The sequence below is a fragment of the Vicugna pacos genome, chromosome 23 (assembly GCF_048564905.1).
Source record: "Vicugna pacos chromosome 23, VicPac4, whole genome shotgun sequence".
NCBI lineage: Eukaryota > Metazoa > Chordata > Mammalia > Artiodactyla > Camelidae > Vicugna > Vicugna pacos.
The window spans coordinates 36,206,214-36,278,302 of record NC_133009.1 but is presented as its reverse complement, the minus strand read 5'-3'; the positions used below and the strand labels follow the sequence as shown (position 1 = coordinate 36,278,302).

Below are 72,089 nucleotides of genomic sequence, written 5' to 3'. Positions count from 1 at the left end.
CGGGGGCCGCAGAGGGGTGTGGGGGGGTGACCGGTGTCTCGGCCGCCCCCCGGCTGCCTCCTGCAGCGCCGCCTCCCCTGCTGCGGTCGGCGCAGGAAGAGAGACCCCTTCCTGCCGTCCTGTCGTCTGGCTCCTGTGACGTGCCGCTTTCGTGCCCAGACGCTCTGCCCTCACAAGCGCCCCACGCGAGCGCTGTCTGTGGGAAGTCGGGGGGGAAGTGATCTCTCTTTGGGGAAGAGGGTGGACAGTTTGGCAGTTGGGGTGGCGAGAGCGACATGGGACTCTCTAGTCCCCCCTAAGCCACTCCCTATGCTGTGACCTCCGACTCAAGTGAAAGGAGAGCCCGAGCAGGAAACAGCTGAAGCAAAGCCCCTGGGGCCTCAGTCCAGTCAGATGAGCGTCAGCCCCAGCGACACAAGGCTCTGGACCTGTCCCTGGGCCCCCACGAGGCCCTCTGAGCCTTGTATGATTTCCTGCGCTAGCTCTAAACGCACTGCCACGGACTTGGCTGCTTAAAACAAATACACAGACTCCGATTCGTTCTTTTAAAATTCTGGAGGCTAGAATTTGTTCAAAATAATTTATATTAGCTAAAGCCAAGATGTTCCCCGGCCGGGCTCCCGCTGGGGGCAGAGTCCACTCCTGGGCTCTTCTGGCTTTCGTGGCTTTCCTGGTCTCGTGGCTGCCACACTCCAAGCACTGCTTCCCCCTCGTGGGGGTGAGACCCCCCCCAGCCTCCCCTCGTGAGGGTGCTCATGACTGTTCCTGTTACAGCCACGCCGTGAGGCCAAACACACTGAAACGTGAGTTTGGAGCAGAGAAAGGGTGACTGCAGGGCCGAGCAAGGAGGTCGGGTGGCTCATGCCCAAGAAAACCCCCAAACTCCCCGAAGGGTTGCAGCAAAGCATATTTAAAGGCCAGGTAAGGGAGGGGGTCACAGGTATGCTACCTGCTCGTGCACGATTCCCTGGTTGATGTGGGGGGAGCAGGAAGGTCAACACTGTCACCCCTTGGTTGCCAGAAGGTCTGGGGGCCACATGCTCTCCATCATCAAGTAGTTCCTTTCTCCCCTTCAATGGTGGTTTTTAGCATCTGCAAAACTCAAGAAATACGCATGAGATACTATTCTCTGGGTGCTTCAGAGAGAAGCTGCCACAGAGGGTCTAGGGGAGAGGCCTGACCCCCTGGAGGATCCCCCAGGGTCCTGCTCGGTCACATGACCCCATTTAGGGTCCACTCAGACTCTCCAGGATAATCTCCGTGTCTCAATATTTCTAACTTAATCATATCTGCAAAGACCCTCTTCCCATATACAGTAACATTTTCAGTTTTCAGGGATTAGGATCTGGGTGTCTTTGGGGACCAGCTTTCATCCTGCCATAACCCTCAGAGGTAAGGGGAACACGATGTGTCTCTCATTTTAATCTCCTCCCTCTGCGATGAGCGCTTCTCCCACATGTAATGTGACCTGTGCTTCAGGGTCCAAGTCGGAATCAGTTCGTTGTGAAAACACCCTTGGTTGCTCCAGTCCACGCCGATCATGCCCTTCCTGTCACTCACGCCTCAATTAAGATTCCAGCCATTTCCTATCTTTTCATATTTCGGCAACATTGATTTGCACAATAGGACAATGTCATCAACCTCAATGGATTGTTCTAAGAGTTAAAAAAAATATACGGAGCCAAGAATTCAACCTAGAACGTGATGAACAGTCAATACAATTCAGTCTTAATCCTTCTGTTATTCTGTGCCTCCCATTGCATAGTTTTGTGATAATCTTTTTCTAGAGAGAAATGATTTCGTAATGATATACTTTTTAATATGTGCTTCTTTGTTTTCCTTCCATGGTAGCACACTGCTGAGATAAAAAATATTATTGAGAACCAACTGACAGGTATCGAAGCATTACTTCCCCCCAAAAGAGTAATTCGTAGTTTGTAAATAATGGCATTTCTGGGAAAGGTCACTTCAATTACAGTATTTTCTTTCCTGCTTAGTTTTTAGTAAGGACTTATTAAGAAAAAAAAAATTCCAAGTTTTAACATTTCCAATTACATAGGATATTACGTAGTTTAAGCAAATACATCTTTGCACATCTGGATTGATTCATTGTATATTGAAATATTTCTTTAAAATCATGAGAATACAATAATAATTTTCATTCCAGTTTCTTTGACACTTTATCAAAGCTAATATCCGTCATCAGTCTGCGGCAATATTTGATTTTTTTTATCATGATTCAGTTTTTCTATTTTTAAAGACACTTTTATTCTCTCATCGTGTCACATTGTCAGAAACATCAAGAGAAACACTGTTGAGAACTGAGTGAGCGAGCGCTTCCTCCAGGGTGTTCAATTTCTCTGAAGCCGGCTCTGGGCGCTAACACGAGGCACAGCCAGTAGTGTCTTTGAGGCCGTTTTTACTGAAATAGGATGTGTGCGCACACACGTGGGTGTATCTTAGACATATTGCTCAATGAATTTTCAGAAACTGAATGTGCCTGTGTAACCACCACCTCAGCCAAGCCAGAGGGAACTGCTGGGTCTCAAGAGCCCCTCGATCACCCCGACTTTTTACTCCCCTCCCCCAAAATGATACCTCTCAACTTCTAAAACCATCGCTTGGCTTCACCTGTCTTTAAACTGTATTCAAATGAAATTACATTGTCTTTATTTTGTCTTGTGTGGCTCCCGGTTTGACATGATACTTGGGAGACTGAGGACTGGTTTCGCGTATAGTTGTGATCAGCTCCTTTTTACTGACACACAGGGGTTCCCTAGACGTGCGAGCGTTTTGGTGCAGGGAAGCCTGCGCCTGCAGTTCCGACAGGGAGAACCGTCTGTGGGATTTGCGTCGCCGTGTCACACGGTGGAGAACACCGCTCAACAGCTTTCCTGAGAGGCTGTGCACGTGTGCATCTTACGCCAGAGACGTACAGAACAGAGTTGCCACAGGTCCTCACCAATATCTGGTATCATCTGTGTGTCTTCTCACCTCATCAGTTCTGGTGAGGTAATAGAGACCGCACGCTGCGGCTTTGCTTTGCATTTATCAACAAAGGACAAGTCTGAGTGTCTTCTGTGCTTATTGGCCAGCTGGGTAGACACCTTTCTGTGAATGGCTGAAGTGTTTTTGCCCACTTTCCCGCGAAGTTTTCTGTCTTGTCTTCGTGGGTTTGTAGATGTTCCTGCATAGCCTAGACAGGATGTCTGGCAGGGCAAATGCGTGGTGGATGTCCTCTTTTTCTCTTCTATTACTTTTGTCACTTGATGAACAGACGTTGTGGGTCTGCCTCTGTTTTTCTAGTTACAGCTGTTTGTGTTTTGTTTAACAGAAGTTGTGCTACTTCAGAGTCATGAAGATGGTCGCTCACGTTTTCATCTAAAACTGGTACCGCTTTACCGTTCACGCTCAGATCACAGTTAACTTTAATTGATTTTTGTAACTTAAGTGAGAGGAGGTTAAGATACTGTTTTCTTTTCTCTAATGGATAATCAGTTGTTGCCGTACCATTTATTGACCAGACCATGCATTTCCCACTGCACTACAGTGTTATTTTTATGATGAACTGGGTTGATCTATGTGTATGGGTAAAATGCTTTCAAAACCTATTTTAGGGATTATATCAAATACATACAAGCACAGAATATAGTACAGTGAACCCATGTTACCTATCACCCAGCTCCAAAAATTATCAGCTCACCAATGATTTTTCACATGTACCAACACCTCATTCTTCCCACAAATCTCAGATAGTATGTACTTTTATCCTTTACTATTTCCATATATCTCTCTAAAAGGGAAAGTCTCTTTTTATAACTTGCTATGATATTATTATATTATTATTACACCTAAAACACCAACAACCCTTTAATATTATCAAATGTCTGCCTAGTGCTCAGTTGCTCTGGTTGTTTTATAAATTTTTAAGGAGGTTTTCATTCAAATTAGAATTTAAACAAGTTTATACATTATTTATAATTGACTGAGATGACTCTTCAGTCTCTTTTTATCAGCGGTTTCCCCACCCCCTCATGTGTGTTTTCCCCATAATGTATTTGTTGAAAGAAACGGGCTCATTCATTCTGTAGGAAACCCCACATTCTGGATTTTGTTATTTCAAGCAATGACTATTTTCTATTGAAGCATGATATTTTTGCCAAAAGAAAAATTACTGTTTTTTCTTAGGTACTGAAACAAAGCAGGTTACCTCCTGTCACCCAAGTGAAGAGCGCCATCTGAAATCTGTGCTCATAATACCGGACGTGCACGTGCCAAAGATGCCTGTTTTTATAAGCAGTTTCTCTGGATACTTACCGTTAGTGGGTTTCTGGGCACCAAGAGTTTTCGGCCCTGGCATTCCTGACGTTGAGGCCGACCGGCTCTCTGCGTGGGGGCTGCTCTGTGCTTTGCAGGTTAATTAGCTGTGTCCTTAACCTCTTTACATTGGATGCCACTGGTGGCCTCCCGCCAGCCATGAACACGTAGAAGACACTTACTGTCATCCGCTCACTGCCGTCAGTTACTGATACCTTTTTATTCCTCTTCGTTAATTTGTTACGAGTTTCTTGAGACCAGAACCAGTGTCTCCTTTTATGGACTGAGGCGAGAAGCGCTCTGCCTCCTTTACAGGTCGTCATGAGGACCAAATGGAATAATGCCCAGCGCATCCCCCTGGTGCCCGTGTGAAGCCCTGGGGGACACGTGAGCCATTTTTACATCTTTTATTGACTAGCGTCCAGCAGCATCCAGCTCACCACGCTGTGATGGACGCCTTCATTTCAAACCAGGCATTTTTTTTTGTGCAGCCTTCAAGTTTTTCCCACAAATTCTTCCTTCCCTCCTCACAAACAGTCATCAACTTTTCCCCTTGACTTGGTTCCCACAGTTTCAGGTTACAGCCGCCCCGACACTCTCGCTCAGCCTCGCGCACACGCTCCCTCTGTCTTTCCCATGTCCAGCCTCCCCATTTCCACTCCACTTACCTACATCCCGCCCCTCCCTAAACACACTCCCACTTCATCCTTCTTAATTTATATCTTCCCCTTCCTTTCTGTTCTAATAACGTTTTATCTGCTAATCTTTGAAAGTCCCTTGGTATTTTTCTGCAACTCCTAAGCGTCTACCATCATTTTTTCCCCACCGTATTACTTTTAAGAAAAGCCACTGAGCCCCTCCATGCAACAGAAAATTTTTAAAAGATAACCAAGGCAAAGGTTATGCTCCAGAGGAGCCAGAGGAGAGAGACTGAAAAAAAATAATTTCTGTGCCAAGGGGTCAGGTTATAAGGACGCCTCTGCAAAGAGCTGTGAGACTCACAGAGGCAGCGAAAGCCGTGCTGTGGGGTCAGTGTACGACAGCAACGAAACGGAGGGGACTCCTCAGCCGGGGAAGGAGGAGGGAGGAAAACTCTCGGCTCAGAAAAGGTCATAGTCCTTTCCTGGTGTGCAGAGTGGTTTCTTAAAATGGGCGCATAGAGTCTGGAGCTGCGTACCTGGAGTTTTGCTCCTCTGTGTATGCTACTTGGTGGGTGTTCGATTTTATTTTATTTTATAAACATTCTTTATTGAAGTATAGTTGATTTACAATGTTGTGTTAGTTTCAGATATACAGCATAGTGATTCAGTTACACACACACATACTCTTTTTCAGACTCTTTTTCATTATAGGTTATTACAAGATGTTGAATATGGTTCCCTGTGCTGTACAGTAGGACCTTGTTGTTTATCTGTTTTATATCTAGTAGAGTGTATATGTTAATCCTAGACTCCTAATTTATCCTTCCCCCTCTTCCCCTTTGGTAACCATAGTTTGTTTTCTATGCCTGTGAGTCTGCTTCTGTTTTGTAAGTAAGTTCATTTGCATTCTATTTTTTAGAGTCCACATATAAGTGATATCATATGGTATTTGTCTTTCTCTGTCTGACCTACTTTACTTAGTATGATGATCTCTAGGTTCTTCCATGTTGCTGCAAATGGCATTATTTCATTTTTATGGCTGAGTAATATTCCATTATATATATATATATATATATATATATATATATATATATATATATATACACACACATATATACACACACACACACACACACACACACACACCATATCTTCTTTATCCAGCCATCTGTGGATGGACATTTAGGTTGCTTCCATGACTTGGCTACTGTAAATAGTGCTGCTGTGAATATTGGGGTGTGTGTATCTTTCTGAATTAGAATTTTATCTGGATATATGCCCAGGAGTGGGATTGCTGGATCATAGGGTCTATTTTTAGTTTTTTAAGGAACCTCCATACTGTTCTCCATAGTGGCTGCACCAAATTATACTCCCACCAGCAGTACAGGAGGCTCCCTTTTCTCCGCACCCTCTCTAGCACTGATTACTTGTAGACTTTTTGATGATGTCCATCCTGAGCTGTATGAAGTGATACCTGGTGGTTCTGATTTGCATTTCTCTAAAAATTAGCAATGTTGAGTATCTTTTCATGTGCTTATTGGTGATGAGTGTTTTTAAGAAGTCATAAATCTTACAGACTCTTCCATTGGATTGAGACAGAGACGTCATGTCCCTTTTACGCAGTGTCTCCCAGTGACACCAGCTTGTCAACCAGAGGACAGGAGCACTTAGACACTGAGCCCGGGACAGCACAGACGCAGGCCCGCTGCCCCCTCCTGCACCCCAGCACCTGCTGATCTGTTCTCTCCTCCTAAAGTTGTGTCATCTCAAAAACTTATCCAAATGGAATAGCACATTATATAAGCTTTTGAGATGGAGTTTTTCACTTGGCGTAATTCAGCCGTATTCAGATTGTTGCTCCTTTTTTATTTCTGAGCAGTATGTAGTTGATACTGGGTGTACCACTATTTGTTAAATTAGCAATATCAGAAATGAGGCAGGGGATCTCATCACAGGACCTGCAAGCATCAAGAAGCTCGTAAAGAAAGGCTGTGAACAGCCCTGGAAAATAGTTTGGCAGTTTGCTTCAAAAATTAAACAGTCAGCTACCGTATGGCCCATCCTTTGCACCACTGGGCATTTAAATTAACCCAGAGGAATGAAAACTTATATTCACACAAAAGCCTGTATGCTAATGTTTGCAGCAGCTGCATTCATAATCGTCTGAACTGGAGACAACCCAGATGTCGCACGTGCAGTTTAAACACGGGACCACACAGTCTCCCTACCTGACCCGCTGGGAGCACATCCGAGAAGAGTCTGCGGTCACGGGGGCAGGTGGAGATGCGGCCAGGCGCGCCAGCCACCTCCCCCGCTTCCCAGCCAGACCCGAGCTTCTTGTTAAACAGCGTGTGCTCTCTTCCTGCCGGGCAGAGCCTGCGGGACAGCTGCAAATCTCCCTTCCTAGTTGTCGCAGGATCCCAGAGTGGCAAAGGAAGACTTTTCACCCTCCTGTGCGTGCAATTAGCGCCCCGCAAGAATGAAAGTTTGAAAACTTGGCAGCACCTGAAAGTGCCTTACGTTGCTTTGCAACTACACGTTTTTTTTTAATCTGAAGCAGAAGAAAAGCAGCAAGAAATAAAATGTTGCATTAATTTACAACAAAAATACTGAAGCCCTAGTAAATGAATACACTCTACTCCTATAGACATTATTTCTTTTTCAGAAAAAACTTAAAAAATTTTTTTGGGGAGGGAGGTAGTTAGGTTAATTTACTTATTTATTTAAATAACAGTGCGGAGACTGGAACCCAGGACCTCGTGCCTGCGAGGCGTGCACTCGGCCACTGCGCTGCACCCTCCCCCTTAGACTTTATTTCTTAAATGAAAAGAGTGTTAGATAAACTACGTGCTGAATAATCTTCAAAATATTTGCACTTACATTTTTCTCACATGGCTGCTAAACCATAATTGTCTAATATCTACTTACTTAGTCCAAACGAAGAGCTGATGTGTTCAGAGACAGAGCTTGAAACAAGGTCCCCGCTATAGTCCAGCCACATGGCATCCCTGACAAAACCAAAGCCAAAGTTATCTTGAAAATTACAAATCCGGCGGGTTATTTTTAGTTGCCCGCCAAGAGGAAAATCCAGGGTTTGTACCTTAACAGCAGTGCTTGGTTTTTTTTCCCTGAGTCTGGAATGTAGTCATCAACCCAGCTGGAAATAGGCAGCGACCTCAGTGTGCCCCAGAACAGAGGCGGCATTGCCGCGGGAGGGTGTGGACAAAAACCCGACCCTTGGTATTGTTGGAAGGAGTGGCTGCCCCACGACAGGCTGCTCCTGTGCAGGCGCTGCGCGCAAAGTAAGTAAGTGAAACAGCCGTCCAGCAGAGGCTCCACACAATGCCACTTCCTTCCCAACGCGTCCCATCGCTGGACCAGCATAAACAGGGTTCTGCTTTGGAAGCACCCATAGTTTTAGATTCAATCTATGAACCCAAGTATTCTTTAACTAATGGGATGAGATGGTCTCTTTAGAGAGAGAGAGAGAAACACACACACACACAGGAGCTTTTATTTTGACTCAAAAGAGAGCTTCGGGAACAGGGGTACTAAACACACGAAAACAGCACATTTGTTTGCTGCTTTCTTCTGGAGTCGAAGCCTGGGTGGCTGATGAACCCTTTGGATCTCCTACGGAATGAGGGTGTGGTCGCATTTCCCCCTCAAGCAGCTCAGGCGGGAGGAGGCGGTCTTGAGGGGACAGCTCGGCAGCGATCGGGATCCTCAGGGGCTGGGAGGCCACGCAGGGGCAGTGGGAGCCGAAAATGCCTCTGGCCACGATGCCTCATTGTCCACGGGACAGCCTCCCCCCCCCCACCGGGTCGTGGGCGTCAGAAGCAGCAGCTCCACCAAAGGCCTATTGAAACAGATGCCGCCGGGGCTGTGGCCGCCGCCCAGCTCTGAGCCCCGTCCAGCCGATTTTAAATGCACTGGTCTCCTGGAATTCCTGGCAGCTGGAGGTAAAACAAATAAGGGCACAGACATGGGAGAAATGCAAGGCAGGACCTCTGCGCGCAGCCTAGTGGACTTGATTCTCCTTGAATCAAATGCACGGACGAGAAATGGAAATGTATTATGTGTTATAAAAAGATTATCCCCATGAAGAAAAAAATAAAAGAAAGTGAGAAAAGAAGAAAACCAGAAAAATCGTGTCTGGCTTGAAAGATACCTTCTCAGTTTTCTGCTTAGCGCTTTTTCGTACCTTATCTTGTTTGACTTCTTAATTTTCGTCAGACCTTACAATTTAGATATTAGTAAGTTAATTTTTTGTCAAATGGGAAAAATGTAGAAAAGTTGAATAACTTGCCCAAAGTCACACATATATAGATGAATCTGAGAAGTATTACACTGGGAGCTTGGAGTGTAAGAGAGTGAGACGGGAAAGCTGGGTGCAGTTGGAGAAGGTTCATGTTAGAACCATCGTACAGATTGTCCAAAATGCCCCCAAACAGAGCATGAGGAAAGAGTGATGGTGAGAATTTATAGTGAGAGTTTGACTTTGAAATTAGGAGACAGTTGGCAGAAGGCTGGGGAGAAAATGCAGATTGCGGGTGTGACAGCCTAGCGCCCGTGAGCCAGGACTCCTCGGGGAGAGACCCTCCCTGAGGGACGCGGGGGGGGGGGGGGGGGGCGGTGCGCCACACGTGTCCTTCCACACGTCCCAGGAACTCTAAACGTGGTGCTTGTCTCCCCAGAAATTTCTGCGGTGCTTTCATTGGAGAATTGATCTCCAATCTTATACATTTAGCTAAAAATTGCTGTTATTATCTGTTCATACTCTTCTGTAAGTGGAAATTGGAGCATTCAGTCTTGATTTTGGTTGAGTAAAATGTGGTGAAACTAGGAGCCTAATTACTTGTAAACATTTTAAAAATAGTTTGGGAATGGATTTGAAATTGTTAGGTATGCCTGCATGGCTCCTTTCTGGTTATTCCTCCTACTAATTTGGCGCCTCTGACTGGCGTGGGTCTTTGTGATGGCCGCGTGCCCAGTGAGCAGGGTTAGGCCTCGCGTCCGCCTTCTGCCCCTGAGGCTGGAGGCGCTGTGAATCTCAGTGGATTAGAAAGGAGCAGATTCGGTCATGTGGCTGTTCCTTTGCTGTAATAAAGTCATTTCTCACGACTGGAATACAAAACATGGATAGATTTTTTTTTTCCTTCAAAGAAGAACAAGGCAAGTCCTGAGTCCATGTTACATTTTCAAGAGATTTGGTAAAGTTGCTGAAATGACAAGTGCGGTTAAAATTTTTCTGGTCCATATGCTCATTTTCCTGTTTTCAAACTTCCCCTTACTTCTCGGTTGTTTATGTTATGTGTACGTATCTTATTTTCCTGGTTACTTACTTTATTTGTATGTATCTTGCTTTCCAGCGAGTTTGGTACCAGTTACACTTCTTTGCGGATCCTGTAGTGCCTCGCACACAGGTGGCCTCCAAAACACTTACTCCAGAAGAACTGTAGACGCTAAGGATAGACTGAGAGTAATTTATTCCCTTCATCTATGTAAAAGGGAATTTTATGATCTGTTTCAGTGTGATGATGGACAAAATAATAAACTAGAATCAGAGCCTCTTTCAAAGGTCAGATTATAAAACTTGAAGACTATGAAAGGAAAGGCTAGGAACTGTGAATCTCTGCACGTCCAAAATGCTGAAAAAATAACTTCTTCAGGGAGACGTCTTACAAAAGTATCTGCTGAGAACAAGCTCGAAGTGACTCCACGAGGAAGAGAAGAAAACGCAATACGAGGTGGTAGTCGGAGGAGGGCGGCGCGCACCAGTGCCCTGGATGCCTGAGTTCCTCCCTTTCCATGTGTTTGTTTTAACAGCCACCTGCGAGCAGGAGAAGTGAGAGTGTGCGCAGAGATGGGCTTTGGCAAACAAAAGATAACTACCACTGACTTTACTTTTTTCTCTTTTTTATTGAAGTCTAGTCAGTTTACAATGTTGTGTCAATTTCTGATGTCCAACATCATGCTTCGGTCATACATGTACATACATATATTCCTTTTCATATTCTTTTTCATTATAGGTGACTACAAGATATTCAATATGGTTCCCTGTGCTGTACAGTAGGAACTTGCTATTCATCTATTTTATACATAGTAGTTAGTATCTGCAAATTCTGAACCCCCAATTTATCCCTTCCCTCCCACTTCCCCCTTGGTAACCATAAGTTTGTTTTCTATGTCTGTGAGTCTGTTTCTGTTTTGTAAGTAAGCTCATTTGTGTCTTTTTTTTCTTTTTTTAGATTCCACATATAAATGATATCATATGGTATTTTTCTTTCTCTTTCTGGCTTACTTCGTTTAGAATGACAATCTCCAGGCCCATCCATGTTGCTACAAATGGCATTATTTTACTCTTTTTTATGGCTGAATAGTGTTCCATTGTGTGTGTGTGTGTGTGTGTGTGTGTGTATACATATATATACCACAACTTTTTTATCTAGTCATTTGTCAATGAATAGTTTTGCTTTAAATGGTCAACTATTACTTAATGTTATTAAAAATAAGGAAAATAAACCTCTTTTATACTTAACCCACATTTTTATAATTTCCAGTGTTCTTCACCCCTTTGTGGAAATCCACATATCCAATTGATATCGTATTCCTTTTGCTTAAAAAATTTCTTTTAACATTTATTGTAGGCTTAGTCTGTTGGCTATGATTTCTCTGTTTTTGTATATGAAAATGTTTTTATTTGATTCTTATTTTTGAAAGAGTTTTTGAAGGATATAAAATTCCATGTTGACAGTCAACCAGAAATAACACTGTAGAGAAATAAAGAGTGAAGAAAAAGAATAAGGTTTGCCAGTTAAAATATAGCTTATGTTCCTCAGGACCCTGGCTCTGTCTTACTCAGAATTAAGGAGAAAATGTTGATAGTGGCTGTAATTTATTTTTGCAAGAAGTTTGGTAGTAAAATTAGGAGACAGAATAATAATAGACTGATAAAATAGGATGCCGAGATGATTGTACTGGTTTTGGTTTGATTTTCAATGTATCACAATGTAAACTATAGGGAAAAGGAAGAGGAAGGTCATGGAGACAGAAATAGGGTTTAAACAGGTAAACCCACAACAGAGGATGGCTGATGGAGCAAATTTCAAATAAACGGCAGAGAATATAATTTTACAGTCAGTATAAGTTTCCTGTTGCTGCATGAAAATGATCATAAGTTTAGCAGCTCAACGCCATGCCCACTGGTTGATTAGCTGTGGGTCAGAAATCCAGCATGATGGCTGACAAAGCTGAAATCCACGTTTCCATGGGCTGAGTTCTCATCTCACTTAGAAGCCCATTGATATTCTTGGCTAAATGTAGTTCCTTCCATATGCCCCGATTTCTTTGCTGGCTGTTGACAGGGGCTGCTCCAAGCAACAAGAGGCCACCTGCATTCCTGGCCCTGTGTCCTTTTCCATCTTCAGGCAACGTTGCTTCAAATCTCTGACTTCTCTTCTGCAGCCAGCTGGAGGAAACCCTGCTGTGATTAGGTCAGTCCCCCTACCCCCAGAGCCACTCTCATAATCTTTATCTTAAAATCAACTGATTAAGACCTAAGACACGTAATCACATCATCTCAATCCCTTCCCGGAAGTACCTAGGTTAGTGTCTGATTGAGTAACTGGGAGAAGGAATGTATATACCAGGGACCAGGGATCCTGGGGTTTGGTGGAGGGGTGGCATTTTAGAATTCTGCCCACCACACATATGAAAGAAACTAACCTAGTTAAAAATGGAGAAAGAGAAGTCAAGGATATTTTATTGGCCAGAAAATGATGAAAGATTAAGGATACTTTTATAGAAAAAAAGAGGGAAGTTGAAAAATTATCAACTGAAAATGAGAAGTGGAGAAACAAAAGTTATTAACTGAATATGAACAAGACAGGGGTGGAAGTGGCATTTTGAGGACCGTAGGAGAGAACTGGTAATCCACACAAGTTAGGAAAGGAGTCCACTCTTCTCTGATGATCTTTTGGATCCTGTCAAGGATGTAGCCAGGGAGCAGTCAGAGGTTTTCACTAGAGAAAATTCAAGCAGCTGAGGGACCCCTGGTTGTTACAGAGGCAAAAGTGAATGGCTAAATATGTAGCTTACAGTGACTAGGAGGTCAATAAAAAGCAGAAAATCTCTGAAGGAGAGACTAGGAACGTATTCACAATAGGAAGGGATTGTAAATGATAATGAGGGTAAGAAAACAAGTTCAGATATTTGGAGGTAACATATGAAAAAAAGCTAGAAGGTTGATCTTGGACTTAGATCTAAAATCAAAACACTCAAAATACATCTTTCCCCACCTGATGACCAAGTACAAAGTGTGATTAGATGATACGTTGCTACAGTGGAGATGAAAGACATTCAACATTTACGTGGTTGGGAAATCCACAAGCCAGGATACCAGTTTCAGTTGTTAAAGTCTGGTTTTGATTTCTGTCCAGCTTACATCTGCACACACCAAGCCAGAAACGTCAAGAAGTTCTGTCAGGCTCGTAACAAACTAGACGATAACCCTTCTGTCTCCTTTCTCCTGTTTGCCTGCCTAGGGAGGCAGCCGTTTTCAGCTCGTTTAGCTGATGGCTTGGTTTGATTTCGTATCTTAAGTGGAGAATTTTATGGCTACCTCTTAACTTTTTGCCCCATTTTAGGTTTTCGCTATTTAATCTCCACCCCAGAAAAGATGAGTTTTAGCTGTCCTTCGCTCTCATGCCCTCTGCTCTTACCGCAAGTGTATACTCACACACACACACACACATACTCTTCTCCCATCTGGTTTATGTAATTTTAGTTAGATCAGTGCTTACACAATTATGGCTAAGTAAGTGCTCTTCTGACCCATATTATACAGTAAACATATTTTTCCTTCCTTAATCAAATTTTGTATCCTCTGGAGTTAATGGTTGTCCTACTTTTGGGGGTGTGTTTTTTTCATATGTTTAACACTAACTCAAATCCAAACTCTCCGCCAATTGTCTGAATCTCCCCTTAGTGCTCATCAGTTAAGGGATAAAATTTATCTTCTGAGACGTCTGCTCTGAGGACTTCTGCCCTGCCCCATTCTGGACTGATTTTCCTTTATGCCTGATACACAACTATCTCCCTGGATTTTTCATTTTATCGTGACCCCCACATTTCCTTTTCCTTTTCCCGTGTAGCCAATGCTTCCATCTTCACTGGTTCCTACCCTTGTTTTAATGAAGCAGATCTCATCCCTAGCTTCTTGAGAAAGGGTACAAGATGGATTATCTTGGCGATATTGAGTGTCACTTCTGTCAACCTTGATTTATGGTTTGGCTGGGTATCAAGGCTTAGGTTCAAGATACTTTCCCCTGAGAACCTTGCAGACATCGCTCCATTGTCTCCTGCTTCCAAGTTGTTCTTAAGCAGCCTGAAGCCCTTCTAATTCCTGTCCCTTTCCGTGTGACCCATTTATACATTTCCCTCCCTGGGAAATCTTGTAGAATCTTACCTCCACCCCCAGTGTTCTAAAATTTCACGTTGATGTACCCTGAGAGGGGCCCATTTTTCATCTGTTTTGCCAAGCACACAGGGGCCTCTTTCGCTCTGGTGAGCCGTGTCCTTCATGTGAGAAACATGCGTGGATTATTTAATGTACGGTTTTCTCCCTTCAATTTTTATTACTCGTTCTTTCTGGTGCCTCTGCTGCTGGGATGTCTGCTCCCTCGGCCATTCCTCTCATGTCCTTCCTTTCTTCCTCTTAATTGTACATCTCTTCTTATTTTTTATTTCATATTTCTGTCCTTTGCAAGGGATTTATTTCCTCAACTTCATCTTTAAAATATCTGTAGAATTTTTGTTACTTTTCATAGCACCCTTTTTCATAAAAAAAATCCTATTTTTCTAAGGATATAAATAAAAGATACTGATCTTTGTCCATGCAAAGTCTCTGTTTCCAAAATTTTCTGTCTTGTCTTTATTTTGTTCTCTATCTTTAAAGTTGGAGGCTTTTTATAAATGGCTAGTCATCATTGATGTCTATGAAAATATCGAATCACTATGTTGTATACCTGAAACTAATAGTATATTGTAAGCCAGCTATATTTCAATAAATAAAAAACAAACAAACAAACAAAAATAAATAAAATTGAAATACTTAGAAAGAAAATTGGAGCATTTAAAACCTGATTGGCGCCATTGAGCTTGACAGGGCTGGTTGCTGTGGTCTCCGCTGTAGGTTGTGCCATTTCCTTGGGAGAAGAATTTAAGTGTTTTCCTGATGTTTCTCTTGGCTAAGCAGGTTCCCCACAGATGGAGCTTCCAGAGCTTGCCTAGAGGATGTAGTCCTGGCCGCTGCCACTCTGGGAGCTAAGGTCGGGGGAAGCTAGGGGATTAGTTCTCAGTATTGTGATTGTTTGCTTCATCCTCCCTTGTTCAAAAGGCTGTGTGAGGAACCTCCAGACTGTTCTCCACAGTGGCTTCACCAAACTGCATTCCCACCAGCAATGCAGGAGGGCTCCCTTTTCTCCACAGCCTCTCCAGCATTTGTCGTTTGTGGACTTTTCAATGATGGCCATTCTGCCTGGTGTGAGGGGATACCTTACAGCAGTTTTCATTTGCATATGATCCAGCAGTCCCTCTCCTGGACATGTATCTGGAGAGAACTTTAATTTGAAAAGATTCATGCACCCCAGTGTTCCTAGCAGCACTATTTACAATAGCCAAGACATGGAAACAACCTAAATGTCCATCAACAGATGGCTGGATAAAGTTGTGGTATATTTATGCAATAGCATACTACTCGGCCATAAAAAATAATAAAATAATGCCATTCGCAGCAACATGGATGGACCTGGAGATTGTCATACCAAGTGAAGTAAGCCAGACAGAGAAAGACAAATACCACATGACTTCACTTATACGTGGAATCTAAAAAAAAAAAAAAGACAAATGAACTCATTTACAAAACAGAGACAGACTCAGAGACATAGAAAACAAACTTATGGTTACCACAGAGGGAAGAGGGTGGGAAAGGATAAACTGGGAGTTCAAGATTTTTAGATACACCTTACTATGTATAAAATAGAGAAACAACAGAAGGATGTGTGCCTGGAACCCCCAGCCAGAGACCTTCTCTCTTACTTACCTCCAGTCTTTTGCTGACACAAAAGCAAAGAAGTCCTTTGGCAGCGTGCAGTCATTGAGAAGGTTGGAGGTTCTGATTGTTTCTTTGTTCTTTTTAAAGTTACTTTTCTACTCACCACGTTTGTTACAGAAAAACAGACATCCGGGTCAACCCCATCTATTTAAACTAAGCCAATGAGTCTGACAGTTGTACTCTCCCATGATCACACGACACAGTTAAGAGACATGACATAGCCCTCATCCACAAGAGATTCCTCCTGGCACTTGGCAGTCAACCCCTTTTCCTGTACTTACCGCGGGCAAGTGCATAGATGATCCTGCAGTTTACATGCATGACCTCTGCTTTGTGGTCTGTTGTCTCCTGCTCCCTCCTTCAGCCTAATGATGCTGAGCTTCATCCTGTCCTCACGTTTACAGTCGTTTGTTCTGTTTGTTGCTGAGCAGTCTTCCGCTGCATAAATCTGCCTCCTTTTGTTGATCCGTCTTCCTGCTGATGGTCACTTGGGGTATTTCTGGGGTCTGGCCATTGTGAACAAAGCTGCTGTGAGTAATCACGCATGTGTCTTTAGATGCACATTCACTTTCATTTCTTTTGTGTAAGTATCTAGGTGTGCTTCTGTTTCTAAGAAACTGTCAGTTTTCCAAATTGGTGGTACCAGTATGCATTCCACGTCCTTGTCAGCATTTGGTGCTATCTATGGTTATAATTTTAGCCATGCTAATGGCTGTGTAGTTTTAAATTGTAGTTTTCAACTAATCATCCTCTTCTTAGTTCACTTTACCCTTACTTCTAACAGAAAACTCATACTACAAATTCATAATTTTGAGGGCTGTCCTATAGCATAAATCAGATTTTTCTTGGCAGAAATATTAAAGATATGTTTCAGTTTTGCTATAGTTAATATTGCTAATTATAAATGTTTAACCCCCTACATATTTTGACATATCTAAGATTAGAAATTCCACTGCACAGCTTAAATTATTCATTACATTTTACACTTTGCATTACATTTTCATGGTATGTGAGAAAACCTAGCAAAATTTTAAATCAGTTTTACATAGACAGTGTTAAAATTTTAAGCTTGTTACATACAAAGTCAATTCTCACCAGGTACTAACTGATGTAAAGATAGGATAATAGAATGACTTAATCTGACATTCAGTTACACCATATCACAAACTAGAAAGCTCAGAGTGTTTGGGGTAACCACTTCTGGTGATGGTCCTGAGGAAGTTCACCAGATAAACCGAACCAAGATCAGAAACGTGCAGATTTGATAAACAGCCCGGCATTCACTCTTATCTGCTTTTTCAAAGTTTCTGTTTAAAATTTTTAAAAAAAGATTGGTTTCTGCTTTTAATAAATGTCTAAATGCAATTTTTAAAATGTCAGGGACGTTTTAAAATTTATTTTTTTAGCCTTTTACAGAAAAATGAAGCTGATACGATGTAGCCTATTTATTATTTTCCAACATCTAAGCAGTAAACCCGTAATTAAAATGATGATATGTATGTTCAAGATCTAGATAACAAAAATAATCGAGTTGTGGAAACTCAATCACTCGAGCCGTCAAAGTGATACAGTGTCTAACGTGGAAGAACTGAGTGGGACAAAGCTGTGTCTTCTGAGTCACGCTGGGCGTGAGGCAGTTAAGAGGCGTGGCCTCGCGTAGAAGACGGGTCACACACACCGGCTATAACCCTTCCTGTTTGTAAAAAACATCGGTGCGCGTCAGCAGGAGACCAGTGTTAGCGCTTCCTGTTTTTCCTTCAAACTGTTGATTGTTCAAAACACATCTGCAGCACAGCTTGCGGTCACTTCATTCACACTGTGTCCACTGAACTTCATACACTAAAATTTTCCGCTCCTGAATGAAACTGAAACAAACTCTCATATTTTATTTCTAAACGTGATTCCAGGGTTGGGACATGTGTTTCATTGCTGATTCTGCCCTCAGTCCATGTAGCGATCGGATTTATGTCGCTTCCGTAATGGACACCACTCTGCATCCTGGAGATCATTTGCTTAATAACATTCACGTAGCTACTCCCTGAATACTGAAACGACATAAGCGTGTGCAGAGCCACCGACAACCAGATGAATCCAGTTTATTTATGCATCATTATTAAAGATTAAATCACAGCTTCATTAGTGGTCTATGAATTCTGCATCTACAAGCATTTCTGAAATATTCTAGCTAGAGGTGAAATATTTATACACTAACGCATCTACTTCAGTCATAAGACAAAATGATTTACATGCTCCATGGGAGTAAAGAGGTACCAATGAGAATTTATAATACAGACAGTGCCCAGAAATTTATTCTTTTTTAGACTAAATTAAACTGTGAGTGCCTACAGGAGACTTTACTTCTCGATTCACAGTGAGACCAAGAATGTGTCTGGTCCAGTTTAAGGCTGCTTCTTCACTGGCAGCAACGTCACTGAGGTGCTGGCCTGAGCCTCATCGAGAGCCTGCGGTCATCGCTGTCCTACCGGGCAGCCTTGCCAGCCTCACCCACCTGCTCCCAGCTGGAGAAGGGATGGTTCTGTAATGATGCTGCTGCAGAAACAGCCAAAGGCGCCTTTAGGAGCACAGCCAGGCCGCTGCTCCTGTACGTTTACAAGGAGGAGGATGTTGAAATGTTTAATTGAAATGAGAATTTCAAGCTTATATATATATGTGTGTGTGTGTGTGTGTGTGTGTGTGTGTGTTTGAAATAGTAAGAATTTTATGTTCTAAATCGTTTATTTATCTACAATGAAGTGACTTTCACTTTGCTTTAAGTGTTTTTGTTCCATTAACGACATTTTCAGGGATTTTTTTCCCCGGGTGATGAAACATGTGTTTTTGAAGTTAATGTAGAGACACTTTATTTCTATTAACCAGTTTGATGCTCTTGAAGAAGTCATTTTACCTGTCATTTAACTTAGTTTTCTCATCTGCAAAATGAGGAGACGGAGCAGGTGATTTATAAGATTTTCCAAGTACCCGAGAAACCTAGACGCACAAAGCACTTGCTACCTTTTATGAAAACAGTAGAAGTTGCAAACGGAAGGATGATGAAATTTCATTTTTAGTTATAGAAAAAAACAAATCACCACTTTTTCAAACGTGGGAAACCAAATAGTAACCCCTGAGAACTGAACTTGAAAATCTAAACATAACCAGTGTGCGGAAGGGAGGGTAACGTGCTTCTGTTCCCAGAACAACTGGTTATTTACGGAAGAAAAGACCACTAACAGAGCTGAGATTTAAGCCTTAATAATGGCATAACACGAACGGGATTCAGCTGGCTGTCGGTGCGTTGTCCACAACACACTGATAAATGATTCAGCATTCCACACAGAATTGATTATATTCTCTAGAGTGTCCATAAATACGGCTATTACTCGTTATCAACAAACTTAAACTGCAAAAAAAATTGAAGTTTAAAAATTGCTAAAGATGCGAACTAACTCATTTTCAATTTTGTGAGATCTTGAAATTAAGAACTGTTAAAATGTGGTGGCACATTACGTGCCAGAGTGTACACTGCTCCCTGAGGGAGGAGAGCGCGGGTGGGGGAGGCGGAGGGAGGGAGGGAGCTTCGAAGGTCAGGGAATGTCTAGTGAGGGATGGTGCATCTGTGGTCCCGGGGGTGGGAAACGGGACATGGGGATGCCAGTGTTAGAAGGGACACTGCATGTTTCAGGGGAGGCCTTTCAGAATGGCAAATTTAGCAGGGAATACAATTGAATTACTGCAGGATCTGCACAGAATAGGGCAAGAATTACTCTCATTACATCATAAAAATTGAACTATTTTCATCAGTTTTTCAAATTAGCTGTTGGGGAAACATTTTCTCCCCTGTGTTTGAGTTTACAGTCTTCTCCATAAACATAGTTATACCCTTAACAAGTTCACTGGACTAACACAAAAGCGGTCTGAGTCAAATTTCTATTCAAAATAAATCGGTCAGTTCGTGTAGAGAACGCTTGGGAGCGTGTGGGGACAGTGAACGGAGTCCATGATTTTGACGGAGAGGCCTTTTAGGGCAATGCATGTTAAAGAGCTCATGAGAATGTGATGTTGACGGTTTCATCGGAACCACAAACCCAGTTCAGCTTCTAGCACCACCGCCATCCTTGCTGACCCTTGGCCGGCAGTAAACATTACGATAAAGCCAAGATGTGTGGCACAAGCAATTTGAAGTCAGGCACCGTGTTTCAGCGCGACGTAGCCAAAGACTTGAGGTCGATAAACCACTTTGTATGAGGGTGAGTGACTAGTGGAATACATGTTCCAGTAACTGCTGTGTAGGGAAGCACCTGTTCACACAGATTTACTTACTCAACTACTTCACTAGCTCCGTACTAAGTCAGCTTTTGAATTATTGTCTCCAAAACACCACAGAAGCATCTGGGAAAAGCTCCCACCTCCAACTGGTTTTCAGCTTAGCCTCCACTCTCCAAGTGGACCTGGCTTTACATCTTAAAATAACTCCACGTGCATAGGTTTCTAAAAAAGCCGGTCTCCCTAAGGCTGCTCCAGGATGATCAACAGAAACTGCTCTGCCAGGAAAGAGTTTTTGTTACTGTATTTTGAGGGTTTTTTTGCTGCCTGAAGAGAAGAATCACACTGGGCCAAAATTTTACTGGAATTCTAGAATTTTTACATTGTGTGTTATATAGAGAATATAGAGGGTTCTACATTTCTGTTCTATATTTTATATGGAATTTGAATATTACATATTATATATATAAATTAACTATTTGATATTGTCATGACAAGAACTTAACACACTTGGCACAAAATACTAGTGACGTGCTTCAAAGCAAAAGAAATGTTATCGGATGTTTTTCCCACTTCCAGTTTTTAGGGAGACATGATTTTCTGTGTGATGTTTTAATATTTAAGCTATAATGTTTAATTAGATGGCTAATCAAATATTCACCCAGTACCTGCTTGTTCTCAGAAGGAAAAAGACGGGAGACTGTTCTTCCTTTTAGTAACAAAATTAAATTCCGTCCCAACGGGAGGTCTGAGGCCATCTACAGTGGACTTGGGGTTTATGTCCTTTCCAAAGAACAGCAACACACCATCATTTACGGAAAATCTATTCGTTCGTTTGCAAACACACTGAGTGTCTTCTATGTGCTGGGGGCTTTTTTTCTTATTTCAGTTCCAAGCTTTCCGTTTTAATATTTATGCCAATTTTACTGGAATTCAAAATTATATCATCTTAACAATTGTAGTTAACGCATATAATAAACACATTCTCCTTTATAAGCTATGTGTGTAATAAAAAAATCAGATTAAGCTGCTAAAAATTAATCACTTTTTGCTTTTTGTCATGTTTTAATATCTCTTACCTTAGAAGATTCTTCTCCTGTTCTGAAATCCTCCGTAGATATAATTTGTATTTTCGTTGTAAGATTTTGTTTTTCTACTTCAACCTCCAATGAACCGTCCAAACGACTCTAATCCCACATTTTCATGGAAACTGCCCTCAAGGTCACCATGGCCGCCATCTTACCAGATCCTGAGGATACTTCTCTCTTCACCTTTGACCTCACAGAAGCCTTTAACAAAGCGAACTCAGCCTCCTTTCTGAGACACTCCTTTCCCTTGGCTCTCGTGACGTGGACATCTCCTGTTTTCACTTATCTAACTGGCTACGTCTCCCCATCATTTTGCTAGTCGTCTCCTCTTCCCCAAAATCTGTGTGTCAGGGTGTCTTAGAGCAGGGCCATGGCCTGGCTGTGACAGTTCCTGGGTGACCTCATTGAGTGACACAGCGAAATGACACTTGTCGGCAGATCTCATTCCTGTTGGACTGAACGCTTTCTATTAGATGAGATGTTTTGTTAACACTGCTTTCTCTACCACCCCTGCATAAAATTTATAGATAATACAAATTACCCACAGACACAATTAGGAAAAAATTCAGTAGGATGACTTACTGAAGGATAAAGAAAAAATAAAAGGAAATTAATTTAAAATAAACGAACTCATTTCACATGGACGTGTTTAAGCATATCCTCGTTAGAAGACACGGCGTAGGGAATGCCTGTGCCTGTTTATGATGAGTGTGTTTGGATGCAGGAGAAGTGATCAAATCAGAAGCCTTTCCAGATAGGAGGTAAAGGAAAGTGAGAGTACCAAGAGGTAGAAATGGGCATGAAATTAAAAACTGGTTTTGGATAAGTTATAATAAATATGGCTCATTTTGTATGATAAGAAGAAAATCACCCCATTGCAGACAAGCACACTGGCCAGGACAGATTTCAGACCGTTGTGCTGAGAGCAGTCAGTTGATGTGCTATAAAGGAGCTGTGCGCTTTTTTCTTAGTATCAAAATTATTTCTAAGGTTTTGCATGGTAGGAGGTAGCAAAAAAGTATCTCAAAATCTCAAATATATTTCCTATCCTCAAATTCCACCACAAATAGAGGCACACAGTTAGTCGCTAGTTCTCTGAAGGACCCAGGACTCCACTCTCAACAGGCAACAGGGACTTGGATTTGAAAAGCAGCAGAAACGCAAGAGGCAATGTTAGCTGTCTTGACTGTGCTGGTGGTTCCATGGGTGTGTACGTCTATCAAAACTCATCTAATTGTACATCTGAAATACGTGTAGTTTACTGTACAGGAATCATCCCACAATAAGGGTGTTTAAAAACAAAAAGAGGCAATAGAGAAGTTATGCACGACACCTCTGGGGACAGCTTCTCAGCAAAGCTAGAAACACTGAGCAACTAGGAGCAAACACCGCATTTCCACGTGGAATGTTCACTATAGGAGACGCCTTATCTTGCCAGTGATCTGAAAAATCTAAAACATTTATGAACAAAATCCCTTAAAAAACTGCACTCTTCAATAATACTCCATTCTGAGTCCATTGCAAGGAGTGCATCTGTCACGTACTTGCATTTGGTCTCATTGATTTTATTTTATTTTGTTTATTTTTACTTTGGGGGGAGATCAGACCATCTCCTGGGTTGACTATTATTTTCTTACTGAAGTGCAGTCAGTTTACAATCCTGTGTCAGTTTCAGGTACGCAGCATAGTGACTCAGTTGTACGTGTACACTCCTTTTCATATTCCTTTTCATTCTAGGTGACTAGAAGGTATTGAATAGAGTTCCCTGTGCTCTGCAGTAGGACCTTGTTGTTTATCTATTTTATAGATAGTAGTGTGTTGCAATCTTGAACTCCCAATTTATCCCTCCCCACCCCCTTTCCCCAGTGGTAACCGTAAGTTTGTTATCGATGTCCGTGAGTCTGTCTCTTGTTTTGTAAATAAGTTCCTTTGTGTCCTTTTTTTTTTTAAGATTCCACATATAAATGATATCATATGACATTTTTCTTCCTCTTTCTGGCTTCCTTCACTTAGTATGAGAGTCTCCATTTGCAGCAATGCAAACGGTCTCATTGTTTTTAAATAACTGCATTTCAGCGTTGAAAGCCATGACCCCCTGACTCTATGGCTGGAAATAAAATAGCACATGGAGGAGACAGATGAACAGAGAGAGCAAACTTCATTTCATGATTTTCAGACACTATATTTAGTTAGGTTTTCCCTCTCCCTAATGGCCTTTTCATAAATTATTGGTTTTTTTATGTAACTTCTTGTAAAAAATTTCGGGATTATCATGTACTTAATTATGGCCAATTTATCTTTATAAGATATTTAGTTGAGGGGAACACTGAAAGGTTACAAGACACGGGAAAATAATTTGTTTGGCGAAACTGTCACCCACACTTCAGGTCGTCTAGGAGTCCCAGCCACTGCCAACCAAATCAGTAGCCCCTTCCCATCCCTGTGACATCCAAGAAGTGACCCCATAAGCTTTCCAGACTCTAGGACGGCAAAACGGTGCGTGCGGTGAGCCACGGGCTGTGTGTTGACAGCCTTGTGTCTGAGCAGACTGGTCTCCAGCTGCCTACTGAGCAAGTTTCCAGGCATCGCCCTTGAGCTGTCCTGTCCCGCACCCTTGACACGTGATCTGCAGAACGTTGTCTTCACTCTGCTTCCAACAGCTATTTTCAATATGTTCAATTCTGTTTCTTTCCACTGTCACTGCTCTAGCTCAAGCCTTGGCTGTTTCTCCTTTTGACCCATGCAGTTGTTTTCTTATTGTTTCCTAGGATCCTTTTCTCTTCATTCGAACACAGCAGCCAGGATGGACTTCACAAAAATAAAAATAAAAGACCTTTTAGAACAGTTTTAGGTTCACAGGGAAATGGACAGGAAGATACAGAGGTTTTCCGTAGGCCCGCTGTCCCTACATGGGCATAACCTCCCCTGTTTTCAACATCCCTGGCCAGAGTGGTACTTTTGTTACCACTGACGGACCTGCGCAGACGTCTTATAACCCCCCAAAGCCCGTATTTTACACTAGGGTTCACTTTTGGTGTGGTGCGTTCTGTGGACTTGGACAAATGTATAATGACACGTACTCATCATTACAGTGTCATACAGAGTGTGTTCACTGCCCTAAAAATCCTCTGTGCACAACTTACTTATTCCTCCCACACCAACTCCTTAACTCGTAGTAGCAACTAATCTTTTTATTGGCTCCATTGTTTTGCCTTTTCCAGAAAGTCATACAGTCGGAAACATACAGTGTGTAGTCTTTTCACGTTGCCTTCTTTTATTTAGTAATATGCACTTAGGATTTCCTCCATGTCTTGTCATGGTGTGAGAGCTCATTGCTCGTCTGCCCTGAACAATATTCCATTGTCTGGAAGGACCACAGTTGATTGATCCATTCACCTACTGAAGGACATCTCGGTCGCTTCCAAGTTTTGGCAATGATGAATAAAGCTTCCACAAATATCCACGTGCAGGCTGTTTGTGTGGGCGTAAGTTTCCACTTCTTTGTGCAAACGTCAAGGAGTGCCATGGCTGGATCACACGGTCGAAGTGTGTTTGGTTCTGTAAGCAACTACTGTCTTGCAAAGTGGCTGGACCGTTTTCGCATTCCCACAGGCAGTGGATGAGGATGCCCATGGCTTCAGGTCCTCACCAGCGTTTGGCGCTGTGGGTGTTCTGGATTCTGGTCATTCTAACGGGTGCGGTGCGGAGTAGCGTCTGGTTGTTGTTTGAACCCGCAGCCCGTCAATGACAGGATGCCGAGCCTCTTTTCACACGCTCATTTACCATCTGAATGTAACTTCTTTCATGCGGCATCTGCTCGGGTCCTTTGCCCGTTTTTTAATTGGGTTGTTTGTTTTCTTGTTGAGTTTTAAGTATTGTTTGTATATTTTGGAAAACAGTGCTGCAACGGGGAGGGGAAAGTCCACACTTCTTTTGGGTATGTCTTTTGCAAACATTTTCTCACTCTCTGTGGCTTGACTTCCCATTCTCTTGACACTGTCTTTTGCAGAGTGGAAGTTTTTTTTCAGTTTTAATAAAGTCCAGCTCATCGGTTATTTCCTTCACAGTTCGTGCCTTTGGTGTTGTATCTGAAAAGGCATCACCGTACCCACAGTCTTCTAGATTTTTTCGTTATCCTTTAGGAGTTTTATAGTTTTGCATTTTACACTTAGATCTACAACTCTTTTTGAGTTAACTTTTGTGAAGGGTCTGTATTTAGATTCTTTTTTTTTTTTGGCACGTGGATGTCCAGTTGGTCCAGCATCATTTGCTTAAAGGACTATCTTCACTCCATTGGGCTGCTTTGCTGAGAGCCAGCTGAGCGTATTTGTGTGGATCTACGTCTGGGCTCTGTTCCATCGATTACTTGTCTCGTCTTTCACCGTGACCTCCCTGTTTTGATAACTCTGACTTTGAGCCTTTTAGCTGGGTGGTGTTAGTCCTCCAGGCTTGTGGCCCTTCTTCAGTGTTGTGTTGGATATGCTGGATCTTTTTACTTTTCTATGTAAACTTTAGAAACCAGTGTTTTTAAACGACACTTTCAGCTAGGGTGACAGTGGATCTATGGACGTTGATGCATGTGATAGATGTACTCACAAAATCACTGTGGAATAAGTTTGATTAAGTGGGATATATTTTCAACATCAAGGTGAAGGATTTCAGAGATGAAACTCTCAGTAATTATTAGCCTGTCATCATTACCATCAGTATTACCATTATCAACAGAAACAACCTTTTTCACAGAGGTGGAAACTGGTTAAGCAGCTTGACGATACCACGCTGTTCAGCGTGAGGACTCCCATGCAGGCCCCTGAGTGCAGGCCGGTGTTCCTCCCACTGCTGCGTGCTGTGGACATCGCAGCAGGAAGGGGACTCCAAAGCTGCTTTTCCCTGCTGTTTCATACCTGACGAGACTTTCACGATCCCATGTGGAACACGGCAGAAGATGGACTTTGCCTTTAACTTAAATCCAGCTCCTGGGGCGATATTATTTATCCCTATCCTTTCTCAAATCTACAAAACGTCTTACTGTCTAGACAAATGAAAGAAGAAAGATGGACTAAATAACATAGTCTAGCTAGAAGATTACTTACATAAACTATTCTAGACACTTGGGGGTTTTCAGTGGAGTCGGCCTGATGTACTAGAGGAAAGAATCATCAATTTTGGTCCTAGAATTTTTTTAAAGAAATTCACTTGATTGCTCTGAGACTCAAAAAAATAATACTGTATGTGAAAATTCTCCAAACACTGCAAAAAAAACTATGCTACATTATAATTATTAATATGTCTTTAATAAATCATAACTTGTAACATTTGGGCAGAATAGTCTATGAATAAATATTTGATGAATAAATAAACATAAGTTCCACATTTAATAGCTACTCTAATTGTTCTATATTAAATAAATTAAGTTTATTTTTATTAATGTAATAGGAAGCTGTTTTCATTTCACTGACTATATTTTATATATGTTGTTTTAAGCATTTGTAATATGCTCAGAGTCTATATATTGCATTATATTTTATAGTAAGTTAATTTCATATCAACAGTATAAGGACAAGGCAGTAGTTTTGATCTAAACATCTTTGGGTTTTTACTAGAGTATCTAGTGTTAATAGGCTTTCTTCAGCTATATGAAAACACCCACAAATAATTATACATTTCTAGTATGGTCTCTTTATTCCCCACTGAATTTTTTGTTAGAATTAAACCTTGAAATCTAGTATAACTGAAAGAAGAAAAGGAAAGCAAATACATTCCAAACCAGCTAAAAAGTTTATTTGAATCATTTGGGGTATTCAATAGCTCACTATTTTTATAGGTTAAATCATAATAAATATAAGATCCGAAAATCCACAGGGGAAAGAATAAAAGTTAACAATACATTATGAAGTGAAATCTCTGCAAACGAATGCTACGGTTTCAGCATGAAACCACGCAGCGTGCGAGGCAGCCTTTATAAAGAGAGCCATCGCGGCGCAGGCGGAAGTTGAGCCTTTGTTTGCGGAGGCCACCCGGCCGCCAGGCGCCCGGACGCTTTCAGCGCCCCCTGCCCGCCGGGGCCGCGGGGTCCCCGGGGCGCGAGCCGCGAGGCCGCGGTGTGGACGTCGCGTGCCTCTGCGCGTCCCGGGGCCTCCGGAAGGCAAGGGAGAGAGATTTCAGCGGTTCCTCCAACCCTGCGAGAATGCCTCCAGGGGACACGTGTTTCCTTCCACAGAGACAAGGAGAAAGAATTCAAAGAGAACTGGCTCTGGGGGAGCGCGCGCCGGGGCGGGAGGGGCGCGGCGCCTGTTCTGCGTGGCGGTTCCAGCGCTCACTCCGCGGCTTGTTCCTCGCCTGGAAAACACCCGTTGCACCTTCATTTTTTCGTGAAGGCAAGACGTACGCAACTCCGGAGAGGGGGCGTGTGAGTGTGTGTGAGAGGTAGGTAGGTAGGTGGAGAAATACGTATACTCACACACATACATATATGATTAGTTATGAACACTTGCATGTTATACATCACTTTAAGTCGTTTTCCATAGCTGTAAACCTACGGAGGACGTCCTTCCAGCAGTCTACGTACGTCTTAATTTCTCTCCTCTTCCCAAAGGCTTGGGACCAATGTTATTTCACTGGGGAGGAGAAGAGTCAGCTGTCGTCCTCCGCCAGACAGTCTGTGCGTTTCCTTCTTCTCGCCCTTTCCCCTTCTTTGCCTCTTTAAGCCTGGTCGTGACAAGCAAACCTACCCGAAACGCTCTCATGACGGTGCAGCCTGGGCAGCTATCCTGAACGTGCGACTTCACCTTGGGGTGGCGCTCACCCCTTGCAAGACTCATCTCTCAAAAGCCTTCACAGGTCGGTGCCTCCTGGCCAAGGGATGAGCGAGCCTGAGGTGCCCCACCCCAGATCTGACCTCTGAACACTCTCACGCCGCGTTCCGTGTTCCCTCTCCTCGCTCATCACCCAGCTGGGTGGAGAGGAGTCCACTGAGAGCTTCCAGGCGTCGGGGAGGAGATGGAGAGGAAGCTTGGTGCCTGGAGAGCGTGTGCAGAGGGCCTGCCACCCCAGGGCCTGCACTGGACTCCGAGAGAAGCAGGCTATTCATCTTTGTTGTCAACTTCAGATGCTTGAGTAGCACAAACATTCAGAAAGAACAAATGCTTGTCCTGGTCTCTGCCCCACCTCAGGAAAAGAAGATTCTGATAAATGAGAAGTGGAGACTTGTGTTCTGAGTGCAGCCTTCCTCCCGAGGCCATCCAGGTGTGGGCTGTGAGGGGCACCGGCAGGTGCACAGTTTCTCTTGAGGGCCAACGTCGTCTATGATCAGCAGTAGAGCAGTAATCATTTCCCAGTTCCAAAAATCAGGACTCTGATTAGAGAACTCAGAATTAGCTAGGTATGCAGAGAGCACACCTGTTCCTTCTGATTTCCTGTTTCATCACTTACTCAGTTACACTTTCTTTGGTAAGTACTTTTTTGAGTCCTGCTATGTGCTAGGTACTGTGCTTAGTACTGGGGGATGCAATGGGGTAACAAAGCCCCAGCACCGAGCGCAGTGTTGTGCACTCAACAAGTAATCTAGTGGTGAGAAACAGACATATTTACAGGAAAGGGACTGAGTGTATTCTGGGAAACAGGGTGTTGCTCCCTATTCGCCTTGACATAGGAAGGGGACCCAGACACAAGAAATGCAGAAAATGTCCTATAAATAGTGGTCTGAGCAGATGTAAATGCTCTGTCCACCACGGAGGTGCCTCCCCAGGTGAGGCATTTCCTGCGATTAAATGACACAGCAGATGAGCAGATCTAGTACATGGCTGATCTCTGGTTAGTCACTGGAGATGGACAGAGGGACGGATGATAGCTGTCTGCATCTGTCTCTGTATCTGCCTATCCCCGTGTACGTATCTCCACACACGTGCACTCACCTATCTGGTGAACGCTGCATGAATTCACCTGAACTCTGTTCGTCCTAATCTAAGCTCTTTCATCACCCTGATGTTAACAACACCCTGAACTTGTCCACCCTGCACACTCTGGCTTTGAAAGCCATATTGACAAAGGGTCCAAACATTGTGAACTTAATTCGACCCCAGTTTTTAATTTTATCGTCACAAGCTATGTTTTATTACAGATCACACGAGACTAGAATTTCCTGGCAGAGTTCCTGTTTTTAGATGATGAGACATAAACCATGTTTTGTTGTATTTAAATGACAACGAGGCAACGATGACCAACCTCTGGGCAAGGAGAGAGCGCCTCCTAGGCATCGCTCAGCAGCAAGGAAGTGCTCCTCCCCTGTTTTTAACAGGAGAATCTCGATCCCTAAATTTCAGTCTCTGAGGGAAAACAGGAAATACTTCTTTGTATAAACATTTTACATACTATAACTGCAGAATATTTATAAGGTCTTTGGAGGAGACCGTAGCTAAGAGCTGTATGTGTTTGGACGTTTTTCTTTGACATAGATGTGTATACATAGGCACGTATGTGGTTGATGTAACTATCATAGGAAAACCACAATGAGAGATTTGAATGTGGATCGATACTAAATATAGAATTTAGAATTTATTAATTTGTGTGGGTTTCTTCCGCATTCCCCGAATATTGGAAACATAAAGTACACGCCCTAAGTATAGTATGTGCTATGTAGTAACTTCGTGCGTATGGATAAAGGTAGCTGTGGCAACAGCAACTTGGGGACATGCGTGCAGAGGCCGTCCTAACTCCGTCACATGGTTTCATCCGTCCCCGAGCACGCATGCTCGGCGGAGCTGCAGCTACTGTCCCGGAGCATTTCTGTATCTCTGAGCGTGCCTTCAGGGTTTTCAGCTGCAGGAACTTTCTGATTGCCAAAGGTAGTTTCATCAGGGGTGGAAATTAAAAGTGAGCTTCAGGAACCTTTTAGACCTGAGGAGGCTTTCTGGGAGCAGCTCTGCAGGAAAATTAACTGAAACAGAAGGACTATTCACCCGACACTCCGCAGAATAATGAAAGTGTGGTGAGTTCAGTCTCCTCTTACACTTTCCTCATTGCACATTGATTACAATGCCATCAACAGTAATGAATGGCTAAACACTGAGTGTTACCCAAGTTACTTCGATCTCTATTTTCCGAAAAGATCAAATGATTGTCCCGGGCGACGCCGTCTCGGGAGCCCGGGGCCCTCACGTTGCCTGGCCTTGCTGCCCCCGCGATGGCTCAGGCGCGCGCGGCGCTGGAGCGCCGGCCGGCGGGTCGGCGGCCGGCCAGGCGGCGAGCAGGCGCCGAGCCTGGCTTTCACGTGTTTGTCCAGTGCGTCCGCTCTCACCTCAGCGACGTGCAGCCGTCTCCAGTTCACTGTCAAGTGTTGAGTTCGGGAAATGCCCCACGAGCTGTAACCTTCTGAAAAGTAGGCTCCAGTCTCTGTGTAATTCATCCTTAGGCATTTTGGCAGTGGAGAAAATAATCTTTGTCCAAATCTTGCCTCTCTCTTTTTCTCTGGACCCAGAAAACGAGTCACCACCTCATCCAAACCAGGATGGCCGGCTGTCTGCTGGGTCAGGGCTGCCCCCTCGGCCGGCGCCCTCCGGGTCTCCGCAGATGACAGGGCTCTGCGTCGCTGCGCCCGCGTGGGCCCCGCAGCCGGCCCGTCAGCTCCACTTTCTACCGCTGTGAACGCAAGGGCGCCATCCCTGCAGTGAGTGTCTCCACCGCAGACCTTCTTCTAGCTCAGGGCCTCATCCCGTGTCACCGAAAGTGTGAAGGGCTTGGAGGTGCCTTGACTGGCAAATGGGAATTGAGTCCAACACGACCATCTCTTCAAAGAAAAGTCATCATACTTTTCTGCTTGCCCCTGTCGTTTGAAAACCGGGACTATTTCAGGCAACCTGCTCATCCAAAAACGGTATCAGCAGCGTGGCCACGGTTCACACAGAGACACATAATTAGATTCAGTCGTGTTTTGTGTTGGACCTCAAGCCAGTGAGAATCTTATCTGTTCATTTCTTGATAGGGACCTACTTACAGCGTGTTCATCTGTGTATTAGCGGATATAATAGACTCAAAATCAGTTACTGTGATCTCAAACCACACGGTGCATTTCCTCTCAAAACACATTCATATTTCTTATCTCTGCCAGTAGATGAAGATTCATTCATATCTCAGTGAGAACTCAGTGATGGTTTATAGTCATTGGAAACCTTAGGAACAAACAGCAGTCCAATTTTAATCTTTTTGAAAATGGTATTTTTTATTAAAAATAGTTTTTAAAATACTACAAGTTTGTGTAATTGACATAGTAAAATCACATGCGCGCTCGGCACTATTGGAAATGTAACCCCATTCATGAAACAGAATGTAAACTCCAGCGAAACGTGAAAGGGAGCTTTCGGGCTGTAGGAACATAAAATAAAAAAAAACTCCAGTTTTTAATAAATTTTAGTAATGTCACATGAGCACAAAGAAACAAATGTATATGTTTTTAATTATAGTAGCTATTATTTATTTATCTTTTGATTTTACTAGATAACTCGCATAAGTAATCTTTTTAAACTGGCTGACATCCTTCAAAGTTGGCATTATAACTTCCCTTTCAAAACTGAAAAGACAGGCTTTAGCATAAGTCTTATGCTCATAAACTTCCTTAAATTCGGAGAAATAGTGAGTTTCTGTGACTAGGGGATGGGTTCTTTCGACTTAAGCATGCTTTACAACATAGTATGAGATCAGTTGACTCAAATAATGAGAATTTAATGGTTTTTTTTTTTGAACTCTAACTACAGAGAGAAAAAGCTCAAGTCAAGATTTCCTTTGGATGTGAGCAAGGCTTGTTGAACTGCTTGCACTTAGTGTAGTCTATCTGTAAATTAATTTTTAAAATTAGGTCACATTAAGTAAAAACTGGGAATTAAAACCCAGGCATAACAAATGCCATCATTTTATTTTATTTTGCTATTTTTACTTTTTTTTATTGAAGTCTAGTTAACACACAGTATTGTATCAGTTTCAGGTGTGCAACATAGGGATTCAACATTTATACACATTAGGAACTGACCACCACTGTGAGTCTGGAGCCCGACTGTCCCCATGCAGAGTCACGGAAGCGCTGCTGGCTGTGTTCCCTGTGCTGCGCACTTCACGCCGTGACTCACTTACGTTGTAGCTGGAGGTCTGGACCTCTTAATCCCCGCCACCTACTCCGCCCAGTCCCCCCCCCCAGCTCCCTCAGGAAGCCACCTGCTTGTTCTCTGTGTCTATGACAAATCTCGTATTTTTAGACCAGTGGATGAGTCTGGAGATGATTTAGTTCAACCTCCTGTTTTAGAAATGAGGTCTTCAGGAGTTAGTGACTGTTTTAGAAAATTCCCCCCTCTTTTCTTCCTCTCTCTCCTCCTCCTCCTTCTCATCACCATGGCACCACCATCATCATCGTCATTCAGATCACGAGAAAGCAGCCAATGGCCAAATAAACACAACCTCAAGTTAATTTAGGCAATTTAAACGTCTCAGGTACTAAACTGAGAGGGTGTTTCTGAGGCAAACCTGGGATTTAAAAAAATTCAATGTATTTCTTTTGGTAAACATTCTAGGCATTTTTTTTGAAATGATCTTATTTAATCCTAACAGACATTTCATACTGATCGAAAATTCTGCACTTCTAAAGATGTCCAAAATGTTAACGAGACTGAGATTAATAATCATGGTGCAACACATTGAATACTCATGCACATAAGTATTTCAATAAGAGGGAGGGTGAGGAGAAGACGTAGGATTCCATACGAATTCCTTTGCTTAACACGGTGATGCTGCATTCAGCTCGTCGCTAGAGGTTTTTGTTTCATGTGATGGAAAGTGAAGGAACGAGTGATGGCGAGGATATTTCTCATTTCTTTGCGCGCTGAGATTTCAGCCTTGTGCTTTGTTTTCTCTGCTCTTTATTATAGACACACATATACAGATAGACAGAGATTTTTATTTTATGTGACCAAAGTAGCACGCCTAACTTATCTTCTCCCCAGTGTCCTTACATCCTGCCCACCAGGCTGGCCCTTGCTCACGTCTGTGTTTCCTTCTTATTCTTTTTTAGCCCTTCCCCAGCCTAGTCCTCTTATATTTTCTAACATAATTTCAATTCTTTCTTAAATTTTGAAACATTATTATTATTATTTTTAATCCCCATAAAGTTCTTTCTCTTTGTCCTCTGCCGGTCTGCCCTGTTCTGGCCCCAAGAAGTGCCTCATATTTCAGCGTCTACACTCCCAAGTCCTTGCTTCAGCCGTGGAGTCTCTGAAACCAATGAACAATAGCAAACGCAGGGCAGCTTTTCAGAATACACACGGCCTCATTCGTGTATGTCTGAAAATGTGCGGTGCAAAAATTGTTACTTGTGCACGTGGATAAAATGCGTGTGGTACACTCGCAGGGACCCCAGGTTTTCTGTGTGAGTCCGTGTGTATGAGCACCTCTTTGATTCAACAAGGAATTAATTGAAATTGGCATGCGGGGACTAGTTATTTGTTCAGAATGGATCAAGATAAATAATAAAGACAGTGAAAATCAGAGCATCTCCCTGCGATGTGGGAATGCAGAGAAAGAGCACGCAGATGGAAACATCAAAATGAGCTTCTCTTCAAACGTGGCCCAGGTCACCCTGCTTGTGAGTTTTGAGTTTCATCATGGGCTTAAAGACAGGCACAGAAAAGAGTGCCGGGCGGGAGTTAGAGGACAGACCACATGCAGATTCAAAGACTGTGAACTGTTAACTTTCGGAACAAAGTAAAGAGATTCCGTTGAAGGAATGAGATTAAAGATGCTTAAAGAATTTGAAATACATGACTAAAGGCGCTTTGCCAGGTCTCCTCCAGTTTGTTCCAGACCAGACAAAGAGCTGTATTGAAAGGGCAGCACTAGAAATGTTTCTGATGAAAGAGGCTGTTAAATGCTGTTACGGAAGCCAAGTATTAAATCCTCAACGTCATTAATCATAGAATTTACATATATATATATAAAAATGTAGTCAGTTTGTAGGGTTGTGTCAGTTTCTGGTGTACAGCATAATGTTTCACGCAAATGATGCCACTGACATGGGCTTAATTTCCAGAATATACAAACAGCTCATACAACTTAGTAACAAAACCAAATAACCCAATCCAAAAATGGGCAGAAGACGTAAGCAAGCAATTCTCCAGTGAAGACATATGAATGGCCAATAAGCACATGAAAAAAGTCGTAACTGAGAGTTCGAGATTTGCAGATACTAACTACCGTCTATAAAACAGGTAAACTACAAGGTTCTTCTGTAGAGCACAGGGAATTTAATATTTAATAACTTGTAACCTATCATGAAGAAGAATACAAAAAGGAATATATGTCTGTGTATGTGTGACTGAAACATGATGCTGGACACCAGAAATCGGCGCAACATTGTAAACTGACTAGACTAAAATAAAAAATAATTTAAAAAATCATGGACTTTGTATTTCCTCATTCATGGCTGTGTATATGCAGTCCTTCCTATTAACGGGAGTTTATTCCATTTTGGTGGCTTCATGTGGTTCCCTGCAGAAGGAATTGTCTTAAGGATCCAGTCCAAGAAGAGCAGGATCGTCTCCAGATGCTCTTAGAGATTTGTGCCTTCCAAATCTGGATGTGTGTGAATTGGTGGCCACGAGGACGTCCAAACTTTACATCTGACCAAATCCTCTGATGTCGCCATAGTGTTTCTCTAAAACAGGAATATTTGGGCATTTAAAAGGCATTCAGACTATCTTGAACGTTTCTTTCTCGTCTGTCCTGAGCCTTTGGGCTTGAAGTCTTATTGACTGAAACCAACGGATAGTAATTATGCTAAATTCAGCACACAGCACTGGGAACCAGAAAGCAGCTGGAGCCTTGACCCAATCTTCAGTGCACGTAAAGGGCTGTGTCGCGCTCGCCTCACTGTGAAATGAGAAGACTGGACTACATTGCTCCACGTGCTCCCTCTCATGGAAATGCTTTAATCCTGGGAAGCTATTACATTTCAGACTCCAAAAGAGCCGCATGCAAGGCACTGATGGCAGGAGGACTGTGGACCTTGTAGAGAGTTGTAGGCAAGAAGTAATGTTTACCAACATAGCCACTTCCCAGTGTGAACGGTCGCCTCCCAGAGGCTGAGCTGTAACCACTCCCGGGCAGGAAAGCTCAGACAGGCCAAGCTACGCATCACACGTGAACTGTGAACGCTTGTAAAACACACAAAAACGTGTTACAAGAAATGAGTCATTTAGCAACACAGAAAAGCAGTAAAACAGCATTTGGATGATCTTTTAGGCTGAAGTCAGCTCAGTTACAGTGCGACGTAGAAGTACGGAGCAACGTTAAGAAAACCACTGAAGAGCTTTCCTGTCACTCTTTAAAAAGAGAGAGATTGAGTTTCCTATGTTCAAGAAGTCGCTGGAAGACGGATGAGCAATGGAAGAAGACTTAGGGATGAGTTAGGCTCTGTGTTAGTGACAGCTGGAGATGAACAGATCAGGGCTTTCCCTCTGGGACTCCCCCCAGTCATGGTACCTGTTTTGCTTAAGCAAGTTACCAACACATTTAAACTGTGACAAATTCACTGGAAGAAGAGAACATTACGAAAAACCACTGCTTGAAGCTATTCAGGAGTTTCATTTCTAGGTCATTTTCTGCTTTGTGCTTGTTTTTCCCCACGTATATTTCACAGTAAAACACGATTATTTACACAGAGGTGAGAGTTTGAGTGGCAGCCACAGTATTAAATTGTTGAAGTGTGTTTGGTTTCAAAGTGTTCATAATGAAATGAGTCTGGTAGTCGATCAAATCTGGTGGAAGAATGATGAGTAAAACACAGAGTAACGATGAAAAGCAGCAGCTGCAAAAACATGTCTCCGAAAGAGCGTTTCCAGAGTTTTCACTAAGGATGAAATATGTGGATATATATGGGAAATACATATGAAATACTGAAATGCCAGAAGAAAAAAATAACTAAAAATAGGGGGGAGGGTGTAGCTCAGTGGCAGAGCATGTGCTCAGCAGGCACAAGGTCCTGGGTTCAGTCCCCAGTGCCTCCCCTAAAATAAATGAAATAAACCTCATTACCCTCCCCCCATTTTTTTTAAAGTAACTAAAAATAGAAGACAGAACTAAACAAAACCAGAACGTAACGATTTTGAGTATGGTTCAGAATAGGACCGTGGAAGTAGCACAGCATATTTAACAAGCAAAAATTGCAGAATTCAGCACACCTGGGGTCAAAGCCTGCGTCTTGTGGTCTTTGGTCAAGAGCCTGGACCGCTGTGAGCAGAGCTGTCTCATCTGTAATATGCGGAGAGTGGCTCCAAGCTCACAAAATTTTCAAAACAATTAAGTGAAATCACAAAAGCAAAGCAGTTCCTCGTAAGTGAGCACCAAGTTGGGAACCTTTATTGTATTATCATTTTTAATACTTATTATAAATGTTGGTATTTGCTATCTATCCCGTATCTATAAAGAGAAAACATAAATATTTTAATTTCAAGGCATTCCATAATAGTTCTATGAAATGACGACATGCTTCTTTGAATTCCTTTTGGTTTTGTAAACTTTTTTTTTTAACCTCCGTTGAAACTCATCTCATCTTTCGATATGATGAAGTGTAAGTCTTTATTTTAGAGATCTTTTCTGGGAAGATAGGTAGGTATGTGATTTGCAAAATGCACAGTGGACAGCTCTTGTAACCTTAAAACATTTTCCTTTCCCTGCCCCCCGTCACCGCCTCCTTTCTTGGTCACCAGTTGAGTACATGCAAACTCTCTGGCTTTAAAATGTTATCTATGTAAATTCTTCCATCACAGCTGGACAAGATGCTTTCAAGAGTTTTTCTGTTTCCTGTGTGGTGAGGCAGCTTTCCCCTAACGCCCGTTTCCCATCAGTACCACAAAGACCTACCTTCTCAACCACCGTTTCAACGGTCTCTTACCACTTCCACCTTTCTGTAGAACATTTCATTTGGAAGGAGGCTCACAAGTATTTGTTCACTGGGCTGTTCAGACTGATAACATCTCTTGGGACTTAAACTCTGATGCACAGTTCTCATCTGGGAAAAAAAAACGCAACTGTCAAACATCAGGAGATAATACCCAAAATGAAAACAAACTCTTTTCTGTTGCAAAGTCACTAGATGGTTCTTTGTTTTGCTCTTTTGGAAAATGGAACTCTTAACATTTTTCTAAAAATCAAAACGAGAATGTTTTACTATTTATCTATTTGCTAACTTCTGTAGGATTTTAATCTAAGTAGATTCTAAATCATACACTTTATGAATGAACGTGTTGTTTTTGTAGTAGCAGCTATAGACCTAAGAATAGAAAATACAGTTAGATTAACATGAAGACATAGATTTAAATTGTTAGAAGAAATGAGAGAATTATGTCTTTATTCTAGTAATATGAAACATGAACATGTCAAGGCATCTTTTGACATGCCCTAAAACTTTAATCTAAAAATAAAATTACCCCATATTGACTGCAAAAGCAAGTTAGTAGAATTATGTCTGTGTTCTTTATAAAGAATATTGTGACACAATCCCTATTATTCATAATAATGTGACCTGCTTATTTTAAAAATGCTGAGTTTATTTGAATTATTTTTCACCAACCCAGCAATTACAGGAGCTTTGCTGTTTAATTTTTGCTTGCTTTATAGTCTTTTCTTATGATTTTCATTCTATCATGAGTTTCCAAGATATTTTCAAGTAGATAAGTTTTGTAAGAATGAAAGCCAACTTAGAAAACGTTGACTTCAAAATATTTGGTGATTCAAAAATCTGTATGGCTCACAATGACCCCCCTCCCCTAAATGCAGACACTGATAAGCAATGATCAGCGCAGAATAAAAATATAAGCCGTTGTGCTTACGTCACAACGAAAGGCAGAACTGCGGGCGGCTGTCTGCACAGCTGGAAGCCGCGGAGAGCTTCAAACGTGGACAGGCGCTCTGCACACGACTGCACACGCGCCCCCGTTTCTGCTCTCTGAGACGTTTGGGAATTTCTTGCTGAGATAAAGTTAAGCGGGGCTTCTTGTAGACTTCTCTGTGTTAACACTCTGAACGCCTCAGAGCAGAATGGAGTTCAGACCCCTTGATGCCCCTTGGAAGACTCCCACAGGCTTTGGGCTCTACTGTTACAGAAAGCAACTACTGCAAATTGTTAATTCGATAACCACATTTAAATAACCACAAATTGTGGGGTTTTTTTTTTCAGTTTGGTTCCTTCTCCCCTTCCTCAATGTTGTCACCTAAGTTTGGATTTTAAGCTTCTCTACCCATTTCTAGTTTTTTTTTCTTGTTCCCTTCTACTAATTTCATCATATTAACCTTTCTAATGCAGCTCTGATAAAGTCACAAATTTTTTTTAAGATTTGCAATGGGCTTCCTTTACTAATAATAATAATAAAAAATGTTTTGAATGTAATCTGATATCCAAGAATGTGATCCCAATCAGCTCTCCAACATTTTTTCAAATGACTTCATTTCATGGCCCATTTATTTGAAGAATTAGCCTGATCACCAAACATGCCAGAGGTTTCTTCTCCCCGGTCTCGTCCTCATGTTCATTCATCTGTCTGAAAGACGCTCAACCGGTCTGTTTCTTCTGAAACCCAGGATATTCCTTGGTTGGAATTTAACTGAAATCTTCAGTATAAAACTCTCAGATGCTTCTGTCAGTGTATAACCATCTCCTCACCTGCTCTGCCGTAAAAGTCCCTTACAAACCTTTGAGGCATGAATCGCAGTTGTGTGTGGCTGCCTCACCTGCCTGGCTGGACTGTAAACACCTTAGGATGGGGGTGGGGCGTGGACGAGGGGTTCTGCTAGGCAGCTCGGAGGGTGGCTTTCGGCCGTGGTCAGTTGTGTGTGGAACGGGTTCAGGGCTGTCCACCTGGGAAGGGAGCTCGTTACCTCAGTGATCACAGCCCTGAAAGATGAAGAGTGATGGCGTGTTCGCAGCATGTCGTCAGCAGAGCAGCTTTTATGGCTCCACCCTCTGTATGCGTCACCGCGCTGCGCCCGCGCGCGGAGTGGGGCTTTCAAATATCTTACGTGTCCTCAGATCTGTTTCTGATTTGTTGGATGGACAATAGGGGGAAAGTCCGATGCCCTAGGAGACTGCACATTTCTTTCTCCCCTTTTGCTGATGCTACCTCGGTCCTTCAGGAACCTAAATTACCCCAGCCCAGGTGAGTGCCTGCATCTTGAAAGCAGCTCCTGGGAGGGCACCTGAGTGTGTCACACTGAAAGCCTCTGTTTGTGACCATGAGGCATTATTGTCAGTATGATTCTCCCTAGGACAGTGGTGACTCCAGGCAAACGAAGGAGCGGTTCCGGAACGCGGGCCCATCCCACCTCTAGGAGCACTAGGAGTGGAGCAGGAGAATCCACAAACACGGAGCAGTGTTTTCCACACAGGAGGAGTTTACGCCTTGGGCCAAATCTCCCCAAACAACCCACGTGCTATCCAAGGAGGAGTGCAGACACCCACACACCTCTCCAGGAAGCCTCGGGGAAGGCACTGCGCCGTGTTCCCAATAGCTCAGAGCCTCTCTGCCGAGGGGGAATGAAAACCAAGACCTCCCTTTTTAACATGTCTTTCGGGAGGAGGGTACAGGTCAGTGGTGGAGCGCGTGCTCAGCATGCACGAGGCCCCGGGTTCAGTCCTCAGTGCTGCCATTAAAATAATAAATAAGTAAATAAAACCTAATTACCACCCCCAAAATAATTAATTAAAAAAACCCTAATACTTCTCAGACTTTACCTTAGGTTCATAACAGACACGATTTTAATGGAATGAATATGTCCATGTGCAAGGTTTTCCTCCTCTCCTTAATTCAAAGCAATATTGATAACAGTAAAAATAGGAGAGCTATATGATTTGGCTCATCTCAGAAGATCGGCTTCAGAGTTACCTGTTACAGTCACAGGATTTTAGTCCCCCTGGTCTTGTCCTAATCCCCTGATAAAATCGACAGACGGTAGATTAATGTACATAACTTTTGTGTGCATGTGTGTACGTGTATATATATGATGTGCCTCTTGCTAATGTGAATGCAGATTAGTCAGACACCTGGAATTAATTTAACAACCCTCTGAACTTTACGTAAATAGCCATTATCTGACTAGATGATCTGAGTGGTTTCGGATGCCAGGATTGTCTGTGGTCCTGGCATAGGAAATTTGCACTGAGAAGATGACTTCCCGATGGGCTGTTTCTCTAGGGAGAGCAGTTTGAATTAAAGAGAAAAATGCCTGGTCAAACTCATTATCAAAAGTGCGTAATGGTAAATGGCAGCCCGTGGGAAATCCAAGGAGAATTTAATTTATTTCTCTAATGAAGCAGCCAGTGTTATTATTTAAAACCAGTCCTCTTGTACTTTTGCCTTGTCTTGAGGCAAATATTTTAAGATGGGCTGTAAGTGATTTCTTTCTTTTAAAACTGACTCTGTTTGTCACTATTGTTGCCCTGAGTGATCTGGACATTATAAATAGGCAATTAAAAGGTAAAATTGGGGAATGAGATGGTTAAGATAAGCTCTAATTTAAAAAAAAAATTATATTTTGAGGTCTAAAGAAGATTTTATAGCACTCTTTCCAAACAGTGCAAAAAGAAATCCGGCCTCACTGTCGACTGTTGCCTTCACATATTATAGAGGGTGACAGGCTGTCTTGATTATTCCATTTGGGACGATTAAATGTCATTTAATCTTTATGTTTTAGAAAGAAAGCCAGAGAGAAAAAGAACAGAGAAGAAATAAGTGAGTTAAGATCTCAAATGAAATGTTGATTTTAAATCGTGAATAAACACTAATGTTACAGTTTATATAATCCAGATAATTTGGGGAGAAAGGTAATAGAAGGTCTCAAAAAATGGGATTTTTTTCAGCCATCAAGGGTAACTAACTATAAATGCAAAATACCATTAGGCTTCTGCAAGAATAATCATGAGAGTGTACATCTGTTGATTACTGAACAATTTATTCCACTTGGGTCCTGTGAAAAATCTTTGCACAGTACAGATCTTTTTAAAAAATTTAGGATCCTACTATACCACCCTACTGTAGCACAGCTGGTCTCTTGCTTAAAAATAAAAGTAAACTGAGAAATCTCTAGCTGCCAGAATTATTAGATATCACCATTGCCTGCCCTTCTTTTCTCATGCCACGTTATTTTCTTAATTGAATCTTGAAATTCTCTCAGAATGAACTCTTAGAATCTTCTATTCTGTCTTCCAAAATGAGAACCCAAATTCTAGCCTTCTTTTGCCTCCCTCAAATACTGTCTTCCAGCTTTCAAAACAAACTGCCCTGGATTCTCAATCTAGCACAGTAGACCAGAAATAGACAATTTTATGCACATGTCAAGTATTGAAATCTAACTGAGAAAAGGAATAACCAATGGACATTATTAATCTCTCACTGGTATGCAATTCCATAGTCAGGAGCTGCCTTTGGTTCAAGCTTATCCTTTAATTTTATGGGTCATTAGTATTTCCTGAAGTCAGATACCACAACATACTGCCAAAATCAGGGTGCGTAAGAACCATTCAGAATGAACACATTGCACCTGTAAGATGTATAAAAATATATTGTTCTGGGGCTTACTTTTTTTTTTACTTCTAAATTATTTGATATAGCTATTAGATTAGATGAGATGGACTAAAAGCATCTGAATTTGCTTATACACTGAGAGCAGAGTTCCTTTTGGGGTTCCAGAAAGCAGCCTTAAGAAGCTGATACATTTGTTGCAAAATTAGTATTTTAAAACAGGGGGAAACTCTTTTCTGCTTAAGTTGACATGCAGTTCAGAACTAGCATGCAAATAGCATAAGCAGCTTTGTTCAAAATCAGCCTTTCTACATGCGAGGTGATGATAACGCGCGTCCCCGAGCGGCCGTCAGCATGCGTCTTCGCGGGTCTGCAGACTTGGTACCTAAGTTTTGCACGGTCCGTACATCGCTTTAAATACCTGGTAATTTAACATCCGAGGAAACGGAGGCTCAAAGAAGTTAGATAATGTGAGTCAAGGTTAGACTTTTAACATTAGACCCACCCTGCCTGCTCTTGGATTTGGACAGAGGAGAGGCTGTGCCCAGGCGGAGACGGTGGCCCAGGAGCCCTGTCCCCCGCGCACTGAGGGCATCAAACCCGCACTCGGGGGTCCGTTCCAGGTGAACCGGGGTGCCGGGACCGTGACCCCGGGACGTCCACCGCCGACCTTCAGCACAGTGCGCGCGTTTTAGCCGTTTGTCAGAGTTCCACCGTAAAATGGCCCACTTGAAGTACCTACCATTTCAAAGATGCAAGGTCTAAAAACAGACCTGTTCTGCATCTCGCAAGGGTCAAAACTTTAGCCTGTTTTAGGAGAGATGGCCTTCATTTGATTTCTTTTCGGGTCCGCGGTGGCGCGCAGGCTGAGCCGAAGAACGCTTGGGTGGAGGGGTGGGGGGCGCGGTCCCGCCAACGTCCAGCAGCGCTGACCGCGCCGCGCGCCGCCCCGGCCCTGCCCCTGGGGAGCCGCGTGCTGGTGAGAGCCGCCGGCTTCCTCTCCACACAGGCCCCTGGTTTTCCTTAATAAGCCCACAAGCACTATAGGAGTGTGCGGTTAACAGCATTACAAAGTGTAAACCAGGCACTGCCCCTCATCCGTGCTCCCTCCCCTCTGTCACCTGCAACCCAGTGACCCAGGGGCGCTCCTCCCACTTCGGAGCCGTGGGGACGTGAGCCGCTCATCCCCTGGCGGAGAAGTTTACGACTGAGCGAGAAAATCATGCTGGCGGGAAACTCTAGGCTTTATGGGGAAAAGAAAGATTGTGTGTGTGTGTGTGTGTGTGTGTGTGTAACACAGACTTATATAAAACAGTCAAGGTTTGGGAGAGAAAGAACTGGAAAAACACTGCCCTTTTGCTCCAAATGGAGAAGAGATTAAAGGAAAATGTAAGAATCTCTGAGAGCTTGGGGAACAAGAATGGCAGGAGGAAGCAAGGAAGGCAGACTCCAGTGAGGATGTCTTGGAAGGGCACAGGCCAGGGCTGGGGAGTGGCTGGTGGGACGCCAGGAGATAGGGAATTCAGAGAGGAGACCACCAACTTCTACGCGGGACCGGGGATGTGGACACAGCTCCAGATAATCCTGAACATCAGCAACAGGCGGTCTGAAATGTCCACATGCTGAATCTGGACAGATGGGATCTGACCAGCTCCTTGGACTGTCCTGTGCAAAGTGTTGTGCGGGGGCCCCCAGAAATTTCCCCTGCCTCTGAGAGGGGTGAGAAATGGTGAGGGGAGAGAAATTAGACGGAGGTGGGTAGAGGATGTGTGGATTAATAGCAATGAGGCCAACTCCGTGGCTCCAGGAGGAGGGGAGTCAGCCAGCTCGTGGACACCAGCACGTGTCCCTCAACAGCAACCCCAAGACCTTGGGACGCAATCTCCCTAAATTAGATGCATCCAAGGAAGAAAGAGGTTTGTCGGAAACTGGAGATGACTGGGTTAAACATGCATTTACATTTACTAAGTTTCCTCAAGGTCAACAATTGTTACGTTTTCTGATAATGAATTAGAGTCTCCTAACAGATTTGGTTGAATTATAAAAACAAAGAAATTTATGCTTTTTTATACCTAAGTGCTCTGTGGGGTCTACTGTCCACCTTGTAAATGTAACGCCCCAGGGCCGTCCCGCGCGGAGCGCTGTTGTTGAAGTCTAGACCACAGGGCAAGGCGGCCATCAGGGTTTACACTTTGCTTTGTTTTTAAACTTAACTCTTTAACGATCTTCTCTCATTTCACTGACAAAAATCAGTGTGAGTTACTATATTTTTTATTTTAATATCAGTCGTATCAGAGAACTTGGCTTTCTGGATGGTTTAACAATATTTGAAGTTTCCCTCTTAGCAAAGGTCTGATCAAGGCTTTCTTTCTATGAATGCATATAGTCTTTGAATGGTTTAACTAATAAAATACATTCGACCCAATTTTTCTAATAGCTCTAAAATGGGTCTCATTGTGGAAAAAGAGGACATTCCAAGAGAAGAAAGAGAAGACGCACACTTTACTTCCAATGTCTTTTTCAGCTACCTACTAACACCAGGTGGAAATAAGATACTACGTATTAATAAAATAAATTGTGCTTTGAAATAAAATCCTTTCACAGATATAAAACAAGCCTGTGGCTACAGTGGGGCAACTCTTAAATCCGCAGACACTCAGGCTGGGTGGACTAGGAACACGCAGATGGAGTTTCCACCGCAGGCTGCCTGTGTAGCCCAACGGCCAAAGGGACAGAAGTGCTCCTGGGGTTTGCATCGCTTGGCTCGGGGGGTAACACATCCAGGCGCTGAGCACAGAAGTGTACCTCTTTGTGGTTTCTTAAAAAAAAAGGCATTGAGTCATTTTAGATTAATAAAAGCAAAGAGGATTAATGGCCTTTTTAATCGGAAAGAAAATTCAGCTTTACCAGAGTCCCTTCATTACAGAAAATCTAGATGAGTTCAGACTGAATGGAGCATGATGGAAAGGAAGTCATGGGCCCACTTCGTGGCTATTTCAGAACGTCTCGCACCATCAAACAAGCAAGCACACACATAACTAAAGCGCGTGTTTCCACCAGGTGAAGCCGCGCCTCGTCTTTTTTAACAGCTATTCGGTTTCAGTCGTGATTTTCAGATCCTCCCCCCGCAGATGGTCCTGTGATGAGAGGGCTGTGTGTTGTGAAGGCACATCCCCGCCCAGCGCCGGGTCAGTGTTCCAGAAGCGGTCTGTGGTGGCAGAACGGAGCGCAACAAGGCCGCTCTCCACCCAAACGCTTCGCGGCTGCTGGTGCCGTCTGAGGCACAATGAGCTTTTGGTGAAGTCAGATCACATTTTGGAGACTTATTCTTGCTAAAAAAAAATCCAAAAACAAACAAACAAGCAAACAAACAAAAAGCCCATGGCTTTTCCATGTCTGCCTTGTCCGTCGTGTACCACTGCAAGGGGCTTGTGTGCGTCTGGAGCAAGACAAAGGGCTCTTCGTTGGTAAGCGTAGTTTCAGAAATCTATTCAGAATGCAGCAAATTAAAAATCTGGGCGTGTGCAGACACTACTACTATGTGTAAAGCAGATAAACAGCAGGGTCCTGCTGTGCGGCACAGGGGACTGCACTCACACCCAGCAATGGCCCAGAATGGAAAAGAAAGCGAAAAGTAATCTATGTACGTTTATATACATGATGAACCACTACGTGGTGCACCAGAAACTAACACGACACTGTAAGCCGAACACACCTCCATCAAAAAAAGAAAGAAAGAATTTAAAAAACCATAACAAGAACAACAGTGAAGAAAACAGACTAATCCTGTGTGAGTAAATGGAAAGTGACACAGTGATGGAATGTCTCAGTGTCTGAGGGGCAGAGAGAGACAAATAAAAGATCAAGAGCAGTTTGATAGATGCCTCATGGCTCCAGAAGATTTTAACGCCAAACTGTTCATCAGAACAAGCAGATAGGAGTTTTGGACTCAGGCAAGATGGATTCTGAGTGCACGGAAGATGTCTGTGGCAGATTTTTGAGGAACATACTATGTGGGATAAATTCTCATCTGTTTTTGGAAGTTGAAATGTCAACCTGTTTTGAAAATACTTTTTTACCATTAGGAATATGTAAATTTGTCAACAGCAAAATCTCTTCAGATATAAAAAAATTTAACAAGTCAAATACGGCATGAAAAAAAGTAAAGAGATATTTGAAAGCAGTATGATTAAATTCCTCAGATGCTTGAAAATGTAAGAATTATTTCAAATTATTTAAAAAATTTAAACATTTAAAAAATCAACTTTTGAGAATGATTTTGAGGATATCTACAGGTATTACTGAGTGAGAAAAATCAGAGCATAGGTCACGTGGCACTGGGAAGACCATCGAGGATTCAGGCCTGAGTCTGGCACAGCAGGCCGAGGGGCCATGGGCGCGTCGCCTCAGCTCTCTGGGCGTCAGTTTCCTCACCCCCAAAACCGGAGGTTTCAACTGCATGGTCTCTCAGCCACAGTAGAATTCTAACACGGCGTACTTCTCTAAATTTCACCTTATTAATTTTGTACCATGATTTAAATCTATTTTTAAGTCCTAATATTTTTCTATCTGCCTCTGCTTTGATAAGTGTACCTTTATTTTTATCCAAGTCATTGATTAAAATGTCGAAGACGGCAGAACCCAGTACATGTCTCAAGAAACCTAACTAGGGTGACAGTGATGCGGAGCTTGGTAAGCTTTGTGGGCAGTTACACAAAGCCACTCAATTTTCACTCATTTTATCTGCAAGAATATCATAAGAAACCTATTAAGTGCCTTTTAGAAATCGATATATATTCTGACAGCCAGGTTCAGTGCGTGCTGTCAGATCCCTGGGGGGGAACCCGAAGGCAGCCCAGAGACCGAGATTCTGTGTGTCCCAGTGCTGGGCGTCAGTGAGCAGGTGAGTCGGAAGGCGCTGTGTAAAAGAAACAAAACACACACTATTAAGAAGAAAATAAGCTCCAAGGGTGCATTGTACGGCATGGGGGACATAGCACATATTTTGTAATAGCTATAAATGGAGTATGGCCTTTAAAAATTGTGAATCGCTGTGTTGTACACCTGCAGCTTATGTAATATTATACATCAACTCCACGTCAACAAAAAAGGAGAGAACGGAGTTTGAGAGAGCTCTTCCCGCACAACCTCTTCCGCTCCATCTGAAACGCGCACGCACACGCGCGCACACACACACACTTTTGTTTGTTCTTACCCCTGCTGTGGGGGTAGGCACGGCCGGCTCAGTGAGTCAGGCTGTGGAGTGATGGAATGGTTGGGCGCAGGGGACACTGTGCCCTACGCAGAGGATCTAAAACTGTTCAGAACCAAGCAGAGTAGAGCCCTGTCCCTTTAGACAGTGACCTAGGAGCGGAGACTCCCGAGGGCGGTGCCCGACCAGGCCCCCCAGCGGGTGTGACGAGGCCGCGGTGGCCAGAACTAGCGCCTCTGGTCTGGGTGCTGTGAAGCCCCTACTTCCCGGGGGACAAGATGAACGGGGGCTCAGACACTGGAGCGCTGAGAAGTTGCCACCACTCAACAGAAGAGGTCGATCACCTGTTCCCCAGTGCTCTGATCGTGCGTATGGCATTCAGCTGAGGCAGGGTTCGGCTCAACGTGTACAAGCCACCAGACTCAGGGAGGGACGATCAGCGATGTCAGGGCACCTGGCTCAGCAAAGACTCACAGCCTCTTGTCTATTACAGGACTTGGGGCAGCTTTCAGGCTGGAGCCCCCCGAGTAGATGAGAGGCCAGGGCCTCGGTGGGCAGCAGCCTCCACGAGTGTGGTGAGTTTGTAGCAAACAATCCCTTGTTCCTCCCTGGAAGGCTTGTGGCCATTTGCTCACTCCATCGTTCAGTGGGGAAAGGACACCCAGCCAAGTCAAGGACGGGTGGACACAGAACCTAGGTTGATGGAGAATAACAGGGGCTGGAAGTAATCTCATGTCCTCCTGCTGGAGTGGGGGTGAGAGAGAGCTGTAAGCACGGCTTCAGGGCTGGTGCCACTCACTCTGGGTCTACGAGGCCCCTGGGCTCACGCTGGGACGCTGTTTCCTTGTCCCGGGGAATCAGAGAAGGAAGACTTTGTCGTTGGAAGAAACCCCACATCACTCCCTTGGGCTCTTGGGGCACAGCCATTGTAAGAAGGAGGGCTAATGGAAACTCTGCAACCGCCCTCCCACCCCACGCAAAGCCAGGAGACCCCAAACGTGCTACATTCTGGGAATCGGCAACTTGCTGCCACTACTCAAGACCTAAGAACGTGTGGAAGGTAGTTCTCAGGATCTCTCTCTCTCTCTCTCTCTCTTTTTTTTTTTTTTACCAATTTACAAAAGTTGGGTGGATCTTTGAGCATGACAGTGGACTACCACAACTTGAGTATGTTTATGCCTCAATTACAGACACTGTGCGTAGGTACTGTCTTTGCGGGAGCAGATTAGCAAGGCCTCGTGCACATAACATATGTGGTCATTGATTTGACAAAGGCAAGCTTTTCCATCCTCATAGTTTGCAGTCACCTGGGACAGAAGGCTGTATACATATACGTTGACCCAGGGCTGGGCAAATCGCTATGCCCACTGTCACAGTATGGTCCCCAAAGTCCGAACCATCTTGATATTCTTCAGAATACATTAGCCCATTTTATCAATGGCACCGTGATAATCTGACCAGTTGCACGTGGAGGAGCACATACATTAGAAGAATTTCTAAGACACATGATATTCAGAAGGTGGAGACAAAACCTGCAGAGATGGAGGAGGATTCCACATCAGCGTAGGTCTTACGGGTGCAGGGGTCTTAAGCTGTCAAGATGCTCTCTCTAAAGGTAAAAAGATCATCACACTTAGTGCCTCCCATCCAACTACTAAGAAAGAAGCAAATTCCACACTTGGGAGTGCTGCTCAATCCATGCAACTCAGAATGCACTGAAACTTCTGAGCAGGGCTTAGAGCAGTACGTGATTCCATAACAGGCCCTGTCTGCACTGCAACTGACCCTGCGACTGGAGCCACAGGACCTGGTGGACCTTATTTTAGGGAAAAGTGCCTATAAAAATACACCACCGAGAAGTTCATGGCAAGTCCCAACTGGAGAGTCACACTGTAGATTTCCATGGTCTGGACCAAAAGGATGCCACCTTTTGAGAAACAGCTCCAGACATGCACCTGAGCACAGACCAGTGAATGATCATGGGGCCAGAGACACCCACTGGGAGCTGGCTTCTGACAGACCCACAAACTCATAGGGTCTGGCAAATCCCAACATCGCACTAAAGGATCTTAAGATAGAGGTGGTACATTGGGGATCAGAGGCCCTAAAAATCAAAATAGAACAGCTCAGCCACTTGACTGCAGCCAGCTTCCATCATCAGCCACCTTCATGCCAGCACCGAGGCTCATGTGTTGACAGGCCATTCACTGGCCCAGCAGCATGGGTTCCCACTCACCAAGAATGATCCAGCAGCTGTTGCTGCCTGACGTTCAGCCAGGCAGCAGCAGAACCAACACAGAGCCCTGATGTGACATCACTCTCGAAGGGAAGCGGTTACTTGGCAGCAGCTGGTCGCACTGGACCTCTTCCACCCTGGAAGGGGCGGCACTTGTCTCGGCTAGGACTGACAAGTTCTGAGGACGAGCGGCCTTTTCTGTGTGCAGAGCCTCAGCAGCACGACTAAGAGCTTGTAGACTGTTGCTTCATCAGTATGATTTATGATCCCCAAGTGGTCTGGGTGTCTGATAGGAGAGGAAGTTTAAACACGAGAAGTGCTGTTAACACAGCAGTGCCTTCAGTTTGCTTCCAATTTTGTAACTGTGATGTCCTCCTGGCACATGTTTTCAGCGCTGTGAATACGCCTCTTTAAACGCGGGACCTGTCACCCTCCCCCCGCGTACGCGTTGTCCCACCCTCGCAGCCCGGCAGGGAGTTAGGGCACTTTGGTGGCTTGCTTCTGACAGCCAGTGGTGTCGTTCTATGTCTTAAAACAAATTTTCACCAGCACCCCGCACTCCACAAAGGTTTTGCTTCAAAGCCACGCCTTAAGTTGGCCTTATAAATCATATATTAAATCACTGAAAATACCAAACTAAACTGAAGTGAGCAGCATTACACAGCATTATGTTTGAGATCTCACTGTGTGCTACCAAAGATGTTTTCCAACTTTTACCATATCTTGAAACCATAATGTGTTTGGATGCTCTAATTTCTGCAAAATAAAGGTCATGAATTTGGTCACAACAGCTCTGTATTTGTCAATGATGCACCAGGTTACTAACAAGCTAAAACAAATGATTATAACAAGATGGTGTGATTCTAAGTCCACTGTCATGGGTGAAGGACAGAAATAGAATTTGAAAAATATATTCCATATTATAATTGCATATTTTGAAAACAAGTTAAAATCCAAACTTCAACAAAAGCCAGGAAAAAATTTTGTAGGGAAAAATTCTCAATGGGAACTACCTTGAAAACTTTTATGAAGTTGGATGTAGACTTTTATATTTATTTTGGAGATTGTAGGTTATAAGTGTTCAGCAACATGGGGACAAGCTAGTAGCACTTTGCCCGAGAGTGACTGTACTGGAGAGCCGTGCTCTTCTTGTTCTAGCCTGTGTTATAAGGGCTTCCTCGTCAACTGGTGCAGATGTCTAGCATCTCAGGTTTATTGGCTTCATTATAAATCTTTATAGAACATCCTTAGAGCAGCTCAGCTACTTGGGTCCAACACTCACCACTGACCAAGGTACCACTTATGTTGTGAAAGAAAGGAGACCCTTACACCTGTCTCCCCTGAACGTGTGAGTTAGTTGAAGGGAAAAAAATTCAGGCATCATTCTCTGGTATCACAGCAGGTGGCCAGATGTTTCTCGATTGAGTGAATGTGGCATTTGGCCAGCTTGTGACTGGAGAGCTATGGAAAATACATGCTGCGAGCAAGGATTCCGGCAGCAGGGTTACCTGCCCTTCCCTACCAGCTCCCACTCCAAGCCATTGGACTCTTGGCCAAAGAGGTTTCAGAACCCGTGGACACCCAGCAGAATAGGGATGTGGCATCCGCTAGATCACAGCAGAGGGAACTGGGGCAGGTGAGCTCCTGGAGGAAGTGATCGTTGCCTGGGTGAGAGGTGCAGAGAGTAGGAGAGCCTAGGATGACCCTAGTTTTCAGAGGTGTGCCGACCCACAAGTAGAAGGTTGACATTATATCTTCTGGACTTATCCTGTAACTAAAAAATTTTTTTTCTCTCATGATTGTCATCTTTTTATATTCTCGGAACTCCTAAGAAGAAGGTGGACCTCATTCTGAGTAAGTATGCAAGGTGTCCCAGAGCCCTAGGGGACCCAGAAGGAAACAGATGTGTCCTCGGGGCTGGGAGAGTTCGGTGAAACTACAGAATGAGGAAACTTACTCCAGGGGCTTTGGCAAAGAACAGGTGTTCTGTGCCTCCGGACTGGGTGCCAGAAGTCTTCTGCTTTTCTCACCAATGGGATTCTAGTCATTTAGGAAACTCTGACCTCTAGTCCTGAGAACCATGACATAGCAAGAAAAGAAGTAACAACCTACCTAAAATTTCCCAGCAGCTGCGGAGAAGGTATCAGGCAGAATCAGGGGGAGACACTTGCAGGGAATTAGAACTGCTGGTGGCGACAGACGAAAATCTGAGAAAACGAAACAATATTCAGAGCACTTGATATTCAAAAGTTTTCTTGTGCTAAAACAATAACAAAAAGAAATGAAACAAAAATCATTATTTTGGGGTAAGCAATAATATATTATCTAAATTGAAAAAGAAGATGGTCGGTGTAGAAATTACAGTGAGATCTCTGTGAGATCTAGTACAGTTAGCATTTCAATCACAAAGCAAAAACAGACAGGGAGATGGCAATTGTGAGAGGAAAGGTGAAGGATTTAAGGCTAAATCTGCAAGATATGATATAAATGAAAGAATTTCCAGAAGGAGAAAAAGAACAGAAAGAGGTCAGGCAACAATTACATCAACTGTATCAGAGAGTTCTCCTGACACGAAATAAGAATCAAGTCTGTAGAATTAAATGTCTTCCACGGTTCTCGACTAAATTGAATAATGAAACACATTGAACACATCCTAGTGAAAATCTGAAGTTGAGGGATTAAAAACACACAAGCCCCCAAGAAGAAATGAAAGCTGCTGACAAGGGGGCAGTGTGTTTGGCTTTGCTTTATCTCATTAGCAATGGGCAGAGCAGCTGGAAAAGAGAGGAACGGAGCTACCACTCAAGAGTCTGATGATCAGCTCAAATGTCATTTATTTGAAAATACACAAGAATTTAGAAAACATATTACCCAAATGCCCTGTATGAAAAAATCCTCAAAGAAAGACTCTAACCAATCAAAACATAATTCTATGGAGAGGAAGATGAGGAGGAAACCAGGTGGTGGTCTGCAGATCGATCCATCCATCCATCCACCCATCCATCTGTCCATCCATCCGTCTACTCCTGTATCTCTTTATCAGTCTGTATCTTTATATCTGAATACACAAGCACCTAGTAGTAGGTGATTTAATGCTAAATAAAAACTCTTGAAATTGAAATGACATATTGCAAACAGCGGAGAGACCTAGTATAATTCTTCTAAAGTTTTAATATTTTGGTTGTTATTGTGAGGGGTGCTTGTCTATTTCAATCAATACTAGAGTCACAGATCTCGGAACAGAAGAGCAGGAGAAAAGGGTAAATGTTATTAACCGAATGGAAAACATGATTTATACAAACTGGCAAAAGAAAAAAAAAAGAAGTAGCAAGTTGGCCAAATTTTTTAAAAAAACAAGAGAAAGGGAAAGAAAGGAAAGAATAATTTAAAATGAGTAATAAACATGAAATATATTTATTTTCACTCTAAATGTGAATGGAATGAACTTAACCATTAAAGGCAGGTAGTAAGTAAAAATATCAGGGAAGACTGTAATACCAGTATAGATAAATTTTGCAAGAGACACACTGAAAACAATTGACACAGGAAGTTTGAGAGTAAAAGCGTGAACCCAAAATAAGAAAAAAATTCAAGCTAAGAGATGTAGGGGACTCAATACAAAGATGGGAGATAGGGTCATTTAGGCTAAAAGAAGGATACGATTCAAGGAGGGCCGTCATGGAGCGCTGAAAGCTGCTGGATGCTGGGACGTTGGACCAGTCACCGAGCAGCCGGCGCCCGGCTCCGGAAGGGCGAGAGCGCGCCAGGTGGCGCCGGCGGAGGCGGGCGCTGGGCGCGGCCGGAGCTGCCGGCCGGCCTGGCTCGCGGTCGAGGAGAGGCCCCAGGGGGCCTGATGGAGGGGTTAAGGCGGCAGAGCGAGGAGTTTTAACTGGTCTGTTCTGCGGCCGCACGTGACCGTGGGAGGCGAGCACGTTAGAAGACGCTGCTCGGCGCGTGCGGCTGCCGCCCGAGCCAGCGCGCCGCCCAGAGCCGAGGGGGAAGACCGCTCACTCGGGCCGCGGGCCTGCCGCGGGCCGGACAGTGGAACTGGCAGTATTTTTTTCCCCGTCACTTCTGCCTCCTCCACTTGAGTGTTTCTACCCAGCCCTCTGATGCCCCGTAAACAGCCTGCTCGGGAGGCAGCGCCGGGGTCGCTGAGTGCTGCTCTGAAATCATCTGGGCTTCACTTCATTTGTTGGAAACCTTGCAGGGAAGGGACGCTAATCTGATTAACTAAGTCGCAGTTTATAGGACTCATTCATCTTAATTCTTACAAAATAACTGGGTAATACAATTGGAATTGCCTTTTTAACCTAACTTACTCAAACTGAAGAGGCAATAGCCGTTCACTTTTTCTGCCTTAGAGTCAGCGGACTGAAATAAAGCCATTTCTGGCCATTTCGTGAACTGCTGGGGTAAGTCAGGATATATTAACTGATGTTTGCTCATAAGGAAGGCAACTGTGAAGATGAAAAATGGGAGAGGAAAGTAAAGCGATTTATTTAGAACACACAATTGGCTTAGAGGTAAAGAGAGAGAGGGAAAATGAAAGAAGGAGGCGAAGGGAGGGAGGGAGGGGGAAGGAAGGAAGGAAAAAAAGAAAGAAGGGGAAAGAAAGAAGGAACAAACAACTTCTAGATGGCGAATTTATGAGAGTGTATTTATGTAAAATGAGTATATTTACTTTTACATTAATTATTTAAAATCTTACGTGAAGTACGTCCACTTTCAGGTGCTTGAGCAGGGTTGATGGGAAGAAAGCCCTAGATGTTGTATTACCCAAATGAGCTTAATTAGGAATTTTGCTTTCAAAATGGGAAGTGATATAAAAAACACACCATGGAAAAAGTGCTGATGCTCAGTTGTGTGTTTCTGAGATACTTGTTCATTGTCTGCTAACTTTTAAGCGAAAGAGAGAACTATAGTGGACTTTCAGGGTGAGGGGAAGATGAACTTTTAGGAATGTTCCAAGGTACATGTGACAGAGTAGAAATCCAAATTACCATCATCGCCGCCTTCACTGCGATCCTTCAGAGCTATCATTCCAGAGGAAGCAAAGCGAAGGTAAGTGTCACTGACACAGTCGAAATCCGAGCCGTTTTCATTGTCAGGAGAGGTCAGGCAGTCAAGGGAAAGGGCTCTCTTCCGGGACGTAGGAGGTGTGGGTTCCTTCCCCCGCCCTCCTTGCCGGCCTGCCAAGGGGGCCTTGGACGAGCAAATCCGTCAAACTGAGCCTCAGTTTCTTCAACTGTTAAATGACAGGGTTGGACTGGAGAAACACTGCAATTCTCTTTAGCCCTAAAGTAATGATGGTTATAGTACCATAGCTAAGTAGGGACATTGTGTAGCCTTTAATTTTCGGTGATGCGACTAGGCTCCAGCCACATGGAACTTTGAGCCTTGCCATACCCACAGCAGAACAATAGCCTGTCATTTACAAGAAAAAGGTCCCTGATTTTTCCCGTCCTGGGTATTTAATTTTTTCCCAAAATGAACCAAAAGCCAATTTCCATCATCTTACGACTAGCAAGCAATCAGACAGATACACAAATATACAGGGTACTGTCTGCGTATTTGTTTTATAAATTAATATTTTAACATAGCACGGGTGGGGTGCCAGTTTGAATCCGAAGGGCTGAGTGTTTTAGAACTCAGTTCTACTCCACGCCTTTAACCTGGAACTTTTGAAATATTCCCTTGTAACCCAAATGCCACAAGCTGGATTGACACTATGCCTTAAAGCTTGTGAGGAGAAACAGAGCTAGTAGAGATTATTAACAAAAACTTAGGCAAATTCAAGTTGTTATTCATTGTGGTCTTCTTTTCAGTAAAACCTTTCATGTTTCGTGTGGAGAGAGGGGAGAGGATGCCAGAGCCGGTGTGGTTCCCTCTTCAGTCCGACATATACTTTTCTGAAAAAATAAATGTATCTGAGAACTCTCCCTGAGTGGTATAAAAGGGTCAGTTAATTGGTGTCAGTCCTTCTTTTATAGTTGTCCCTCTACATTTTTACTAAAAAAGCTTATATGCATCAAAAGTGCGATGATGTTGCATTTCTGCACCTTCTGTGACCCCACCCCTCTCCCAGCCTCCCTTTGGCTGGTTGGTGCGTAGCCCTCTTGCTTTCACGCTGTATCTCACTCCTAAGTCAACATCTGCACCCCGGTCCGGACAGCGGAGTCCAGTCTCTACCTCGGTGAAGGCAACCTGTCAGGACCTGCCTCAGAACATTGTAAATCCCTTCATTCTTGTACATTTTCTTCCCTTGACTACTCCAGATGTCTTTATAAAAGCTCCCCCCTTTTTATTTAGATTTTGCAATTTAAAAATCAGCCTATTAAATGAAGATTTAAAGAGAATATGTTTCCCATAATATTGCAAAACAGAAGGCTCTTGTAGCATCAGAGCGAATTCTAAATTTGAGATAATTAAATTTTGGTGGGAAATGAAAACTCAGTATGTTTTATAGAAACATAAATTCTCACTTAGTCATATTTTAAAACATTTAAAAAGTAATATTTTTCTTTTATCAAATACCATTTATTGTCTGGCCACCAGTCACTTCATTTAAAAAATTATGTTAATTTCCAGTGCGCCATGAAGTAATAAAAGCAATAGAGCATTTGAGTCAGTGTGCTTTTATAAAAACCTAGACAGTATAAGCTGAAGCTGATAATTGTACAATTGGGATGGTAATGAGGTGCTTTTGAAAGTTTTTTTCATATACTTCTGCATTATTGATTCTTTATGTTTGTAGTAAAACATAGACAAAATTTAAGGAGAAAAATAACTTGAAAATAAGCTCACAAAATTCTTTAAAAATCCTAATACAGCCTTTAATGGTTTGTCTATGAATCAAAAAGATTAACTTTTCTCATAAATGTTACATTATAAATCTTAAAATATTCATAAATGACATAAAATATCAGCTTCAGATGAGATACCATTATTCATTGTCTTGGGGAGGTCTCTCTCCCTCCGTCTCTGTCTTTGTTTCACTGTCTGTACGCATAGGTGGATGCATGTGTGCATGTGAAATGTGCAACAATGAAAGGGGAACCAAGTTTTGACTTCTTTCTATGTGTCATCCAACAGGTTAAATACTGAATATGTATTATCTCATTTATCACTCAAAAAAATCCTTAGGAAATGTTATAAATATTATGATCTCATTTCTGCTGATGGAGAGTCAGCTTGGAGAATTTGAGCAATTGCCTAAGGTTACACACCCGGCAAAGGCAAGAGAAAGTCAGACCTGCAGGGGCAGGCAGCCCTCCACAGCAAGCCCTCTTCCTCCTCACTCCTTCAAAACGCCTGCTCTCTGCCAGGCGCTGCGTCTGTTTCCAGCTGGTTGTAACTGACAATAAGTATATACAACCCACATACACAGACGGTGACAGCTAAGAGATTAGACAGGGTGACTCGATGGGTGTGGCTGGGGGACGGCAGCTACCTTAGGGTTGGTGAGCCCAAAGAAACTTTTCTGAGGAGGTGACGTTTAAGCAAAGATTTGCATGTCAGGAAGGAAATGAGCGTTAGAATACAGTGCAGAGGTGAGTCCCGGATGTTCAGGGACAGTCAAGGACCAGGACGTGGACCACTGGGACTGCTGTGACCTGAAGTGAGGAGGGATGAAGGAAGTGAGATGAGGGAGGTCGGGGGGGGGGGGGCCAGTCACACAGGGCTGTTGTGAAGCAGCCACGTAACTTGAGTTTGTCCTCAGGGTCATGGGGCGATGGAGTAATTTAGTAGGAGAGTGCGTGACCCAGGCTGCATTTTACTGGATGTCTCTAGCCGCTCTTTAGGAGAATGACTTATAGGAGAGGAAAGTGGATGCAAGCTGTATGTGTGAGAATGTGTGGACGCAGGTGTGTGGAGATTCATGGACAACTATAAGCATATTGACTTTAAGGCATTTTCTTTTTAAAGAATATATTCATATAATGATAATCCTGAAATTATCCCTTTTGCAGAAAAGCACAAAATTAGAGTATATCCTTTGAAAATCTCTGTTTTAAGGAAAGGTTGTTGAAAACTAAGATATTTTGCAAGTATTTTAGCAAACACCATTAATGAAAATCATACTTACAATAGTGTAGAATTTAATGTGTTCTTTTAAATATCGTGTTATGACTTTTTTGACAGGAGCATTTCACATGCTTGTCGGATGCATGCTTTAAAGTACTTTCCCAAAATGACAACACAGATTCTAGCAAATGAACACACTTTGGATGTAGACTGACTTGATAGACTTTTCTGAATGCTAATGGTATGTTTCATGCCAGAAAGCAGCATATTAGCGACTAAAGCATCAATTGGTGTGAGCCTTGTATTCCCTTTATTTGTTTTTTAGAGATTTCTTGAGATACAGAGTTCCACTTTTAAATCTCTGATCGCAAAAGATCATTTTAACCCTATTATTAGCACTTTAGATTTGCATGTAAAACAAATTTGCTGCGATGTTTATTAGTTCTTCCTGGGCCACATAGGGAAGATCTGAAAATGTTCTTTTGTTAAGCCAGAGTCCTGCAAGTGAGTAATTTTAAATCACTGACCGTTTAGAAACCCGTTCAGAATCTCAGTTACATTTAAACAGCTTTCAGAACAATTTAGCATCTCTGGATATACTGGCACTTACTACTGCTAGGGAGTTAGCCAATGAGTGTAGAATATACATGTAATAATCAGACATGAAATTACATGCCTAGCAGAATGCATTCCTGAATCCCCTTGTGTTAGAATAGCATCACCATGTGTGATGGTGAACATCATTACAATCCCTTTAGTGTTTAGCAATTCTTTGAGAGCATAGCTACCTATCACATACAAGGGGGATGTTCTGCAAAACATATGCACAGTCTGGACTGTCTTCATGTTAAATACAATATTTATTTCACATCACCTACTACTTCTACAAATTTTGTCTTGCAGAGCTAAAGAAAGTTAAATTATTAACCGATGCTCATGAGTTTGATAATCAAAATCACTCTACAGATACAGACAGCAGTTCTGAGTAGAGCAGATAGAAAGTCCGTTATCAGTAGAAGACTGAGACATCACAGACCACCAGGAAATGAAGTTAAGCTGCTTTAACCTTTATTTTAATATTCGGGACCTTGTGAAAGCTTTAGGAAAACTGTCACCATTTATGTAAAAATTAACTTATATGAATATTAATCTATTTCCCTCAACACTATACATTTCTATCATTCTTTTTAAAACTTCTTATATTTCACAGTGCAAAGCCATTAGAGCAGATTCAGAAAAAATAAATAAATGGAAATTTAAGTCTATTTATCTGCAACATTTTCTAGTCCAATCAGATGAGCTTTGTCGTCTTTTTTTTTTTGAAACAGAAAGTTAAGTACATATTTTAATCTTCCAGTATGTAAATTTTTAGGCTCAAAGATTTTGTAAAGTTTTATTAATTTATTAAAGATATTTATTGAGCTACTAACACATGCAGAGTAGTGTGCTAGATCCCTTGATACTGAAGATGAATCAAACACAAATCCTGTCTTTTAAAAGGTTAGGGTCTAGAAGAGGAGATACGCGTCCAAAATAAAAATGTGAAAGAAGTATGTTTCTCAGGAGCAGGCCCAACCAGGTGGCACTGGGGTTGAGAAACGGGAAAGATGGCTTTCCAACACACAAGGGGATCCCTCCAGGTACGTGGCACTGAATTGAAACTAAAATTCCTGATCACATGCAGAAATACTTTTCAGATCTGAGTTAAGTCAAGGCTGTGCTTTGTTTTCTACTGCTGTGTAAGAAATTGTCACTAATCTGTAGCTCAAAGCAACACACATCACCTCCCAGTTCTGTGGGCCTAGACTCTGGGAATGGCTTTGTTGAGTCCTCTCTTGAGGGTCTCACAAGACTGCAGGCACGGGTTTGGCCAGGACTGCAGCATCACCTGAGACTCGGGAAGGATCCACTTCCGTCCATCCCTTGCAGTTGAGGGGCTGAGCACTTCAGTTTCTCATTGGTGTTCAGCCTGGAGAGGCGCCCTCTCCTCCCCATGGGGACCACCCAACATGGAACCCACAACATGACAATGTCCGTCTTTAAACCTAGTCAGGGAAAGATAGACTCTAACAAGACAGTGACACGGCACTGTCCGTGTGACCACATGCCGTCACTGGTCTCTGTGCCCACTGCTATATCCTCACTGTTAGAAGAAACTCATGGCTGCGCCCGTGTTCATGGGGACAACACTAGGCAAGGCTGGGGACGCCTGGAGATGGTGGTTGTGGGAAGCCACTGCAAAGCATGTCTTCCTGGGGTGGAAGGTGAAAGTTTGGGTTTGGCTGTAAAGTGTGCCGCCTGTCAGTCAGTACCATCAGGTTGGGAAAGAAGTTTGGATTCACACAGTGGGGGGAACTGAATGGCCTACCCTGGAGTTGGATGTTATTTTATGTACAAGAGGAGACCATCGTAATATACTTCTGAACAGGGGAGAAAAATGAATGGAATCAGGCTTCAGAAAATTTAATCTGGAAATGGCTTCTAAATTGAATAAGGAGAGAAAAGAATTGGTTTTGGAGAGAGGTGAGTAATTTATTAACTTGTCGAGAGAATTAATTAAGTAATGAGTATTGTTGTAGAGCATACAACCACAGAGTCAGAATTGAAAATAAAACTTTTGTCTGTTAAGCTGCATGACAAAAAGAGTGATCAATCCCTCAGCAATTCCTTAATAATCAAGATGACACGCTTCCCTTTACACCCGAGTGCAAGGTAAGATGCTCCTTGGACATGGCTCTGTAAGGAGGAGAGAGGGGCTGTGAGGCACTCGGGCTTGGGAGAGGGGCCCCCACGAGACTCAACAAGGGGAGGGAGGGTGGGCTTTGTGCATATGGCTTAGCGTCTTCAAAAGGCTGTATCCGTTTGAAAAGACTGGTAGTTTGTCTAGAAAATACCGGGTGTGTATTATTTTGTAGAGAACTTAAACTTTTGTTTGCTAACTACTGATAAATAACACTATCAAATTAGGGTAATAGTAAGGAAATAAGCAAATAAGGAAAGGCTGATTTTGTAAGAGCTTCATAGGAGGGAAGTGGAATTCTGGGTAAAGAACGGTAACAAGTGGAAATAAGCAGAACTCGACAGAACTTGACAACAGAGGGACCCAAGGGGAAGATACGGATAACTGGTATTTTGAGCCCAGGTGGTTAGGAGATGGTGATGACCAGAGAATGAATGTCGGAAAAGGACTAGGTTTCAAGGCTAAAAAGGAAAAAAAATTAGTCTGTGCAAGTCGAATTTAAGGCTGCTCAGAACAGCGAGTAAAGATGCCAAATGCACACTTAGAAATGCGCGGCAGAACCCGCGGGGCAGACTCCGGGGAGCCGCCAGGCCGAGGCGGCAGCTGGCCGTGTCCGGCTGCGGAGGTTGCCGGCGGTGAGGGCGGCCAGGGGAGAGGCACATCTCCAAGCAGATCTTTACAGAGAACGTCACTCAAAGATGCGATGAGGGCGCAGGGTTGGAAGAACTTGAGGGGGGAGGGACAGAAAGAGAGGTCATAACGGTAATTTAAAAAACAAAACGAAAACCAGGAGCAGTACCCGAACTGGGAAGGTACCTCAAAGGAGAGAGAGTCTAGACAGGAGCTACAAACTCAGCCCCTGGAAGAGCCAGGCAAGTGCTGAAGCCAAGTGTAAAGTAGCAGGAAGGGTGCGACAGGCACGAGGTGAAGTGCGCTTGCCCGTGTCAGGTCGCTGACTGAAAGACACACCGCTTAGAACCATGTCCGTGCAGAAACACACCTGTGGTGTTCAGCTGGCCTCCAGGAAGCCCCCTGTGGTCTCCGGTCCAGAATAAAGAATGATTCAGAGAGGAGCGCTGTGAAGGAGGTGAAGACTGTCACTGAAGTTAAAAGCCCTCTGGGGAAGTCCGAAATCCTCTCTTGCGTGGTGCAGGCAGAAACTGAAGCATGTGATCTAGGCAGAAAAATGAGTGATTAGGAAACAAAAATTTTGTCCTGGTTTATCAGCAACCCACGACTGGGCAACTGTTTCCAGTTGTGATGTAGCCGGGGGAAGGTCATAGCTGGTCGTGGACCACAGGGGCGTAACGAGGCTGATTACCAACTGTCCCATTTAGGGACGACCCGGGGCCGCATGAGGCCGATACAACAGTCAGAATCGTGAACTGGAAACTCAAGCAGCGAGTCGGCAGCAGGTGCCCAGGGGAGGGCGCGCGGCCAAACCTCGCGGGCGGCGTCCGTGCTGCTTCGGGGCTGCTCCCAACGCTGCCTCCATCCGCCGTACTCGCCTCCCCGCAGGTCTCAGATACCACCTGGGCTTCAGTGATGACTTACACCTTTAGGAGGTGGAGGGAAGGTGCTAAATGGTCAAGAATTTCATCGACTGTTTGGGTGCTGGGGGTCTGCGTTTTCACTTTTAGGCGACACGAGCTGTGCACAGCTGTGGACTGAGCGGCAGCAGCGGTGGGGAAGGAGCTGTGCTCCACCAGCGAGGGGGGTGCTTGGGGGAACAAGGCCCCGGCACGGGAGGAGGGGTCGGAACCGGGGCCTTGGGTGGAGGACCAGCTTTGGAGGGAGAGAGAAGAGGGAACGCAGGGAGATGGCGACGGAGACACGGCTGGAGCGGAGCAGAGGCCCTGGATGAGCTCATCCTGAGAAGCACCGGGCCCTTACGCAGGAGGATAATCACAGAAGACACCGGGAAGGGCGGGATCACAGGTGATCCGTGCGCGCCCGTCTTAGGTTTCCAGTTTTGTCCTGGTTTTCCTACAGCAGAAGTGACTCAGGTGTCACAGTTTGGCCGATTTCATGGTCTTTGCTTGGATTCAGTCTCTCAGCAAGGATTTATGGAGGTACTGCAGTATGCCATATGGTACAGTTTATTTTTTTTAATCTTGATTTTTATGATGAAAAAAGCAATACTTGCTCTTTGTGAACACCTAAATAGAAGAAAAATGAATAAAATATCATTTAATCAGCAAGTGTTTCTTGAGTCTGTACCTCCCAGCAGTCAGGTCCACAGTGGCAGACAGACAGACGCGACTCTTGTCCTGTGAAACTTATCTTCCAGTGGGAGACAGCAAATTCTCCCCCAAATATCCCCCACCCCTCCCCCCACCAGGTAAACTTTCAGTACTTTTGTGGATGTTTTGCTGACTGGTTTTCAGGTTTAACGTACTTTGGATAGTTTTATCACATGCTGACGGCTACACTTTTCTCCTTCACTACGTAGAGATTAGGCTTGTTTCATGCTATATTCAGACTAATTTTGACATTTTAAACAAGATGACCCAAAAAGGATGGCAGAGAAGGAGCTTAGAGCTAGAACGGATTTCAAATGTGAGCCCTCTCTCTATAACCTCTCCTTAAAACTTTCTTATTCCAAGCTGTGTAATTGAAAAGGTGCCTTTACCCGAAGTAAAACACAGTCATTCATTTTACCCCATCAGATCTGGAGCACCCACTTTGAGCAAGAGGGCGTTCTAAAGACTGCTCACTCACCAAAGCAAATTCCATGAAAACCTAATTTTTCAGGAACAAACAAAACCTGCAGAGAAGAGCTATTAATAAAGACTTTTGTGGAATCAGTATGTTCCAGGTTAAAAAAAGGAAAATTAGGCTTCAGAAAGGGAAAAGGAAGAGACGCAGAAGGGGAATTTCAGCTGATTCGGAGGGTGGGCCGGCCGATGCCCGGTCGCCTCCCTGCAGCGCTCATACACCAGCTTCCCGCCTTTAACCCGCTCACAGGCTGGTACGGGGACTGTTTCAACGGCACGTCAACATTTGCGCTGTCAGCAGCCTCTGTGCGAAAGGAGGGGTTGGTGCAACGGAGCGCATTAAAAAAATTATGGATGCAAGATGATAGAGTTTTACAGATGTGTTTGTTTTTGGCTGTTGAAGCCCCCCCTTTATTCTCATTCAGCTCCCATTATTTTATTTTTAAAGTCCCATCTGTAAGACTCTGCACAGATGACGTAGCACTGGAGATTTGGCTTACTCAGCTGCAGAGGAATGCAAGAAATAACTATCGTGTCGGCCACTATGATTTTTGAAATGGCCGTCACAGTATCTTAAAGATACAGACTAGAACTCAGCTACCCAGAGTTAAGTAGAGAATGAGCCCGGAGTGCACTGTTTGGTTGAAATTTCTATCTTCAATACCCAAAAAAATACATTGCCCTGCCGTTGTCTCCATTCTTCCACTTCCTAGAAGTGTCACGTGTAACCCTGACTAGAACAGACTTGTGCGCGTGTCCGTCTGCTGGGACGCAGCAATGCTCCGCGGGCACCGGGTGAAGGGCTGAACCGTGCAACGCGCCGGAGCTCAACGAGCGCGCGGAGCGCCCAGCGCCGGGGCTGCAAGTCAGAAGCCCTTCCCGGGGTTGGCGGGGTGGGGGGAGCCGCCCCTTCGCTGGGCGGGGCTGGTTGGGGGCAGGTGATTTCATGGCGCTTACAAATCTGTTCTGTGACTTCCATTATCCTTGTGAAGGAAAAACAAGGCTACAAGAAGTAAGACAAAAATAACAGAAGAAATTATGGTTTAGAAAGCGTTCTACGTCAGACTGGCACGGCCACGAAACACGAAACAGAGCCAAGTGTTCTGTTTTGTTTGCTGCTGACGGAGAGTCTCATAAGAGGTGGAGAGTTTCGTCCCAAAGTGTTTTCAGAAGGCCTCTCAGGCACCTTTCAGTGGGGGCTTCCTATTTCTCCAGGGGGTCACTGTGAATTTTTCTCGCAGGATGGGCAGTAGGCAGAGAGAAAATTCTATTTCTTTGCCCCTACCCCAACAACATTTTGCTTATTCTCGGGCAAAGAGAAGTCTTAATCTGCCTTCAGGAGTGTGTCCACAAAACATCCTCTCGCCCTGTTTCTGTTTAAGGAGGAACATCTCAGGGATGGTGAAATGTGGTCTCTGTCACCTGGCCATTCATTAATTCACAACTGGAAGTTACTGAAATCTTCTGTGACTGAGGCCTTCAGGACACTGCCTGCTGTCTTCCTGTGTACATGGTATTTTTGTTACCATTATACATTGAGTTGGTAGCAAAAAGGTGGGGAAATGAGAAAAATAAGTCCATCTGACTCTGAGATACCCTGATTACCTCTTATACGATGGAGAAGAGTTTATTCTTAAAAAAAAAAAGTTCACCAAGATGCTCTTTAGTAAAACCAAACTTATGGCACCTAATGGACACATTTTGCTTTAACTTATGGAGCCAAGTTAAAGCAAGTCCATTTTGAAAAGACTAAAATAGGCCTCTTTCCTTCCTTCCTTCCTTCCCTCCCTCCTTCTTCCCTCCCTTCCTCCCTTCCTCCCTCCCTTCCTCCCTTCTTCCTTCCTTCCTCTCTTCCTCTCTTTCTCTCTTTCTTTCTTTCTTTCTATATCATACCCTAAACCCAAGAGCCCAATTCTGCTTGAGAACTGGTCTAAAATATGACCCATTTTTAAACTTTCATATTTTATTATTTACTCCCTTGGAGGTCCCAACTTTCAAATAAAAGTGACTGCATTTCTTTTAAATGAGAAGCGGTCTGTGCTGTGCACACATCCAGGTTCTGCCAGCACCGAGGGGCTCTTTTTTTTTCAGAACAGCAGCTTATGTTCAGCCAGAGCCAAACGGAACTTAAAGCTCAAAGGGTTTGACTAAACTTAGAAACCACAGTGCTCAAGTGGTTCTAAATTTGACAAAGCCGACTAGAAGCTAACCAAAATTATGTATGAAATGATCTCTCCCTTTATGACAGCAGGACAAGATATTATTATCCTAATTTTAGGAAAAATCAGACCCAGTAACTTACTATGAGGGAGTTAAGGTTGAAATATAAAACAAATGTGTTGATATTACAGAATAAAAGAAGTATCCTCTTGAATATTCTCAATGATTTTTCTAGTAAGCTATGAAGTTGAAAATCTTGAAAGCACTAATCAGATTAGGGGGAGAAAAAGAAATTGTCCCTGTCAAGTCTCTGAGCTAGTGCTTCCTATCTGGGTTTCAGTGCACAATTCATGATATAAAAGTTGAATCGTCTACCTGGCTTCTCTTATGAGCGCTACATATTTCATACGCACTATCACACAATGATGTGTCATCAAAATTCATTTAGTCATTTGCCTTTTTTATGTTTTTAAGATTTTGTCTGAAATTTTCAATCCTGGAAAGGGAGCGTTGTGTTGTATTCCCAGGACACACTTCTGCTGCCTTTGTGATGCTGCTGCCCAGCACGCAGACGGACATCAGCTGATTCCCTTTCCCCAGGCAGAAATTTCAGGCTGATCAAGAAGAGTCAGGTTAACTGCTAATATATTAGGGACACACGTATAATGATTATAATGCAAGCCCCTGTAAGAAATAGTGAGGCAGGTAAATGCAAATAAGGTAATTTCAGTTGCACTGCGAAGGAGAAATGTAGGATGTGGCATCCATGAAGTTTTTCCAATGGTGAAATGATGGGGTTTTAAAAAGTATAGCAATACCGGATTTTACTCCTATGGCAGCTACAAGGCAAGTTAATTTAGAGTGAAGTCAAAGGGGAAAGTAACGTATTTTCTGAGAGGAAGAAATTGGCTGTTTTTTTAAACCATTTTATGGTCTGAACCAACCTTTAAAAGAATTACTTTACCGTCACTGTGTGCTCCCCACCCGCTACACGAGCTTAAAGTACCGCTCCCTCACTTGCCCGTGGTCCTCTGCTGAAGTAAGAACCTTGTCAGCAAGAGTTTCTGTGCTCCGGTACTCGAACACAAATACCGTCATTCAAAGTGAAGGAAGCCGGAAAGAGAAAGAAAAATACCATACGATATCACTCATATGTGGAATCTAAAAAAAAAAGACAAGACAAGAAAAAAAAAGACACTAATGAACTCATCCACAAAACAGAAACAGACTCGCAGACATAGTAAACAACCTTATAGTTACTGGGGAAAGTGGGTGGGAAGAGAGAAATTTGGGAGTTTGAGATTTGCAAATGTTAACCACTACAGAAAAAAATAGATATAAAAACCCCCAGATTTCTTCTGTCTAGCACAGGGAACTCTATTCAGTATCTTGTAATAACCTTTAATGAAAAAGAATATGAAACCGAATATATGTATGTGTGTATGACTGAGACATGTTGCTGTGCACCAGAAATTGACACATTATAACTAACTACACTTTAATAAATTTTAAAAATATCATCAACAGAAGCTAAATTTGTATGATGGCACTTTTCAAAATTAGATTATTTCTGATGAGTACAATTTCTGATTTTTATAGCATGCCAACTAAAATTCAAATGGAGATGTCAAAGTTTTAAAACTCCCCTGTAATCTCCCTAACCTCTGTATTAGACACTGAAACCAATGAAATTTAAGACCAGAAAGATTTAGTTTTATTTCAAGGAATGGGAAAGCTGAAACCCTAAAGTTTCCAGTATGCATCTACTTTACTCCTGAAAATAATTTATTACAGAGGTCCATGAACATTAACACATCCACAAATCAATTTTGGATCATAAATTTGTGCTGGCAACAGGACCCAGTCTTTCTGTTTTCTGGTGATTTATCCATCTCTGAGTTTATTGTGCAGTATTTGAACCTGCCTGAATTAAATCATACTGAGTAATTAGAGATAATTGTGGACCATTCTTTACTGCCTACAGGTAGGTAAAAACATTTTCTTTCAGGATTAATAAAAGCATGTTATTTTTCTTATCACCACATAATTCATTTTCATTATAAGAACTTAGAATATGCAGATAAACACAATATTGACAATATGCTTAGAGACAACTACCATTAGTATAATTGGGGGGGGCTAATTTTATTCATGCTTTTAATTCAGGTTTTTTTTTTTTTTTGTCCAATGTATCAGTCAGGATCCAAGCCAGAGAGGGAAACCACACAGATTTGAACAGGAAATGTTTAACATCATTTTTAACTTTAGCAGAGGATAGGAGTAAGGAAAGATTTGCTAGCAGGCAGTTAAAGGGTTCTAAAGACTATAGGAACAGCAGATGTAAGGAGCAGTCACTGTCCCAGGGGTGGGGTACAGCTGGGACAACTGATCACACTGTGACCACAGGCACCCTGCTGCCACCCAAGAGGGAGCAGAGAAGCAGCTGGTTTCCACAACCAGGTGCAGGAGAAGCCACATGTGCTGAAGAATGAGGTTTGTTGAGTGACTGAGTGAATGAATGAACCTCACTCACTTATGCAACATTTCTTATCAGCCTTTAATAGATGACCTTCCTTCCCTTAGCGTTGCCTTCAGACTCTTCATCTCGCTCCACTCTCTCTCCTTGGGGATCTCTTCTCTCTCATGGCCGCAGAACCTTAGCAAAATAAGAAAGGAAATAGAGTGGAATTTCCAAGAATTTAAGAATATGAATCCCCAACCTTCCCCGTATCTAAGACAGTACCTCGCATGTGAATAGCACTCAATGAATAATTGTTGAATAAAGAGAAATGCACACTGAAGAGCCAGCTGATAAAGTAAACACCCACATCCCAAAATACATTATTGTGAAGTTTCAGGACACTGGATATGAAAAGATGTTGTAAAAACTTCTAGGGAAATCAGCTGGGTCACCTACAATGGGCGCTAGAATGTAACATTTAGACTTCTGAAGGAAACTTAATTTTAATCTATTTTATGCTTCATTAAGAAAAAATATAGAAGATTAAATAAATCTGACTTTGGATATATAAGATCTCAAAATATGTATTTATGATTCATGGGAAGATACAGTTTACCAAAGTAATGGAGTCAATAAATAAAGACATATAATTAAGGAAAAATGATTCCACAACAGGGAGAGAAGATAAGAATTCCTGGATAAAGATGAAGAGAAATCTCAAGACAGCAGACATGCTGAAGGCCTAGAAGCTCCTGCGCTATATGAGATCATGAGCACCAAGGACTCCAGAATGAATATCTCCAGGAAAAAAAAGGACCCGATAAATTAGTATCGTCTCACCTGGTGTGACCCGGCACAACCAAACATAAAACGGTGTTTGTAAGTGTTTTAGTTGAGGCCATAGCAATGCGAGAGAAAGAAAAGACAATTATTAACTCCAGGAAAAACAAAGAGTTATTTAAGTAAGAGTGCAGATTGTAGTAAACGACCTGGCTCAGAAGAGAGCAGTTCTAACCCAGCCAAATTTAAAAGAGGAAGAGGGCACTGAGGTTTACATAAAAATTGTGATATGATTTTATTGAGAGGCAGTAGGAAGGAGAGGTGGGCATTTGTTATCATGAGGCAAAAGTGCTACTTTTAGTGTTACATGCAGGAAGTCATTAACAGCAGTCCTACATAACATTTAGTGATAAGGAGACCGAAGAGAGAAGTAGTGGAAATTTCTAAGTAATATGTATTGGCGGTGCACCTTTGTATCTGATATCAAACGTCCACCTTCTCTCTTCCTCCTCTCAATAAAATTGGATCACAAATCACAATTTCATAATTTTTATTTAAATTACAATTCAATGTTTCCTTTTTTTTTTTGACCCCCGAGGACCACTGCTTTCTGTTACAAATGAGTTGTTAATTGGCTTTTTCAACTCTAATATATATTCATTTAATTTTTTTTAAGAATTAAAAAAGTTAAAAAATTTTAATGGACAAGATGGGGTTGAGAAGGAAAGGTTTTCTATATGAGAAGAAAAAGAGCAAATATGAAGACATTTTGAAGTACAGAGCTGCTGGTTTCTAGGACGCCATCACTCACCTGAAATGCTTCCGTAAGGTTCATGTTGATTTCTCCATCACCAGCCTTTCCCTCCAATCCCATCCTTCATCCAGCTTCCAAAATTACCTCCTGATCACAGGCCAGGGCGTCCGCTCTCTTGCTCAGAATCCCACAACTACTGCTGTGCCACATTCAGCTCTTCTGTGTGACATTTCAGTCCTTACAGTCTAACTCCAACCAAACCACCCCGGGTTATGCCTTACCCATTGATGTCAAAAATCTCCACTCTAGGTATAAATGGTTATTTTCTCCTTTTGCGTTTCTATCGTTTTATGTCAATTTCTTTTTTCTTTTCTTTTCTATTTTTTTTTTTTTTTGCATTCTTTTTTAATTGAAGTATAGCCAGTTTACAGCGCTATGTCAGTTTCACACCGGTTTCTAGGCCTGGCACGCCCTCTCCCCCTCCTTCAGCCTACCTCACCCCCCGTGTTTCCGGACACGAAACCTGGAGGCCCAGGAACACGTCCAGCACCTGAACTGCCATATTTTTATTTTTCCTTCTGTGCACCCAGTGGTCACTGAACCTTCACCACAGGATTTACAATGTCCTATGTTGGATCTCATTACGTACCTTACTCCTAACTGGTTCGCAAGAGAGCACCCCTTTTCCTGCAGGGGAGAATCCAAGTCTCAGGCAGAGTTCTCCTCCTGTGAACATTTATGACCAGGCAGAGACAGAGCTGGTTCCCGAGAACTGTATGTTGACTTTTAAGCAAAATATTTAAAAACTGTTGAAATGCACATGCCTCTTCACTGTTACCACTCGTGATGAGGCTACCAAAGGTAGCGGCCACGGTGTTCTAAAGGTAAACATTTTTTGTGCTTGGCCATTCGTGAGGAGAAATGCAAGACCCGACAGCCAATTGTTTAAGGTTTCAAATGACTCATAAATTATTTCAAAAGTTCTAAGAAAATTTTTGAATAATTTGTTCAGGACTAGTGAGGAAAGCCCTGATGAGAATTCCCCAGATACATTCAAATGAAAAATGAAGTACAGGTAAAAAACCCAGGGTCTCCGCGGTGATGAGCATGGCAGCCTTTGTGTTAGCAAGATGGTCTGGATTCAAAGGGAGACAGGGAAGTGAGCAAACCTTTCTAATGGTAAAGCTGGGGGACTTTCGACGTTAATGCTTGAATTTTTTCCCCTTAATCCTCATCCTTTATTTCTGCTTTTGTCTTTCTCTCTCTGACAAACTTTCTGATTCAGGAAGATAGTGAGCTACATATAAGCAGACCTTGCTAGATTTCTTTCCGTATCTTCTCACTCTCTTTGTCCAATGATCACTTACCAGTTGGTCAAATAGATCACCTTTGAGGCTTACAGAAGAATACCTTTCCGATAGTCCACTTGGCCTTGTGATGAGGAATATGTCGAGAAGAGGAAACCAGGTGTCTTGCAGTGGCTTTGAACGTGTTTCCCCAGCAGAACTGCTCCAGGGGCGCTCGCAGCAGAAGCAACCAAGGCGTGACCTGCTGTCTCCCGAAGCCCTGTTTGCAAATCAAAACTGCTTGTTATCCAGAGGGAAGAATTTTCACTCTGCTCATTTTAAAATCTTTTCTCCTGAAAACCTAAGGGTATAAAGCCAACATTAAAGGTCAGCGCTGAAAGGAAAAATTAGATGTGCAGTGAGTGTTGCTTTTAAAAATTAGGAGTTCTTAGATAACATGTAACTCAACATTTCCTGAAATGATTTTTTAACTACCCTGCTAAAAGTGAATAAATTCAGACAACGCTTTCACAAATACCAGGTTGTGAAGTATCTGAGACGTAAAAAAATTTGAATTATAGAAATTAATTAAGAATTAGCAAGTAACTAATATTGATATAAATTATTTGTCAATAGTTATTTTGGGTATCTATGCAGTAATTTTTCTATTCTATTAAACATCTATACTGCATACCATCTGCTGATACTCATTTTAATTCATAAAAAGACTGTATTTAAATTAAAATGTGAGTGACAGGATCAGAACAGAAGAGAAAGGGCAAGAGAATAAACTGAATAAATTCCAAATACGACTTCTAAAGGCAGACAGTATAAAAGCTGTAATCTTAGCTTAAGCCTTACACTCTCTAAACACAGTAATTATAGGACATCTGCTGAGAACACAGCTTTGCTATTGGGTAACATTAATTGCCCTGTAATATTTCCTGACACTCCCCAAAATACACCCCATTGCTAATAGTTCATTCACATTTCAGTACCATTATTAGCTCCTAATTCAAACAATCAAGGCAAAGACAAGGAAAGGGTGACCTTGAACAATTACCCACTCAGCGAACAGAATTTATTTTGTGCTTTTCAAAGATGTGACTGCTTTTCTGAGGCTGTGAATGGCGCTCCAAAATCAAGCAAATGCGAAGAAGGGGAAGCTGCGTGGCATACACCCGAGGTCCCCTCTGTGTTCTGAGAACAGTGATAAAAACCTATCCCTACATTATGCTTTCTAGAAGAAAAATAAAAGGAGGTGTGAAGTTCAAGCAAAAAGCAAATTCTCCTTATAACTGAGACAATCCAGTCGTGGAGAGTCAAGTATACATTCAAACAGTGATTTCTTTTTAAAATTTTCAACCTGTGAGAACATTTAAGAATCCCATAAATTTAGAGCCAGAGAAAACATTCACTTCTCACAGCAAAATGGTGGGAGTTTAACGGACAGCTCCTCAGGGGGGCTCCTTTGGCAAAATACTTTAAACACAGTCTGCCAAGTTAGCGCTCCCTCCTCCTCGCCACCTCCTTGTTTCTCAAGAAATCCGAATTTTTAAAGAAATGTTGTACTCTTGGCCCTTTCTAATATGGAATGCATTAAGAAAAAGCCCATAAATAAACACTTACATATGCTCGTGAGAAAGAAAGCAGACACCTCAGATGGGCCCATTTGCCGACAGAGGGGTGAGGGAGCAGCAGAGGAAGTCACACGTGATGGGGCGGCCCCGTCCTCACTAGC

General features: G+C 43.1%; 2 long non-coding RNA genes across 2 annotated transcripts; both read right to left on the bottom strand.

The window, feature by feature from the left end:
* Positions 1 to 31,581: 31,581 nt before the first annotated feature.
* LOC140688807 (uncharacterized) lies at positions 31,582 to 42,848 on the bottom strand. The gene is made up of 3 exons (XR_012063642.1): positions 42,717 to 42,848; positions 37,323 to 37,470; positions 31,582 to 31,784 (listed from the first exon to the last, which is right to left on the bottom strand). It is a non-coding gene; the product is annotated as an uncharacterized lncRNA (long non-coding RNA).
* A 1,381-nt stretch (positions 42,849 to 44,229) lies between these two features.
* LOC140688806 (uncharacterized) lies at positions 44,230 to 53,219 on the bottom strand. Its single transcript, XR_012063641.1, has 3 exons — positions 53,083 to 53,219; positions 51,535 to 51,629; positions 44,230 to 44,792 (listed from the first exon to the last, which is right to left on the bottom strand). It is a non-coding gene; the product is annotated as an uncharacterized lncRNA (long non-coding RNA).
* Between the last annotated feature and the right edge of the window lie 18,870 nt (positions 53,220 to 72,089).